Here is a 72,089-nt window from a genome sequence, read left to right on the forward strand (position 1 = left end):
TAGTCGTATTTTCTGGCCTTATGTGGGCGGTGTATGTATGCAGTCCTATTATAATGGATGTTCTGCACGTCAGTATATATGTATGTAGCCAATAATCCTGTGTCTTTATTGAATGGAACTACAAATGAGGATTCATGAAATGTTTTATGTTTTGGATGTTCCAGATTCAGACAATTAGCAAAAGAACTGCCGTATTTGTAACAACCTCACCTTTGTCACAGAACACATGTAACAACCTCACCTTTGTCACAGAACACAATTTAAATAAAATTATTTTTTTCACAACACCACCACAACTATCACAAGGACTGTACGTTAGGGTTCAATTCTTTATTGATATAACTTTTAATGTAGTACTAGGAAACTGGAGTTCTTAAAAAACATATTTTCAATAAAGGGTACAATAAAGGTACCTCGTTTAATAGATAAGAACATTACAGTTTATATCAGAACACTTTTAACAGAAAGTGTAATAGTGTATATTATTGGTGCTTACTGAACAACACGTCCGAGAGACAACAGAAAGTGTAATAGTGTTTAATAGATAAGAACATTACAGTTTATATCAGAACACTTTTAACCTGCATTACTTCCCAGAAGAAAAATCGTTTAATGGATAAGAACATTACAGTTTATATCAGAACACTTTTAACCTGCATTACTTCCCAGAAGAAAAATCGTTTAATGGATAAGAACATTACAGTTTATATCAGAACACTTTTAACCTGCATTACTTCCCAGAAGAAAAATCGTTTAATAGATAAGAACATTACAGTTTATATCAGAACACTTTTAACCTGCATTACTTCCCAGAAGAAAAATCGTTTAATGGATAAGAACATTACAGTTTATATCAGAACACTTTTAACCTGCATTACTTCCCAGAAGAAAAATCGTTTAATAGATAAGAACATTACAGTTTATATCAGAACACTTTTAACCTGCATTACTTCCCAGAAGAAAAATCGTTTATTAGATAAGAACATTACAGTTTATATCAGAACACTTTTAACCTGCATTACTTCCCAGAAGAAAAATTATTTTTCAAGAAAATGTTCGTTTTTTCTAAGTATTTTCAATGACGTATGAATACTGTGTTTAGTAACAACTAGCACTAACAGCCGTGTTTCTGTTAATGTATCTTAATTATTGTAGAGTGTAACCCTATCAACAATGATCTTGAACCCATTATTGTAGTGTGTTATCGTATTAAATAATGTACTGTGTAATTGTTTTAAATACTGTTATATGTAATAGTATTAAGTATTGTAATTTGTTATCGTATTAATTATTGTAGTGTGTTATCGTATTAAATAATATACCGTGTAATTGTTTTAAATGCTGTTATATGTGATAGTATTAAGTATTGTAATGTGTTATCGTATTAATTATTGTAGTGTGTTATCGTATTAAATAATATACCGTTTATTTGTTTTAAATACTGTTATATGTAATAGTATTAAATATTGTGATGTGTTATCATATTAATTATTGTAATGTGTAACCTTATTAAGAATGATCTAGTCGAATTAACATTTTATTGTGATAATAAACATCGTAGCAGATAGTTCCCAAGTAATTATGTAACTGTACTAACAGAGAGATTATATAATAAACAACATATAAAAACGTATATTAAAATCTCAATTATGTTTCTATGAAGAGATATACCTTTCCTGGTTATATTTTAACACGGTAGAGACGGCTAATGTGACAGGTCGAAACGTTTTTGTCGGTTGTTTGTAACACCCATATCAGCCGTCTCTACTATATTTATATTGACTTTAAGTGGTTTCATTGACATCACCTATCATATATCAAGCTCAGATTTTGACTATATTAAAGAGCAGTCTATGCATTTTGAAACGAAAACAATTCAACATTTTAATAGAATTATGAAGACATTAGAATAAGCCATAACCTCAGTGACTCGTTACTAGCACGAGGCTCACATTCAAAGTTCCACACTAGAAAGAATGGAGTTATTTATATATATAAAATGTCGTATGCTGGGACGTTGAAACAAAGGTTTAAATAATAACTTTATAATACTTTAAAATATTTATGTTATTATATTAAAACGTTTGAGAGAAGAGATATTAGGTTTCTAAGACTTTCTGATATTTTACCTTTGTTAACGGTATTAACTGAAAAGTTGACTTATGTTTGTAATCTACCGAACCCTGAAAATAGGTTAAAATGTTGAATAAACTTAGCTTGGCACACTAATAGCCTCCTTCCAAGAGGAACCGAGCACATTAGAGAATAGAGGGCGCTTTTCGTTCATAATCAATTATGCAACAGCTTTTAACTACCAACCACTAACTGCATGGAATATTTCACTTTTCCATTGTTGTGTTTGCTTGATTTTTTGTCGACGACTCTGCTTTTCCTTTGTGAATCAAGTTTTCTGGATATTGGTCAAACAGAAGTAGTTGGACCGTCCACAACTGACCGTCAACACATTCTCGAGTTATTTACTGTAAAAATAAGTTGTTTCTTTATAGCCAATGATGTTATCGAATCTTTGATATTTCGTCCTCAGTTTGAGCTAACTGCAGAAGACAGGAAACAAACGAGATAGACATTTATCGAGGAACGAGTCTTGGTTGAAAACTCACCAGTAACACTAAAACATGTAACAACTTGTAGGTGTGGACTGGCGCCGAAGAATTCACGTTCTCTGTAAGACAAAATGGCGACGGGAAATTCAGCGATTTCTACATCAGACTGAAACGTTAAAACTAACTTATATAAACACCACTAATACAGTCTTAAGAATTCAGTATGAAGATCTTAAATATGTCATCTGGTGCCTATATGGCCCTTTAAACCTCATTTGTAAATGGATTGTGTTACAGTGACAATAATTCAGCATCGCTTGGATAGCTTGATTCCTAACCAGATCAATCCAGAAAAACTGATAAAATGTATGTTAAACTTAAAGACCAGTGGAATATCTGTCATATTTCAAACCCTGGTATTCACTGAAAGACCTCGATGTTAGTGGATAAAGCAGATGTGACGTCACGCGATTACCACGTTTTCCTCTGACTGTGTTCACGGTTTACTAGATTTAGTAAAACTCTGTGTACATCCAAATCTTGTAACATAAGTATCTAGAAAATTAATTCAAAACACGTTTTATTACAGATCTGAAGTTAATAAACAAGCTACTAGTTCAATGTGTTCAATATGTCGGTATACACAGCATGTCTACTTTCTGGTTGTATAAAATATGTCGGTATACACAGCATGTCTACTTTCTGGTTGTATAGAATATGTCGGTATACACTGTATGTCTACTTTCTGGTTGTATAGAATATGTCGGTATACACTGTATGTCTACTTTCTGGTTGTATAGAATATGTCGGTATACACTGTATGTCTACTTTCTGGTTTTATAGAATATGTCGGTACACACAGCATGTCTACTTTCTGATTTTATAGAATATGTCGGTATACACTGTATGTCTGCCTTCTGGTTGTATAGAATATGTCGGTACACAAAGCATGTCTACTTTATGGTTGTATATAATATGTCGGTATACACTGTATGTCTGCCTTCTGGTTGTATAGAATATGTCAGTACACAAAGCATGTCTACTTTCTGGTTGTATATAATATGTCGGTATACACTGTATGTCTGCCTTCTGGTTGTATAGAATATGTCGGTACACAAAGCATGTCTACTTTCTGGTTGTATATAATATGTCGGTATACACTGTATGTCTGCCTTCTGGTTGTACATTATTTATTTAGAGAACATTCTATATTTATGTTACTTGGTTTGTCTGATTGTACATTATTTATTTACAGAACATTCTATATGTATGTTACTTGGTTTGTCGTCAGACTAAACTCTGGTACCAATTACAGCAGTATAAAAAGTAATGGATACTTATATAAACAGTACAAGTGGTTAATACGTGTATATGGTAACAATACGTAAACAGTACAGGTGTTTAATATGTATATATGGTGAAAATTACATAAACAGAAGAGGTGATTAGTACGTGTATATGGTTACAATTACATTAACAGAACAGGTGGTGAGTGCATATATATATATATATATATATGTGTGGTAACAAATATAACAACACAGCAGATGGTGAGTGTATATATAGGGTAACATTTATAACAACACAGCAGGTGGTGAGTGTATATATAGGGTAACAATTATAACAACACCGCAGGTGGTGAATGTATATATATGGTAACGATTATAACAACACAGCAGGTGGTGAGTGTATATATATGGTAACGATTATAACAACACAGCAGGTGGTGAGTGTATATATAGGGTAACAATTATAACAACACCGCAGGTGGTGAATGTATATATATGGTAACGATTATAACAACACAGCAGGTGGTGAGTGTATGTACATGGTAACAATTATAACAACACAGCAGGTGGTGAGTGTATATATATATGGTAACCATTATAACAACACCGCAGGTGGTATTAAAATTTAGAATGTTATATGTTGTTCACACTTTCACGGACTTTGTTAATCAGGTTTTGTTTGTGTAAAAAGTTGTAAGAAACAACTATAGTTCCTACTTTCTCTGTTTAATGTCACTCAGTAGCTGTTTAGTTTAGTCTCTCACTTATAAACATTGGCTGTGAGAAACTTCTTTTTATGAGATCAGACATTTCAAAGGTTTCCTAACGTTTATTGGACGTTACACAAGAGTAGTCTTTGTATATTATACTTTAGTATCTTAACATTAACATTGAAAAAAATCGTTAACTTAAATTTTATTGAATAATTATATCAACCCAAGTTGAATTAGCTGTTTAGGAACAATTAAACACTTTTTACCTCACAGCTTCTGTTTACAAACAGCAGTTATATTTCTCAAGTTTAAATTCATTTTTGTTGCTGTTGCAACGTTGTTGCCATTGTTACTCACCTGGTTCAGTATCTTCCTGGTAAGGCCGAATAACGTCATCTGTATCTTTTGAACCGTGGTTTTCCTTTGGAGCTTCAAAAATAAAATACGGCTGTTAGTTACATATACATAAAAATATGCACATAATAACCATAATAAGAAAGAGTGTTTCTTGAAGACGTGAAACGAAAGTGACCAGAAGGAATTTCAATTGACATCTTTGCTGGTTGCTAAAATGGATCCCACGTTTGAATTCTGCCTGGTATCAGTCATCACGTCTTTAAGAAATTGATGTAGAGTTTGTATAGTCAGGAAAGTAAATAAGCTAAACTGAAGACATCGAAATTTAAGATGGTTCCTTTTCTTGCCAATCTTTTAATGTTCTTGACTTCAAACAGCTGTTTATATTCCCTCATCCGTTTAAATAACTTGTGAAAAAAATTCTGTCGGAGTGAAGTAAATATGGATCTCCTACTTTGTTACTTTTGTGTCGATGACAGATTCGAACCCTTGTTAACCTACTGTTTATTAAACAGTTTTCCTGCTGGTATGCTAATAAGTCAGCACTATGTTCCATTATAATCTCTGTTCTTCTGATGTCAATATACGTTTCTTGTGTAATGATCTATACCAGTACGATAACAAAACATTTCTTAGATATTTTGTACTTTTATATCTCAACTACCTCACTGGTTTATTTAATAAGTAGTGTTAAACAAATTTCTAGTTACTTCTTTGTCTCTCTAGAATATCACGTAGATTCCTATCTCTTATATCAGTACTATATCACATGTATCCATTTTATTACTTCGATAGAATATCATGTAGTGTTCTATCTATTATATCAGTACAATATCACGTTGTTTCATATCTATTATATCAGTACAATATCACGTAGTTTCCTGTCTATTATATCAGTACAATATCACGTATGTTAATTTTTATTATTTCGATAGAATATCATGTAGTTTCCTGTCTATTATATCAGTACAATATCACGTTGTTTCATATCTATTATATCAATACAATATCACGTAGTTTCCTGTATATTATATCAGTACAATATCACGTATGTTAATTTATATTACTTCGATAGATTATCATGTAGTGTCCTATCTATTATATCAGTACAATATCACGTAGTTTCATATCTATTATATCAGTATCATATTACGTCGTTTCCTGTCTTTTATATCAGTACAATATCACGTAGTTTCCTGTCTATTATATCAGTACAGTATCACGTATGTTAATTTATATTACTTTGATAGAATATCATGTAGTGTCCTATCTATTATATAAGTACCATATCACGTCGTTTTCTCTCTATTATATCAGTAGAATATCACGTAGTTTCCTATCCATGATATCAATAGAATATCACGTATATCAGTTTTATTATTTTGATAGAAGACCATGTAGTTTCCTATCTATTAATCAGTATCATATTACTTAGTTTTCTACCTATTGTGTCACTAGAATATTACGTAATTTTCTAACTCGTGCTTCAACAGAATACCACGAAGATTCCTTCAGTAGAATACCTCATTGTTACTTAGTTGTCCTGTTTCTATATCATTTAGTTCTGTACATCATGTTATCAACTAATGGTTCAACGCCATACTTATCCGAAGAAAGTTGTTCTTTCTAATTTTATTTTAACAGTTTCAACTCGTGTTTTGTAAGCGTAACCTTTTATGGTGAAAACCATGTTTTTCAAAATAATTATCTTGTTATCATTGTAAGTTGGAGATGACTTCTAGCTATTTGGATATGATTACTTTTTATTAAGGTACTTTTAACTCGAAGCAGTTTGTAAGATTGATTCTGACTCACGATCAACACTGATGTTTTCACGTCTTTCAGCTAACGTCACTGACTTTAAGTTTTACTTAAAACGATCATTTACTGTATTTATTTTCTCGATTGCCTCGCAAGCTGACACCTTATTTCTATTCATAGTCACAGAATTGAAGAAATAAAATAATTATAGAAATATCTTCGAAGCTTCCCACGTTACGTTTAACCCTGAAAAACATTGTAGAGGTACCACTTTTATCTGTTATGGAATTGTCCGAGAGGTCGTTTCTTAATTTTTCAGATATGGCGGGAAGCACTCCTCTTGCGTTACTTGGACCAGGAATTTCTGAAAGAAAAAGCGAGGAAAAAGGTAATAAATCATTAGATTTTCATTCTTTTAGTTTTTCAAACTGTCGGGAGAAATCTTTAAAGTTCTCGCGACTTAAATTCGCGAACAAATAACGTTTTCTTATCTTTCAACTAATCGCGAGTTTTTGACGTCGTTAACTAATAAAATCTATTATTAATTTATTTCTTTCAATCCTGTTTGATTTAATTAGTTTTCTTGTTTATTTAGTCCAAGTCTCGAATTGATTTTTTTATACAGAATAGTGACCATCGCTCTGTATGAATATGTTACAAAAACGTGTGTTTCAAAAGTTCGGCTACAGAATGGAGTCATCTTAATAAAACGGTTAAAACCGGTTCGAATTACTTCTACTGTACTTCAGAATGGAGTCATCTTAGTAAAACGGTTAAAACCGGTTCGAATTACTTCTACTGTACTTCAGAATGGAGTCATCTTAATGAAACGGTTAAAACCGGTTCCGAATTACTTCTACTGTACTTCAGAATTTCTGGGGCTGTTCGGGAAATTGTTTATTTTCTTATAGAACAATGGGATATCTACTTTCTTTTCACCATAGGGAATCGAACCCATGAAATTGGCATTGTTGGGAGATTGTAAACACTCAGCCGATCAACTACTATCGAACCCAAAATGTTAACGTTTTTTTAAAAAAAATATGTTACGTTTGTCGCTGACACACTGCGAGATATTTGTTACAAGTTAAAATGAAAAGTTTTTGTAGCTAAATTCGTTCGTCAGATGAATTGTGATATTTAAATATACCCTAACTACAATATCCACCTTGGGATATACGAAGGCACTGCAGGAACAGCAGACTGACATACAGACAAAGTTAGTCCAGAACACGTGTGAGAAATTATACACTTACATCACTGTACAAATGTGTTAGGATAAGAGAATAATTTGTTATTCTTTCCATTTCATGTGCCATTACTTTCCATGCCGTTACAGAATGTAATGTTACAACACTGTGGTAATGCTTCACTGATTTCTGAATAAACCACGTGACAACACTCGTAATTATTCAGAATCTTCATACACTGTTACCAATAGCATATCGTGAATGAACATACTGATTGAACTTAGGGTCTGAAATAACTGTCGTGTTACCAATAGCATATCGTGAATGAACATACTGATTAAACTTAGGGTCTGAAATAACTGTCGTGTTACCAATAGCATATCGTGAATGAACATACTGATTGAACTTAGGGTCTGAAATAACTGTCGTGTTACCAATAGCATATCGTGAATGAACATACTGATTGAACTTAGGGTCTGAAATAACTGTCGTGTTACCAATAGCATATCGTGAATGAACATACTGATTGAACTTAGGGTCTGAAATAACTGTCGTGTTACCAATAGCATATCGTGAATGAACATACTGATTGAACTTAGGGTCTGAAATAACTGTCGTGTTACCAATAGCATATCGTGAATGAACATACTGATTGAACTTAGGGTCTGAAATAACTGTCGTGTTACCAATAGCATATCGTGAATGAACATACTGATTGAACTTGGGGTCTGAAATAACTGTCGTGTTACCAATAGCATATCGTGAATGAACATACTGATTGAACTTAGGGTCTGAAATAACTGTCGTGTTACCAATAGCATATCGTGAATGAACATACTGATTAAACTTAGGGTCTGAAATAACTGTCGTGTTACCAATAGCATATCGTGAATGAACATACTGATTGAACTTAGGGTCTGAAATAACTGTCGTGTTACCAATAGCATATCGTGAATGAACATACTGATTGAACTTAGGGTCTGAAATAACTGTCGTGTTACCAATAGCATATCGTGAATGAACATACTGATTGAACTTAGGGTCTGAAATAACTGTCGTGTTACCAATAGCATATCGTGAATGAACATACTGATTGAACTTAGGGTCTGAAATAACTGTCGTGTTACCAATAGCATATCGTGAATGAACATACTGATTGAACTTGGGGTCTGAAATAACTGTCGTGTTACCAATAGCATATCGTGAATGAACATACTGATTGAACTTAGGGTCTGAAATAACTGTCGTGTTACCAATAGCATATCGTGAATGAACATACTGATTAAACTTAGGGTCTGAAATAACTGTCGTGTTACCAATAGCATATCGTGAATGAACATACTGATTGAACTTAGGGTCTGAAATAACTGTCGTGTTACCAATAGCATATCGTGAATGAACATACTGATTGAACTTAGGGTCTGAAATAACTGTCGTGTTACCAATAGCATATCGTGAATGAACATACTGATTGAACTTAGGGTCTGAAATAACTGTCGTGTTACCAATAGCATATCGTGAATGAACATACTGATTGAACTTAGGGTCTGAAATAACTGTCGTGGTAACCTATATAATGTTTTAACTATACTGTTAAAAAAAATAAAGGAACAAGTACGTTTTCTTCTATAATTTATCTCAGTGTTCCAAATGTGATAATATTTTTATTTTTATCCATTTTGTGACGAACGGTAAAACATGGAGAAATAAAAACCTTTTAAAATGACCAACATCACCAAAACTGATATCCCGTATGAAACAATACTTTGAACAATTTAAATGCGTTTATTCAAGAAACGTTTGAAACATTCAATATCTAGTGCGACATCCACGGGTTTTCACTGCTGAAACCGATTTGGTACACTTCGAATCAGTTTATCAATGTCATGTTGGGGTATGACAGCCCACTCGTCTACCAAGGCTTGCCGGAGATTCTGTACATTACGTCATGTTGGGGTATGACAGCCCACTCGTCTACCAAGGCTTGCCGGAGATTCTGTACATTACGTCATGTTGGGGTATGACAGCCCACTCGTCTACCAAGGCTTGCCGGAGATTCTGTACATTACGTCATGTTGGGGTATGACAGCCCACTCGTCTACCAAGGCTTGCCGGAGATTCTGTACATTACGTCATGTTGGGGTATGACAGCCCACTCGTCTACCAAGGCTTGCCGGAGATTCTGTACATTACGTCATGTTGGGGTATGACAGCCCACTCGTCTACCAAGGCTTGCCGGAGATTCTGTACATTACGTCATGTTGGGGTATGACAGCCCACTCGTCTACCAAGGCTTGCCGGAGATTCTGTACATTACGTCATGTTGGGGTATGACAGCCCACTCGTCTACCAAGGCTTGCCGGAGATTCTGTACAGTGCGAGGAGTGTGCTGGCGTTCACTAACGTGTCCCAACAATGTTCATCGGCTTTAAATCTGGAGATCTGGCGGGCCATTCAAAAGTCTGTATTCTTCCCTTGTCGAGGAAGTCCATACAGAGTCTGGCGACGTGGGCTCGCGCGTTAACTTGCATGAGAATGAACCCATCGCCGACAGCACCGGCAACAGGCCTCGCAATGGATTCCAGAATTTCATCTCTATATCTTCGTGCGTTTAGAACACCCCTGTCGAGCATGAGTAAGTCCGCGCGGCCACCCAAGCACGTGCCTGCCCAGACCATCTCAGAACCTCGTCCACAAGCGTCGACTTGTTACAGGCGGAAAATGGCTCTCGTCGGCGTCTCCATACTCTCACACGTCCATCATCACGAGACACAGTGAACCTGCTCTCGTCTGTCCACAGCACGGTGGTCCATTGACCAAGTTCCCAGTCTAGGTGCTGACGAGCAAACTCCAACCTGGCTTCACGGTGTCTCGCTGTCAGAATACGCCTCTTGCAGGCCGTCTGGCCCTAAAGCGTCCTTTGTGCAGACGATTGCGGACTGTTTGAGTCGACACGCGGGGTCCAGTGGAATGCTGAAGGTCATTTCGCAGTGACCGAGACGTAGCTAACCTGTCTCGCAGAGCGGTAGTCACGATGAAGCGGTCATCTCCAGCTACTGTGCAGCAATGACGGCCTTAACCTGGTCTCCTGTCATAAGAGTTCGTCTCCTGGTGGCGTCGTCAAAGTCGATTAATGAGGCTTGGTGACACATCGACGCGCTGTGCCAACGTCCTTCGGGTCTGGCCATCCTCCAGCATCTGGACCGCCCTGGCCCCACGTTCTCTGTCAGACTGCTTGAGTACACGAGATGAAGGTATATATATGCAAAAACGGCTCGTTTGGGCTGAGAAAATATTTTACGTAGAAGAGCAAACAACGAACAGTGGTGTTTGCTTCGAGAATTAATAAGGAGAGCATAGTTTTATATAGGGTACCTTAAGTTGTATTCTCCTTGAGTGAGGTGAGTTGCTTCAAACTTCACTCGCAGCTCAAAAATACACTTGTAGCCAAACAGATATGTTTTCCATACATAAATTTAGTTATAACAAAAATATACCGAAATGTGTACTTGTTCCTTTAATTTTATATATAAAAGTAAGTCAGCAAGGAGCTAGCATACGATACCGGTATATTATATAAGAAACCAGTTTAACACACCACAATTAAACCTTGATAAAACAGTGTTTAACCGTATACATTAAGTTTTATTGTCATACCACGGTCCAGAAAGTATATAGAGAATTTTCAGTAGAGCAGAGAGTTCTCATAAAGGCATTACACGATGCTTGTTGCACTCTCCAACAAATCACTGCAAACTTGTAATGCTCTCTAATCACTGTCAAGTACAACCTACATAGCGAGACCTAGATAAGCAAATTTGAAATTAGTAAAGTAAGAGGTAGATCACCCAAACTTGATGGTACTGATGTTAAGTACAGCCTTCAGGACAGAAGGAAAACTGACGCTGATCTCAAAATGTAATGAACGACCATGTACCAAATCACAGCAAAGTGTTCAGATCTACAGTGTCAAAAATTCTCAACGAGAATAAAATATTTGATTATGTATCAGTCATACTGATCCTTTACTTCGATTTCTAAATATTTTTAAGAGGCTGAAATGTGTAAAAGAGTACCAAAATGGACTGTTAATGGTTGGAAAAGGGTGTTATGGACGGATGAGTCCAAATTTGAAATATTTGGTTCAAAGCGTGGGTTGTACGTCCGGTGGAAGTGAGATGGAATATTTACTTGCTAATGAAGCAGAATGGAGGCAATGTGATGATGTTCGTCTGTTGAGACTACAGAAGATATTTGTAAAACAATTATAGAATAATGGATCAACACAAGTACCACCAGATGCTGACCCGTTGTACTACATCCAAGTGATTTGTGTATTATTGGTGAAGGATTCTACTACCAAGAAGACAATGACATCAAACACTCATCCACCCTATGCAGAAAGTATTGTTTCTAAGTAAGAAAGAAACTGCTAGAGTCGTTTAAATGATACAATGCCCTCCCACATAGGAACCCGATCTCAATCCAATTGAGCAGATCTGAGATTAGATAGGTCAAAAACATAATAAATCAAAAGTTACTTCCAAAGAAACCGTATGGAAGTGTATTAAAGATAGATGGAGTAAAATTACAAAGGACATTTTGATTAAATAAGTTGTAACCATGCCTCAAATATTGTTTGCAGTTATTAAAGTAAGAGGGAGTCTCTATTCTACTGAGAATGAAGATTAGTAAAACACTGATGTTTTACCAGAGACTTACCTGAAATCTAATCTTGTTTTAACTTTGTCCTAACATTATTGCACAGTGCTGTATCTTGAACACTGTGCAAGAAATGAAACTTTAACCATAAAAATTGACAAATAACAAAATATACTGATAATTTTTTTTGTTTTGAATTTGGCGCAAAGCTACACGAGGGCTATCGAATTAATGTAGCAAAGAAACAATGGAGTGAAGGCAGCTAGTCATCACTGCCCACCGCCAACTTTTGAGCTACTTTTTTATCAACGAATAGTTTATTTGTTTGTTTTTGAATTTCATTCAAAGCTACTCGAGGGCTATCTGTGCTAGCCGTCCCTATTTTAGCAATGTAAGACTAGAGAGACGGAAGGCAGCTAGTCATCACTACCCACCGCCAACTTTTGGGCTTTTCTTTTACCAACGAATAGTTTATTTGTTTGTTTTTGAATTTCGTTCAAAGCTACTCGAGGGCTATCTGTGCTAGCCGTCCCTATTTTAGCAGTGTACGACTAGAAAGACGGAAGGCAGCTAGTCATCACTACCCACCGCCAACTTTTAGGCTACTCTTTTACCAACGAATAGTGGGATTGACCGTCACATTATAACGCCTAAACCAGCTGACCATGTTACACCTAATGTTGTGCCAAGTACGTCATCATATCACGTTTCCTTTTTACTTTTATTTCTGTCCTATTTTATTTAGTTTCTAAATAACTAAAAATACTTACATTTATAGTTGTTTTAAGCGTATAAATTAAAACACAAAAAGATGGTGGATTGGAAAAGCAAGAGATGGAATTTATCTATTCCGAAACGCTTAGAAAATAGGAAAGTATTTGTCACTTTTGGGATTGTACTGTTCCCCACATATTATAATTTACGCCTAATGAATATGTTAACCACAACAGCTATAAAACTACAATACGATTAACCTTAACACTAATATAACCCACAAACAGTGAATAGTTTGACTTAGATACGTCACTGTTTCCTATTTGCTGAATGTTCGTGTATCGTGAGGTATCAGGATATAAGTCTGTAAGTTTTTACATTTGTAATCTGCTGTCAAAGTTTCAGTGTTACGAACATTTTATCACTGGAAAAGAACGAAGAAAAGTATATCATTGATATTCTAACACAAACTAACTTGTCTATCTTCGTATATTCTTTATTCCTAAGCGTATAGTTCAAGCTATATAGATACATTTGTACCATCCTGTGTGTGACTGCATATATGTTTCCAGATAGTTACATTTCTGTTATCCTGTGTGTGACTGTATATATGTTTCCAGATAGTTACATTTCTGTTATCCTGTGTGTGACTGTATACATGTTTCCAGATAGTTACATTTGTACCATCCTGTGTGTGACTGTATATATGTTTCCAGATAGTTACATTTCTGTTATCCTGTGTGTGACTGTATACATGTTTCCAGATAGTTACATTTGTACCATCCTGTGTGTGACTGTATATATGTTTCCAGATAGTTACATTTGTACCATCCTGTGTGTGACTGTATATATGTTTCCAGATAGTTACATTTGTACCATCCTGTGTGTGACTGTATATATGATTCCAGATAATTACATTTGTACCATCCTGTGTGTGACTGTATATATGTTTCCAGATAGTTACATTTGTACCATCCTGTGTGTGACTGTATATATGTTTCCAGATAGTTACATTTGTACCATCCTGTGTGTGACTGTATATATGTTTCCAGATAGTTACATTTGTACCATCCTGTGTGTGACTGTATATATGTTTCCAGATAGTTACATTTGTACCATCCTGTGTGTGACTGTATATATGTTTCCAGATAGTTACATTTCTACTATCCTGTGTGTGACTGTATATATGTTTCCAGATAGTTACATTTGTACCATCCTGTGTGTGACTGTATATATGTTTCCAGATAGTTACATTTGTACCATCCTGTGTGTGACTGTATATATGTTTCCAGATAGTTACATTTGTACCATCCTGTGTGTGACTGTATATATGTTTCCAGATAGTTACATTTGTACCATCCTGTGTGTGACTGTATATATGTTTCCAGATAGTTACATTTGTACCATCCTGTGTGTGACTGTATACATGTTTCCAGATAGTTACATTTGTACCATCCTGTGTGTGACTGTATATATGTTTCCAGATAGTTACATTTCTATTATCCTGTGTGTGACTGTATATATGTTTCCAGATAGTTACATTTCTATTATCCTGTGTGTGACTGTATATATGTTTCCAGATAGTTACATTTGTACCATCCTGTGTGTGACTGTATATATGTTTCCAGATAGTTACATTTGTACCATCCTGTGTGTGACTGTATATATGTTTCCAGATAGTTACATTTGTACCATCCCGTGTGTGACTGTATATATGTTTCCAGATAGTTACATTTGTACCAGCCTGTGTGTGACTGTATATATGTTTCCAAATAAAGTCGTGGTTTTATACAAGATGGAAACATTTGTTTCTGTTAATAATCTTATACATACGAGAGATGTTTCTAAGTAACAGCACTGGTCACTAACAAATAGCACTGGTCAATAAGTAACAACACTGTTCACTAACAAATAGCACTGGTCAATAAGTAACAGCACTGGTCACTAACGAATAGCACTGGTCAATAAGTAACAACACTGTTCACTAACCAATAGCACTGGTCAATAAGTAACAACACTGTTCACTAACAAATAGCACAGGTCAATAAATAACAACACTGTTCACTAACAAATAGCACTGGTCAATAAGTAACAACACTGTTCACTAACAAATAGCACTGGTCAATAAGTAACAACACTGTTCACTAACAAATAGCACTGGTCAATAAGTAACAACACTGTTCACTAACAAATAGCACTGGTCAATAAGTAACAACACTGTTCACTAACAAATAGCACTGGTCAATAAGTAACAACACTGTTCACTAACAAATAGCACTGGTCAATAAGTAACAACACTGTTCACTAACAAATAGCACTGGTCAATAAGTAACAACACTGTTCACTAACAAATAGCACTGGTCAATAAGTAACAACACTGTTCACTAACAAATAGCACTGGTCAATAAGTAACAACACTGTTCACTAACAAATAGCACTGGTCAATAAGTAACAACACTGTTCACTAACAAATAGCACTACTCAATAAGTAACAACACTGTTCACTAACAAATAGCACTGGTCAATAAGTAACAACACTGTTCACTAACAAACAGCTCTGGTCACTAAGTAACAACACTGTTCACTAACAAAGAGCACTGGTCAAACACTCACAACACTGTTCACTAACAAACAGCTCTAGTCACTAACTCACAACACTATTCACTAACAAACAGCTCTGGTCACTAAGTAACAACACTGTTCACTAACAAATAGCACTGGTCAATAAGTAACAACACTGTTCACTAACAAATAGCACTGGTCAATAAGTAACAACACTGTTCACTAACAAATAGCACTGGTCAATAAGTAACAACACTGTTCACTAACAAATAGCACTGGTCAATAAGTAACAACACTGTTCACTAACAAATAGCACTGGTCAATAAGTAACAACACTGTTCACTAACAAATAGCACTGGTCAATAAGTAACAACACTGTTCACTAACAAATAGCACTGGTCAATAAGTAACAACACTGTTCACTAACAAATAGCACTGGTCAATAAGTAACAACACTGTTCACTAACAAATAGCACTGATCAATAAGTAACAACACTGTTCACTAACAAATAGCACTGGTCAATAAGTAACAACACTGTTCACTAACAAATAGCACTGGTCAATAAGTAACAACACTGTTCACTAACAAACAGCTCTGGTCACTAAGTAACAACACTGTTCACTAACAAAGAGCACTGGTCAATAACTCACAACACTGTTCACTAACAAACAGCTCTGGTCACTAACTCACAACACTGTTCACTAACAAACAGCTCTGGTCACTAAGTAACAACACTGTTCACTAACAAATAGCACTGGTCAATAAGTAACAACACTGTTCACTAACAAATAGCACTGGTCAATAAGTAACAACACTGTTCACTAACAAATAGCACTGGTCAATAAGTAACAACACTGTTCACTAACAAATAGCACTGGTCAATAAGTAACAACACTGTTCACTAACAAATAGCACTGGTCAATAAGTAACAACACTGATCACTAAAAAATAGCACTGGTCAATAAGTAACAACACTGTTCACTAACAAATAGCACTGGTCAATAAGTAACAACACTGTTCACTAACAAATAGCACTGGTCAATAAGTAACAACACTGTTCACTAGCAAAAAGCACTGGTCAATAAGTAACAACACTGTTCACTAACAAATAGCACTGGTCAATAAGTAACAACACTGTTCACTAACAAATAGCACTGGTCAATAAGTAACAACACTGTTCACTAACAAATAGCACTGGTCAATAAGTAACAACACTGTTCACTAACAAACAGCTCTGGTCACTAAGTAACAACACTGTTCACTAACAAAGAGCACTGGTCAATAACTCATAACACTGTTCACTAACAAACAGCTCTGGTCACTAACTCACAACACTGTTCACTAACAAACAGCTCTGGTCACTAAGTAACAACACTGTTCACTAACAAATAGCACTGGTCACTAAATAACAACACTGTTCACTAACAAATAGCACTGGTCAATAAGTAACAACACTGTTCACTAACAAATAGCACTGGTCAATAAGTAACAACACTGTTCACTAACAAATAGCACTGGTCAATAAGTAACAACACTGTTCACTAACAAATAGCACTGGTCAATAAGTAACAACACTGTTCACTAACAAATAGCACTGGTCAATAAGTAACAACACTGTTCACTAACAAATAGCACTTGTCAATAAGTAACAACACTGTTCACTAACAAATAGCACTGGTCAATAAGTAACAACACTGTTCACTAACAAATAGCACTGGTCAATAAGTAACAACACTGTTCACTAACAAATAGCACTGGTCAATAAGTAACAACACTGTTCACTAACAAATAGCACTGGTCAATAAGTAACAACACTGTTCACTAACAAACAGCTCTGGTCACTAAGTAACAACACTGTTCACTAACAAAGAGCACTGGTCAATAACTCACAACACTGTTCACTAACAAACAGCTCTGGTCACTAACTCACAACACTGTTCACTAACAAACAGCTCTGGTCACTAAGTAACAACACTGTTCACTAAAAAACAGCTCTGGTCACTAACTCACAACACTGTTCACTAACAAGCAGCACTGGTCAATAACTCACAACACTGTTCACTAACAAACAGCTCTGGTCAATAACTCACAACACTGTTCACTAACAAATAGCACTGATCAATAAATAAAAACACTGTTCACTAACAAATAGCACTGGTCAATAACTCACAACACTGTTCACTAACAAATAGCACTGATCAATGAATAAAAACACTGTTCACTAACAAATAGCACTGGTCAATAACTAACAACACTGTTCACTAACAAATAGCACTGGTCAATAAGTAACAACACTGTTCACTAACAAATAGCACTGGTCAATAAGTAACAACACTGTTCACTAACAAATAGCACTGGTCAATAAGTAACAACACTGTTCACTAACAAATAGCACTGGTCAATAAGTAACAACACTGTTCACTAACAAATAGCACTGGTCAATAAGTAACAACACTGTTCACTAACAAATAGCACTGGTCAATAAGTAACAACACTGTTCACTAACAAATAGCACTGGTCAATAAGTAACAACACTGTTCACTAACAAATAGCACTGGTCAATAAGTAACAACACTGTTCACTAACAAATAGCACTGGTCAATAAGTAACAACACTGTTCACTAACAAATAGCACTGGTCAATAAGTAACAACACTGTTCACTAACAAATAGCACTGGTCAATAAGTAACAACACTGTTCACTAACAAATAGCACTGGTCAATAAGTAACAACACTGTTCACTAACAAATAGCACTGGTCAATAAGTAACAACACTGTTCACTAACAAATAGCACTGGTCAATAAGTAACAACACTGTTCACTAACAAATAGCACTGGTCAATAAGTAACAACACTGTTCACTAACAAATAGCACTGGTCAATAAGTAACAACACTGTTCACTAACAAAAAGCACTGGTCAATAGGTAACAAAACTGTTCACTAACAAATAGCACTGGTCACTAAGTAAGAACACTGTTCACTAACAAATAGCACTGGTCAATAACTCACAACACTGTTCACTAACAAATAGCACTGGTCAATAAGTAACAACACTGTTCACTAACAAATAGCACTGGTCAATAAGTAACAACACTGTTCACTAACAAATAGCACTGGTCAATAAGTAACAACACTGTTCACTAACAAAGAGCACTGGTCAATAACTCACAACACTGTTCACTAACAAACAGCTCTGGTCACTAACTCACAACACTGTTCACTAACAAACAGCTCTGGTCACTAACTCACAACACTGTTCACTAACAAACAGCTCTGGTCAATAACTCACAACACTGTTCACAAACAAACAACTCTGGTCAATAAGTAACAACACTGTTCACTAACAAACAGCACTGGTCACTAAGTAACAACACTGTTCACTAACAAACAGCACTGGTCAATAACTCACAACACTGGTCACTAACAAACAGCACTGGTCACTAAGTAACAACACTGTTTACTAACAAACAGCTATGGTCACTAAGTAACAACACTGTTCACTAACAAACAGCACTGGTCAATAACTCACAACACTGTTCACTAACAAACAGCTCTGGTCACTAACTCACAACGCTGTTCACTAACAAACAGCTCTGGTCACTAAGTAACAACACTGTTCACTAAAAAATAGCACTGGTCAATAAGTAACAACACTGTTCACTAACAAACAGCTCTGGTCACTAACTCACAACACTGTTCACTAACAAACAGCACTGGTCAATAACTCACAACACTGTTCACTAACAAACAGCTCTGTCACTATCTCACAACACTGTTCACTAACAAACAGCTCTGGTCACTAACTCACAACACTGTTCGCTAACAAACAGCTCTGGTCACTAACTCACAACACTGTTCACTAACAAACAGCTCTGGTCACTAAGTAACAACACTGTTCACTAACAAACAGCTCTGGTCACTAAGTAACAACACTGTTCACTAACAAATAGCACTGGTCAATAAGTAACAACACTGTTCACTAACAAACAGCTCTGGTCACTAACTCACAACACTGTTCACTAACAAGCAGCACTGGTCAATAACTCACAACACTGTTCACTAACAAACAGCTCTGGTCAATAACTCACAACACTGTTCACTAACAAATAGCACTGATCAATAAATAAAAACACTGTTCACTAACAAATAGCACTGGTCAATAACTCACAACACTGTTCACTAACAAACAGCTCTGATAAATAAGTAACAACACTGTTCACTGAGAAATAGCACTGATCATTAAGTAACAACACTATAATTCCCACCATAGTGTTAACCATTGTGTTAATAAACGAACTATGGATGTATAATTCCCACACATTGGGGTAACCATTGTATTAATAAACGAACTATGGATGTATAATTCCCACACTAGTGTTAATCATTGTGTTAATAAACGAACTATGGATGTATAATTCCCACACAAGTGTTAACCATTGTGTTAATAAACGAACTATGGATGCATAATTCCCACACAAGTGTTAACCATTGTGTTAATAAACGAACTATGGATGTATAATTCCCTCACTAGTGTTAACCATTATGTTAATAAACGAACTATTGATGTATAATTCCCCCACAAGTGTTAACCTTTGTGTTAATAAACGAACTATGGATGTATAATTCCCTCACTAGTGTTAACCATTGTGTTAATAAACGACCTATGGATGTATAATTCTCACACTAGTGTTAACCATTGTGTTAATAAACGAACTATGGATGTATAATTCCCACACTAGTGTTAACCATTGTGTTAATAAACGAACTATGGATGTATAATTCCCACACAAGTGTTAACCATTGTGTTAATAAACAAACTATGGATGTATAATTCCCACACAAGTGTTAACCATTGTGTTAATAGAAAATAAATATCACTAGCTTATTCTTAAGACAAACGTTTGGGTTATATTTTTGTTATCACAATACTTTCTTTACGTAAAGGCAACACAGTTTATTTTTAAATATAAAGCATCAATAAACTAATTGAATGTAGTCATTTTAAGGACACAATAAACGAGTTTCTAGATTGTGGTTATTTTTATAAAGCAATATATTTGTCCTATGTTACGATTTTCCAGTAAATTGTAAGATATCTGAACCTAAGATACCGTTACACATAGCTAAGAAACACGATTGGCCATCACGTAACAACATTAATCATTGATAAACGTCATCGGTCAATAAATAACAACATTGGTCATCATGTAACAGCATTGTTTACTGAGAAACGACACTAGTCGCTAACTAATAACATTGTTTACTGAGAAACGACACTGACCACTATGTAATAAAATTGTTTACTGAGAAACGACACTGACCACTAAGTAATAACATTGTTTACTGTGAAACGACACTGGCCGCTAAGTAATAACATTGTTTACTAAAAAACGACATTGGTCGCTAAGTAATAACATTATTTACTTAAAAAACGACACTGGCCGATAAGTAATAACATTGTTTACTAAAAAACGACACTGGTCGCTATGTAATAATATTGTTTACTAAAAAACGACAGTGGCCGATAAGAAATAACATTGCTTACTGAGAAATAACACTGGTCGCTAAGTAATAACATTGTTTACTGAGAAACGACACTGACCACTAAGTAATAAAATTGTTTACTGAGAAACGACACTGACCACTAAGTAATAACATTGTTTACTGTGAAACGACACTGGCCGCTAAGTAATAATATTGTTTACTAAAAAACAACATTGGTCGCTAAGTAATAACATTGTTTACTAAAAAAACGACACTGGCCGAAAAGTAATAACATTGTTTACTAAGAAACGACACTGGTCGCTACGTAATAATATTGTTTACTAAAAAACGACACTGGCCGATAAGAAATAACATTGTTTACTAAAAAACGACATTGGTCGCTAAGTAATAACATTGTTTACTAAAAAAACGACACTGGCCGATAAGTAATAACATTGTTTACTAAGAAACGACACTGGTCGCTACGTAATAATATTGTTTACTAAAAAACGACACTGGCCGATAAGAAATAACATTGCTTACTGAGAAACAACACTGGTCGCTAAGTAATAACATTGTTTACTAAAAAACGACACTAGACGCTAAGTAATAGCATTGTTTACTAAGAAACGACACTTGTCGCTAAGTAATAACATTGTTTACTTAGAAACGACACCGGTCGCTAAGTAATAACATTGTTCACTAAGAAACGACACTGGTCGCTAAGTAATAACATTGTTCACTAAGAAACGACACTGGTCGCTAAGTAATAACATTGTTTGCGAAGAAACGACACCGGTCGCTAAGTACTAGCATTGTTTACTAAAAAACGTCACTGGTCGCTAAGTAATAACATTGTTTACTAAAAAACGACACTTGCCGCGAAGTAATAACATTTTTACTGAGAAACGTCACTGGCCGCTAAGTAATAACATTGTTTACTAAGAAACATCACTGGTCATTAAATAACAACATTGGTTACTAAGAAACATCACTGGTCATTAAGTAACAACACTGTTTACTAAGAAACAACACTGGTCATTAAGTAACAACATTGTTTACTAAGAAACATCACTGGTCATTAAGTAACAACACTGTTTACTAAAAAACATCACTGGTCATTATGTAACAACACTGTTTACTGAGAAACATCACTGGTCATTAAGTAACAACACTGTTTTCTAAGAAACATCACTGGTCATTAAGTAAAAACATTGTTTACTAAGAAACATCACTGGTCATTAAGTAACAACACTGTTTACTAAGAAACATCACTGGTCATTAAGTAACAACATTGTTTACTAAGAAACATCACTGGTCATTAAGTAACAACACTGTTTACAGAGAAACATCACTGTTCATTAAGTAACAACATTGTTTACTAATAAACATCACTGGTCATTAAGTAACAACACAGTTTACAAAGAAACAGCACTGGTCAATAACTCACAACACTGTTCACTAACAAACTGCACTGGCCACTAAGTAACAACACTGTTCACTGAGAAATAGCACTTATCATTAAGTAACAACACTGTTCACTAACAAATAGCACTGGTCAATAAGTAACAACACTGTTCACTAACAAATAGCACTGGTCAATAAGTAACAACACTGTTCACTAACAAATAGCACTGGTCAATAACTCACAACACTGTTCACTAACAAATAGCACTGATTATTAAGTAACAACACTGTTCACTAACAAATAGCACATATCATTAAGTAACAACACTGCTCACTAACAAATAGCACTGTTCAATAACTCACAACACTGTTCACTAACAAAAAGCACTGGTCAATAACTCACAACACTGTTCACTAACAAATAGCACTGATCAATAAATAAAAACACTGTTCACTAACAAATAGCACTGGTCAATAAGTAACAACACTGTTCACTAACAAATAGCACTGGTCAATAACTCACAACACTGTTCACTAACAAATAGCACTGATCAATGAATAAAAACACTGTTCACTAACAAATAGCACTGGTCATTAAGTAACAACACTGTTCACTAACAAATAACATTGGTCAATAACTCACAACACTGTTCACTAACAAACAGCTCTGATAAATAAGTAACAACACTGTTCACTGAGAAATAGCACTGATCATTAAGTAACAACACTATAATTCCCACCATAGTGTTAACCATTGTGTTAATAAACGAACTATGGATGTATAATTCCCACACTAGTGTTAACCATTGTATTAATAAACGAACTATGGATGTATAATTCCCACACTAGTGTTAATCATTGTGTTAATAAACGAACTATGGATGCATAATTCCCACACTAGTGTTAACCATTGTGTTAATAAACGAACTATGGATGTATAATTCCCACACAAGTGTTAACCATTGTGTTAATAAACAAACTATGGATGTATAATTCCCACACAAGTGTTAACCATTGTGTTAATAGAAAATAAATATCACTAGCTTATTCTTAAGACAAACGTTTGGGTTATATTTTTGTTATCACAATACTTTCTTTACGTAAAGGCAACACAGTTTATTTTTAAATATAAAGCATCAATAAACTAATTGAATATAGTCATTTTAAGGACACAATAAACGAGTTTCTAGATTGTGGTTATTTTTATAAAGCAATATATTTGTCCTATGTTACGATTTTCCAGTAAATTGTAAGATATCTGAACCTAAGATACCGTTACACATAGCTAAGAAACACGATTGGCAATCACGTAACAACATTAATCATTGATAAACGTCATCGGTCAATAAATAACAACATTGGTCATCATGTAACAGCATTGTTTACTGAGAAACGACACTAGTCGCTAACTAATAACATTGTTTACTGAGAAACGACACTGACCACTATGTAATAAAATTGTTTACTGAGAAACGACACTGACCACTAAGTAATAACATTGTTTACTGTGAAACGACACTGGCCGCTAAGTAATAACATTGTTTACTAAAAAACGACATTGGTCGCTAAGTAATAACATTATTTACTAAAAAAAACGACACTGGCCGATAAGTAATAACATTGTTTACTAAAACGACACTGGTCGCTACGTAATAATATTGTTTACTAAAAAACGATACTGGCCAATAAGAAATAACATTGCTTACTGAGAAATAACACTGGTCGCTAAGTAATAACATTGTTTACTGAGAAACGACACTGACCACTAAGTAATAAAATTGTTTACTGAGAAACGACACTGACCACTAAGTAATAAAATTGTTTACTGAGAAACGACACTGACCACTAAGTAATAACATTGTTTACTGTGAAACGACACTGGCCGCTAAGTAATAACATTGTTTACTAAAAAACGAAATTGGTCGCTAAGTAATAACATTATTTACTAAAAAAACGACACTGGCCGATAAGTAATAACATTGTTTACTAAAAAACGACACTGGTCGCTACGTAATAATATTGTTTACTAAAAAACGACACTGGCCGATAAGAAATAACATTGCTTACTGAGAAACAACACTGGTCGCTAAGTAATAACATTGGTTACTGAGAAACGACACTGACCACTAAGTAATAAAATTGTTTACTAAAAAACGACACTGGCCGATAAGAAATAACATTGCTTACTGAGAAACAACACTGGTCGCTAAGTAATAACATTGTTTACTAAAAACGACACTAGACGCTAAGTAATAGCATTGTTTACTAAAAAACGACACCGGTCACTAAGTAATAACATTGTTTACTAAGAAACGACACTGGTCGCTACGTAATAATATTGTTTACTAAAAAACGACACTGGCCGATAAGAAATAACATTGCTTACTGAGAAACAACACTGGTCGCTAAGTAATAACATTGTTTACTAAAAAACGACACTAGACGCTAAGTAATAGCATTGTTTACTAAGAAACGACACTTGTCGCTAAGTAATAACATTGTTTACTTAGAAACGACACCGGTCGCTAAGTAATAACATTGTTCACTAAGAAACGACACTGGTCGCTAAGTAATAACATTGTTCACTAAGAAACGACACTGGTCGCTAAGTAATAACATTGTTTGCGAAGAAACGACACCGGTCGCTAAGTACTAGCATTGTTTACTAAAAAACGTCACTGGTCGCTAAGTAATAACATTGTTTACTAAAAAACGACACTGGCCGCGAAGTAATAACATTTTTACTGAGAAACGTCACTGGCCGCTAAGTAATAACATTGTTTACTAAGAAACATCACTGGTCATTAAATAACAACATTGGTTACTAAGAAACATCACTGGTCATTAAGTAACAACACTGTTTACTAAGAAACAACACTGGTCATTAAGTAACAACATTGTTTACTAAGAAACATCACTGGTCATTAAGTAACAACACTGTTTACTAAGAAACATCACTGGTCATTATGTAACAACACTGTTTACTGAGAAACATCACTGGTCATTAAGTAACAACACTGTTTTCTAAGAAACATCACTGGTCATTAAGTAAAAACATTGTTTACTAAGAAACATCACTGGTCATTAAGTAACAACACTGTTTACTAAGAAACATCACTGGTCATTAAGTAACAACATTGTTTACTAAGAAACATCACTGGTCATTAAGTAACAACACTGTTTACAGAGAAACATCACTGTTCATTAAGTAACAACATTGTTTACTAATAAACATCACTGGTCATTAAGTAACAACACAGTTTACAAAGAAACAGCACTGGTCAATAACTCACAACACTGTTCACTAACAAACTGCACTGGCCACTAAGTAACAACACTGTTCACTGAGAAATAGCACTTATCATTAAGTAACAACACTGTTCACTAACAAATAGCACTGGTCAATAAGTAACAACACTGTTCACTAACAAATAGCACTGGTCAATAAGTAACAACACTGTTCACTAACAAATAGCACTGGTCAATAACTCACAACACTGTTCACTAACAAATAGCACTGATTATTAAGTAACAACACTGTTCACTAACAAATAGCACATATCATTAAGTAACAACACTGCTCACTAACAAATAGCACTGTTCAATAACTCACAACACTGTTCACTAACAAAAAGCACTGGTCAATAACTCACAACACTGTTCACTAACAAATAGCACTGATCAATAAATAAAAACACTGTTCACTAACAAATAGCACTGGTCATTAAGTAACAACACTGTTCACTAACAAATAACATTGGTCAATAACTCACAACACTGTTCACTAACAAACAGCTCTGATAAATAAGTAACAACACTGTTCACTGAGAAATAGCACTGATCATTAAGTAACAACACTATAATTCCCACCATAGTGTTAACCATTGTGTTAATAAACGAACTATGGATGTATAATTCCCACACTAGTGTTAACCATTGTATTAATAAACGAACTATGGATGTATAATTCCCACACTAGTGTTAATCATTGTGTTAATAAACGAACTATGGATGCATAATTCCCACACTAGTGTTAACCATTGTGTTAATAAACGAACTATGGATGTATAATTCCCACACAAGTGTTAACCATTGTGTTAATAAACAAACTATGGATGTATAATTCCCACACAAGTGTTAACCATTGTGTTAATAGAAAATAAATATCACTAGCTTATTCTTAAGACAAACGTTTGGGTTATATTTTTGTTATCACAATACTTTCTTTACGTAAAGGCAACACAGTTTATTTTAAATATAAAGCATCAATAAACTAATTGAATATAGTCATTTTAAGGACACAATAAACGAGTTTCTAGATTGTGGTTATTTTTATAAAGCAATATATTTGTCCTATGTTACGATTTTCCAGTAAATTGTAAGATATCTGAACCTAAGATACCGTTACACATAGCTAAGAAACACGATTGGCAATCACGTAACAACATTAATCATTGATAAACGTCATCGGTCAATAAATAACAACATTGGTCATCATGTAACAGCATTGTTTACTGAGAAACGACACTAGTCGCTAACTAATAACATTGTTTACTGAGAAACGACACTGACCACTATGTAATAAAATTGTTTACTGAGAAACGACACTGACCACTAAGTAATAACATTGTTTACTGTGAAACGACACTGGCCGCTAAGTAATAACATTGTTTACTAAAAAACGACATTGGTCGCTAAGTAATAACATTATTTACTAAAAAAACGACACTGGCCGATAAGTAATAACATTGTTTACTAAAAAACGACACTGGCCAATAAGAAATAACATTGCTTACTGAGAAATAACACTGGTCGCTAAGTAATAACATTGTTTACTGAGAAACGACACTGACCACTAAGTAATAAAATTGTTTACTGAGAAACGACACTGACCACTAAGTAATAAAATTGTTTACTGAGAAACGACACTGACCACTAAGTAATAACATTGTTTACTGTGAAACGACACTGGCCGCTAAGTAATAACATTGTTTACTAAAAAACGAAATTGGTCGCTAAGTAATAACATTATTTACTAAAAAAACGACACTGGCCGATAAGTAATAACATTGTTTACTAAAAAACGACACTGGTCGCTACGTAATAATATTGTTTACTAAAAAACGACACTGGCCGATAAGAAATAACATTGCTTACTGAGAAACAACACTGGTCGCTAAGTAATAACATTGTTTACTGAGAAACGACACTGACCACTAAGTAATAATATTGTTTACTGTGAAACGACACTGGCCGCTAAGTAATAACATTGTTTACTAAAAAACGACATTGGTCGCTAAGTAATAACATTGTTTACTAAAAAAACGACACTGGCCGATAAGTAATAACATTATTTACTAAGAAACGACATTGGTCGCTACGTAATAATATTGTTTACTAAAAAACGACACTGGCCGATAAGAAATAACATTGCTTACTGAGAAACAACACTGGTCGCTAAGTAATAACATTGTTTACTAAAAACGACACTATACGCTAAGTAATAGCATTGTTTACTAAAAAACGACACCGGTCACTAAGTAATAACATTGTTTACTAAGAAACGACGCGGGTCGCTACGTAATAATATTGTTTACTAAAAAACGACACTGGCCGATAAGAAATAACATTGCTTACTGAGAAACGACACTTGTCGCTAAGTAATAACATTGTTTACTAAGAAACGACACCGGTCGCTAAGTAATAACATTGTTCACTAAGAAACGACACTGGTCGCTAAGTAGTAACATTGTTCACTAAGAAACGACACTGGTCCCTAAGTAATAACATTGTTTGCGAAGAAACGACACCGGTCGCTAAGTACTAACATTGTTTACTAAAAAACGTCACTGGTCGCTAAGTAATAACATTGTTTACTAAAAAACGACACTGGCCGCGAAGTAATAACATTTTTACTGAGAAACGTCACTGGCCGCTAAGTAATAACATTGTTTACTAAGAAACGACATAGGTCATTAAGTAATAACATTGTTTACTAAGAAACATCACTGGTCATTAAGTAACAACATTGGTAACTAAGAAACATCACTGGTCATTAAGTAATAACACTGTTTACTAAGAAACGTCACTGGTCATTAAGTAACAACACTGTTTACTAAAAAAGATCACTGGTCATTAAGTAACAACATTGTTTACTAAAAAAGATCACTGGTCATTAAGTAACAACACTGTTTACTAAAAAAGATCACTGGTCATTAAGTAACAACACTGTTTACTAAAAAAGATCACTGGTCATTAAGTAACAACACTGTTTACTAAGAAACATCACTGGTCATTAAATAACAACATTGGTTACTAAGAAACATCACTGGTCATTAAGTAACAATATTGTTTACTAAAAAAGATCGCTGGTCATTAAGTAACAACATTGTTTACTAAAAAAGATCACTGGTCATTAAGTAACAACACTGTTTACTAAGAAACATCACTGGTCATTAAATAACAACATTGGTTACTAAGAAACATCACTGGTCATTAAGTAACAATATTGTTTACTAAAAAAGATCGCTGGTCATTAAGTAACAACACTGTTTACTAAAAAAGATCACTGGTCATTAAGTAACAACATTGGTTACTAAGAAACATCACTGGTCATTAAGTAACAACACTGTTTACTAAGAAACATCACTGGTCATTAAATAACAACATTGGTTACTAAGAAACATCACTGGTCATTAAGTAATAACACTGTTTACTAAGAAACGTCACTGGTCATTAAGTAACAACACTGTTTACTAAGAAACATCACTGGTCATTAAATAACAACATTGGTTACTAAGAAACATCACTGGTCATTAAGTAACAATATTGTTTACTAAAAAAGATCGCTGGTCATTAAGTAACAACATTGTTTACTAAAAAAGATCACTGGTCATTAAGTAACAACACTGTTTACTAAAAAAGATCACTGGTCATTAAGTAACAACATTGGTTACTAAGAAACATCACTGGTCATTAAGTAACAACACTGTTTACTAAGAAACATCACTGGTCATTAAATAACAACATTGGTTACTAAGAAACATCACTGGTCATTAAGTAATAACACTGTTTACTAAGAAACGTCACTGGTCATTAAGTAACAACACTGTTTACTAAAAAAGATCACTGGTCATTAAGTAACAACATTGTTTACTAAAAAAGATCACTGGTCATTAAGTAACAACACTGTTTACTAAAAAAGATCACTGGTCATTAAGTAACAACACTGTTTACTAAAAAAGATCACTGGTCATTAAGTAACAACACTGTTTACTAAGAAACATCACTGGTCATTAAATAACAACATTGGTTACTAAGAAACATCACTGGTCATTAAGTAACAATATTGTTTACTAAAAAAGATCGCTGGTCATTAAGTAACAACATTGTTTACTAAGAAAGATCACTGGTCATTAAGTAACAATATTGTTTACTAAAAAAGATCACTGGTCATTAAGTAACAACATTGGTTACTAAGAAACATCACTGGTCATTAAGTAACAACATTGTTTACTAAAAAAGATCACTGGTCATTAAGTAACAACACTGTTTACTAAGAAACATCACTGGTCATTAAATAACAACATTGGTTACTAAGAAACATCACTGGTCATTAAGTAACAATATTGTTTACTAAAAAAGATCGCTGGTCATTAAGTAACAACATTGTTTACTAAAAAAGATCACTGGTCATTAAGTAACAACATTGGTTACTAAGAAACATCACTGGTCATTAAGTAACAACACTGTTTACTAAGAAACATCACTGGTCATTAAATAACAACATTGGTTACTAAGAAACATCACTGGTCATTAAGTAACAATATTGTTTACTAAAAAAGATCACTGGTCATTAAGTAACAACATTGGTTACTAAGAAACATCACTGGTCATTAAGTAACAACACTGTTTACTAAGAAACATCACTGGTCATTAAGTAACAATATTGTTTACTAAAAAAGATCGCTGGTCATTAAGTAACAACATTGTTTACTAAAAAAGATCACTGGTCATTAAGTAACAACACTGTTTACTAAGAAACATCACTGGTCATTAAATAACAACATTGGTTACTAAGAAACATCACTGGTCATTAAGTAACAATATTGTTTACTAAAAAGATCGCTGGTCATTAAGTAACAACATTGTTTACTAAAAAAGATCACTGGTCATTAAGTAACAACACTGTTTACTAAAAAAGATCACTGGTCATTAAGTAACAACATTGGTTACTAAGAAACATCACTGGTCATTAAGTAACAACACTGTTTACTAAGAAACATCACTGGTCATTAAATAACAACATTGGTTACTAAGAAACATCACTGGTCATTAAGTAACAATATTGTTTACTAAAAAAGATCGCTGGTCATTAAGTAACAACATTGTTTACTAAAAAAGATCACTGGTCATTAAGTAACAACACTGTTTACTAAAAAAGATCACTGGTCATTAAGTAACAACATTGGTTACTAAGAAACATCACTGGTCATTAAGTAACAACACTGTTTACTAAGAAACATCACTGGTCATTAAGTAACAATATTGTTTACTAAAAAAGATCACTGGTCATTAAGTAACAACACTGTTTACTAAAAAAGATCACTGGTCATTAAGTAACAACACTGTTTACTAAAAAAGATCACTGGTCATTAAGTAACAACATTGGTTACTAAGAAACATCACTGGTCATTAAATAACAACATTGGTTACTAAGAAACATCACTGGTCATTAAGTAACAATATTGTTTACTAAAAAAGATCGCTGGTCATTAAGTAACAACATTGTTTACTAAAAAAGATCACTGGTCATTAAGTAACAACACTGTTTACTAAAAAAGATCACTGGTCATTAAGTAACAACACTGTTTACTAAAAAAGATCACTGGTCATTAAGTAACAACACTGTTTACTAAAAAAGATCACTGGTCATTAAGTAACAACACTGTTTACTAAAAGATCACTGGTCATTAAGTAACAACATTGGTTACTAAGAAACATCACTGGTCATTAAATAACAACATTGGTTACTAAGAAACATCACTGGTCATTAAGTAACAATATTGTTTACTAAGAAACATCGCTGGTCATTAAGTAACAACATTGTTTACTAAGAAACATCACTGGTCATTAAGTAAGAACACTGTTTACTAAGAAACATCACTTGTCATTAAGTAACAACACTGTTTACTAAGAAACGTCACTGGTCATTAAGTAAGAACATTGTTTACTAAAAAACGACACTGGCCGCGAAGTAATAACATTTTTACTGAGAAACGTCACTGGCCGCTAAGTAATAACATTGTTTACTAAGAAACGACATAGGTCATTAAGTAATAACATTGTTTACTAAGAAACATCACTGGTCATTAAGTAACAACATTGGTAACTAAGAAACATCACTGGTCATTAAGTAACAACACTGTTTACTAAGAAACGTCACTGGTCATTAAGTAACAACACTGTTTACTAAAAAAGATCACTGGTCATTAAGTAACAACATTGTTTACTAAGAAACATCACTGGTCATTAAATAACAACATTGGTTACTAAGAAACATCACTGGTCATTAAGTAACAATATTGTTTACTAAGAAACATCGCTGGTCATTAAGTAACAACACTGTTTACTAAGAAACGTCACTGGTCATTAAGTAACAACACTGTTTACTAAAAAAGATCACTGGTCATTAAGTAACAACATTGTTTACTAAGAAACATCACTGGTCATTAAATAACAACATTGGTTACTAAGAAACATCACTGGTCATTAAGTAACAATATTGTTTACTAAGAAACATCGCTGGTCATTAAGTAACAACATTGTTTACTAAGAAACATCACTGGTCATTAAGTAAGAACACTGTTTACTAAGAAACATCACTTGTCATTAAGTAACAACACTGTTTACTAAGAAACGTCACTGGTCATTAAGTAAGAACATTGTTTACTAAGAAACATCACTGGTCATTAAATAACAACATTGGTTACTAAGAAACATCACTGGTCATTAAGTAACAATATTGTTTACTAAGAAACATCGCTGGTCATTAAGTAACAACATTGTTTACTAAGAAACATCACTGGTCATTAAGTAAGAACACTGTTTACTAAGAAACATCACTTGTCATTAAGTAACAACACTGTTTACTGAGAAACATCACTGGTCATTAAGTAACAACACTGTTTACTAAGAAACATCACTGGTCATTAAATAACAACATTGGTTACTAAGAAACATCACTGGTCATTAAGTAACAACACTGTTTAATAAGAAACATCACTGGTCATTAAGTAACAACACTGTTTACTAAGAAACATCACTGGTCATTAAGTAACAACATTGTTTACTAAGAAACATCACTGGTCATTAAGTAACAACACTGTTTACAAAGAAGCATCACTGCTCATTAAATAACAACACTGTTTACAAAAAAAACATTACTGGTCATTAAGTAACAACACTGTTTACTAAGAAAGATCACTGGTCATTAAGTAACAACATTGTTTACTAAGAAACATCACTGGTCATTAAGTAACAACATTGTTTACTAAGAAACATCACTGGTCATTAAGTAACAACATTGTTTACTAAGAAACATCACTGGTCATTAAGTAACAACACTGTTTACTAAGAAACATCACTGGTCATTAAGTAACAACACTGTTTACTGAGAAACATCACTGGTCATTAAGTAACAACACTGTTTACTAAGAAACATCACTGGTCATTAAGTAACAACATTGTTTACTAAGAAACATCACTGGTCATTAAGTAACAACACTTTTTACTAAGAAACATCACTGGTCATTAAGTAACAACACTGTTTACTGAGAAACATCACTGTTCATTAAGTAACAACACTGTTTACTAAGAAACATCACTGGTCATTAAGTAACAACATTTTTTACTAAGAAACATCACTGGTCATTAAGTAACAACACTGTTTACAGAGAAACATCACTGGTCATTAAGTAACAATACTGTTTACAAAGAAACATCACTGGTCATTAAGTAACAACATTGTTTACTAATAAACATCACTGGTCATTAAGTAACAACACAGTTTACAAAGAAACATCGCTGGTCATTAAATAACAACATTGTTTACTAAGAAACATCACTGGTCATTAAGTAACAACACTGTTTACTAAGAAACATGACTGGTCATTAAGTAACAACACTGTTTACTAAGAAACATCACTGGTCATTAAATAACAACATTGTTTACTAAGAAACTTCAGTGTTTATTAAATAACAACATTGTTTATTAAGAAACATCACTGGTCAGAAAGTAACAACACTGGTGACTATATGATACTGGTCATTAGGTAACTGAGAACATGACCAACCGTATAAGCTAATTGCTCCTTCTGTTTCGCCGAGTGAATTTTTAGCCACACAAGTGTATGTACCGTAGTCATCAGGCTCGAGGTCACGGATGGTCAGACGAAGTTGACCCTTGTAGTTCTCCTGACTGACATCAACTGACACGTATTTCTGATTTGATATTATGATAACACCAGATTCTCGCATCCAATACGTAACGGAGGTCGGATGAGCTTCAAGATGACAGTCCAGAACGACATCCGTACCCAGTGGAGCTCCTATCAGTTGGTTTGGGATCCATATCATTGGAGAGACTAAAATATCAGATAAAAACAACCGAATACACGTTTTAGTCTTGAAAACAAGTAGAAGAATCATTACAGCGTTTGATTTCTGTGTTAGGAATCTACAGAACAATTATCTTTACAGAGTGTTCGGAAAGTCACTGTGCAGTTTCGTAATCAGCATTCATTAGACTATTTCAAGACATTAACTGATAGTGGTGTTTAGAAATAAAATAAGAAGGATCCAGGCCTGTATTGATGCCAACGGGGGTCACTTTCAACATTGTTTATAATTGTCATTCATATTTACCTCCTGTATTCTGTATTGAAACATGTCTGTTAATAAATATATAAGTGTACAGTAAATTTCCGAACACCCTGTAGATTAATGGAAACAAGTGTCCTTTTCAAGGATGTGAGAAATCCATTAACTAGAACAAAGGATATAATCATTATAGTATTTAGAATACAGAACACATTCGTGGGTTGTAAACAGGTATTATTATTATATGCTCGTAACCCAAGTATGTGTCCTGTATTCTAGATACCATATTTACCTGTTCATAACACATTTATAAACAGGTAAACATGGTATCTAGAATACAGGACACATTCTTAAGTTATAAACAGATAAACATGGTATCTAGAATACAGGACATATTCTTAAGTTATAAACAGGTAAACATGGTATCTAGAATACAGGACACATTCTTAAGTTATAAACAGGTAAACATGGTATCTAGAATACAGGACACATTCTTAAGTTATAAACAGGTAAACATGGTATCTAGAATACAGGACACATTCTTGAGTTATAAACAGATAAACATGGTATCTAGAATACAGGACACATTCTTAAGTTATAAACAGGTAAACATGGTATCTAGAATACAGGACACATTCTTAAGTTAGAAACAGATAAACATGGTATCTAGAATACAGGACACATTCTTAAGTTATAAACAGATAAACATGGTATCTAGAATACAGGACATATTCTTAAGTTATAAACAGGTAAACATGGTATCTAGAATACAGGACACATTCTTAAGTTATAAACAGATAAACATGGTATCTAGAATACAGGACACATTCTTAAGTTATAAACAGGTAAACATGGTATCTAGAATACAGGACACATTCTTAAGTTATAAACAGGAAAGCATGGTATCTAGAATACAGGACACATTCTTAAGTTATAAACAGGAAAGCATGGTATCTAGAATACAGGACACATTCTTAAGTTATAAACAGATAAACATGGTATCTAGAATACAGGACATATTCTTAAGTTATAAACAGGTAAACATGGTATCTAGAATACAGGACACATTCTTAAGTTATAAACAGATAAACATGGTATCTAGAATACAGGACATATTCTTAAGTTATAAACAGGTAAACATGGTATCTAGAATACAGGACACATTCTTAAGTTATAAACAGGAAAGCATGGTATCTAGAATACAGGACACATTCTTAAGTTATAAACAGATAAACATGGTATCTAGACTACAGAACATATTGTTGGATTATAAACAGATAAAATGTAAAATGAACCCCAAGTTTACTGTTGAATATCCATAAATGTATCACTGACAAACTGGGGCACAAAAACTCTGAATAAACAATCCTCATATTTTAAAATGTTTAACGTAGTTTACACTAGATGGCAGGCTGTACTGCATAATTAAAAAGTTGTGTCAACTTTTATATATGTGTGGAAATATTATCTTATGGAAAAGTTAAAGCCACAATAATTAAAAATAAAGAATATATTTTGCATATTAACAAGAAGAAAGATAGAGAGAGTGAAAGAAAATAATGAGAGATAGAAAATTGCTTACAGTTTATTCCAAGGAAAATCCTTTTACTGACGGCTGGCGGGATTCCATTGGTGGCAATACAGAGATAAGCTCCCATATGCATTCTACTCACCTTACTTATATTGAGATAGTTGCCGCCCACGGAAAGTACTTGAAATAAAACGTTGACATGGTTACAATTATTAATAACAAGTGATAAATCATTGTCATGGTTACCAGTCTTATAAAAAGTGAAAACGCGTTGTCGTGGTTACTAGTCTTATAACAAATGAGAAAGCGTTGTCGTGGTTACTAGTCTTATAACAAATGGGAAACTTTATTGTTATTATTAACATTAAAATGTCCAGATAAAAAAATTGATATATTACAGAGAAATCGCTAGGTATTTAAAATAATCCAAGCTCCGGTCTGAACTTGCGGGTGTCTTCAGTATTATAGATTACGAGACTTTATTCTGTTCTGATTTCTCTAGAATACCAAACGGATTCGGGGTAGTGCTTAATAGAATACGGGTTACTTGTGCCAGCACCTAACAACCTCTATGTAATATTATATTAAACATTACTTGTCATTCCTGATTATGTGAGAAACGTTTCGTATTTGCTAATAATATTAATAATCCTTTCGTTGCGTTCTGTTTTGCAAAATTTTAAGTGCAAAGAAAAATTCGCTTTAAATTAAAGTTTTGTTTCTAATTAACACAACTCACCTTTTTCACTACCTAGTGAGATGGGTTCTCCGTCCTCTCGTCGCCAGGTGATTTCTGGTTCTGGTGATCCTGTGGAACTGCACAGTAGGCTAACATTATCTCCTTCCCTGACGTCAATGTCTTTGCTCGTGAGTGTTTCGTCAATATGTGGGGGCACTTTCATACAGAAAAAGAACTCGAAGTTTGTTACGAACTAAAGGCTTCTAAACATATTCGATCAGAGAACAAAAAATCCCCACTTAAAAATAAAACATTGATATACGTTTTGAAATTCTCTGCTTGTAATTGAAAAAGAAGTGAGCTGATAGCACATAAAATGGTTATACATTATCCATTAGATAGATCCTAATGCACAGTTCTTTATATACATTATCCATTAGATAGATCCTAATGCACAGTTCTTTATATACATTATCCATTAGATAGATCCTAATGCACAGTTCTTTATATACATTATCCATTAGATAGATCCTAATGCACAGTTCTTTATATACATTATCCATTAGATAGATCCTAATGCACAGTTCTTTATATACATTATCCATTAGATAGATCCTAATGCACAGTTCTTTATATACATTATCCATTAGATAGATCCTAATGCACAGTTCTTTATATACATTATCCATTAGATAGATCCTAATGCACAGTTCTTTATATACATTATCCATTAGATAGATCCTAATGCACAGTTCTTTATATACATTATCCATTAGATAGATCCTAATGCACAGTTCTTTATATACATTATCCATTAGATAGATCCTAATGCACAGTTCTTTATATACATTATCCATTAGATAGATCCTAATGCACAGTTCTTTATATACATTATCCATTAGATAGATCCTAATGCACAGTTCTTTATATACATTATCCATTAGATAGATCCTAATGCACAGTTCTTTATATACATTATCCATTAGATAGATCCTAATGCACAGTTCTTTATATACATTATCCATTAGATAGATCCTAATGCACAGTTCTTTATATACATTATCCATTAGATAGATCCTAATGCACAGTTCTTTATATACATTATCCATTAGATAGATCCTAATGCACAGTTCTTTATATACATTATCCATTAGATAGATCCTAATGCACAGTTCTTTATATACATTATCCATTAGATAGATCCTAATGCACAGTTCTTTATATACATTATCCATTAGATAGATCCTAATGCACAGTTCTTTATATACATTATCCATTAGATAGATCCTAATGCACAGTTCTTTATATACATTATCCATTAGATAGATCCTAATGCACAGTTCTTTATATACATTATCCATTAGATAGATCCTAATGCACAGTTCTTTATATACATTATCCATTAGATAGATCCTAATGCACAGTTCTTTATATACATTATCCATTAGATAGATCCTAATGCACAGTTCTTTATATACATTATCCATTAGATAGATCCTAATGCACAGTTCTTTATATACATTATCCATTAGATAGATCCTAATGCACAGTTCTTTATATACATTATCCATTAGATAGATCCTAATGCACAGTTCTTTATATACATTATCCATTAGATAGATCCTAATGCACAGTTCTTTATATACATTATCCATTAGATAGATCCTAATGCACAGTTCTTTATATACATTATCCATTAGATAGATCCTAATGCACAGTTCTTTATATACATTATCCATTAGATAGATCCTAATGCACAGTTCTTTATATACATTATCCATTAGATAGATCCTAATGCACAGTTCTTTATATACATTATCCATTAGATAGATCCTAATGCACAGTTCTTTATATACATTATCCATTAGATAGATCCTAATGCACAGTTCTTTATATACATTATCCATTAGATAGATCCTAATGCACAGTTCTTTATATACATTATCCATTAGATAGATCCTAATGCACAGTTCTTTATATACATTATCCATTAGATAGATCCTAATGCACAGTTCTTTATATACATTATCCATTAGATAGATCCTAATGCACAGTTCTTTATATACATTATCCATTAGATAGATATCCTAATGCACAGTTCTTTATATACATTATCCATTAGATAGATATCCTAATGCACAGTTCTTTATATACATTATCCATTAGATAGATCCTAATGCACAGTTCTTTATATACATTATCCATTAGATAGATCCTAATGCACAGTTCTTTATATACATTATCCATTAGATAGATCCTAATGCACAGTTCTTTATATACATTATCCATTAGATAGATCCTAATGCACAGTTCTTTATATACATTATCCATTAGATAGATCCTAATGCACAGTTCTTTATATACATTATCCATTAGATAGATCCTAATGCACAGTTCTTTATATACATTATCCATTAGATAGATCCTAATGCACAGTTCTTTATATACATTATCCATTAGATAGATCCTAATGCACAGTTCTTTATATACATTATCCATTAGATAGATCCTAATGCACAGTTCTTTATATACATTATCCATTAGATAGATCCTAATGCACAGTTCTTTATATACATTATCCATTAGATAGATCCTAATGCACAGTTCTTTATATACATTATCCATTAGATAGATCCTAATGCACAGTTCTTTATATACATTATCCATTAGATAGATCCTAATGCACAGTTCTTTATATACATTATCCATTAGATAGATCCTAATGCACAGTTCTTTATATACATTATCCATTAGATAGATCCTAATGCACAGTTCTTTATATACATTATCCATTAGATAGATCCTAATGCACAGTTCTTTAAAAATAGAAATTCGGAACTTATTCCAAGTGGATCATTCTTTTCTGCTTCTGATAGAGACAAAGAAGCCTCGTAGAATTCAAAATCATATTGCATGAGAAAGTTCAAAGATATAAGCCGCTTCTTCGAATTCTTCGAACATATTTTAAAACGATGCCATATTTAGAAAAGTTTTAAAATGTAAGTTTCATTCTAGGGTAAAATGTCAGTAACAGAAAAAAAACAAAAAACTACTTAAATCTTGGGTTACACTTGGTTATGTTTCATGGAACAAGGAGATTTCATACTCGAGTGGAAAGTAACCAACAAAAAACTAAACAACAAAAACAAAGGTCTGCATCGTAACATTGCCTTCAACTAAGTTTCTACTATTTCTTTATGAATGGATGTAAGAAACAATAGGTTTTAAAATGTATACATAAAGCACTTTCAGATATGTGCATTCTTATATCTCCTTCCCTGTTAAACTTTGGACCTCCAATGTAAAGCTTTCTTTCAAATTTTCGAAGAAACAAGACAGGTTTCGAACAGCAGTTCAGGAATAAACATACCTGATACAAACAAAACATAATACTCAGTTCAGGGAGGGTAGGATTCACGCGACCCCTTCTTCTGTCGTTTACTGTACTTCAAGGTGGCTGTTAAAATGTCACAATAATATGACATGATGGTTAGGCATCGAAAATAACATGACAGTGCTCTGTATACCATCGCTAATGATCGGTATTACAAAGTTAACAATATTATTGTGTTGTGTACACCGTCAGTAATGATCGGTATTACAAAGTTAGTAACATTATTGTGTTGTGTATAAAGTCAGTAATGATCGGTATTACAAAGTTAATAACATTATTGTGTTGTGTATACCGTCAGTAATGATCGGTATTACAAAGTTTAGTGTTTATTCTAAAGAAACAACTGGATAATAAAAACAGTAAAAATTATGAGAAATATCTCAATCTAAGAAAATATTATCATGTATATTGTTCTTGACAATATTATCATGTTTAGTGCTCCAGACGGTATTATTATGTTTATTGTTCCAGACGGTATTATCATGTATATTGTTACAGTCAATATTATCATGTATATTGTTCTTGACAATATTATCATGTTTATTGTTCCAGACGGTGTTATTATGTATATTGTTCCAGACAGTATTATCACGTATATTGTTTCAGACAATATTATCGTGTATATTGTTACAGTCAATATTATCATGTATATTGTTCCAGACAATATTATCATGTATATTGTTCTTGACAATATTATCATGTTTATTGTTCCAGACGGTGTTATTATGTATATTGTTCCAGACAGTATTATCACGTATATTGTTTCAGACAATATTATCATGTATATTGTTCTTGGCAATATTATCATGTTTATTGTTCCAGACGGTATTATTATGTATATTGTTCCAGACAACATTATTATGGGGCTTGGCATGGCCAAGCGCGTAAGACGTGTGATTCGAGGGTCGCGGGTTCGCGCCCGTATTGCGCTAAACATGCTCGCCTTCCCAGCCGTGGGGGCGTATAATGTGACGGTTAATCCCACTATTCGTTGGTAAAAGAATAGCCCAAGAGTTGGCGGTGGGTGGTGATGACTAGCTGCCTTCCCCCTAGTCTTACACTGCTAAATTAGAAACGGCTAGCACAGATAGCCCTCGAGTAGTTTTGTGCGAAATTCCAAAACAAACAAACAACATTATCACGTATATTGTTTCAAACAATATTTTCGTGAATATTGTTTCAGGCAATATTATCATGTATGTTGTTCGTTTGACGTTTGAAACTTTAAAAGTAATAATTTGTAAATCTATAATTTTATCAGAACAAATTTCATGTTTGTTTAATCCAAAATGTATTTTGTTGTTTGTTAGGCTGTAGTATAGATTTATGTATTTTGTGTGCATTATTCTATTTACATTTTCCAAACATGAACAAAGAACTACCACTGGAACAGTTATCTGAGTGACGCAGATCCATCTGCTACAACGCATGCGCTCTCTTGACATGTGAGCAAACAGAGTGCTGAACAGAGTTCCGTTACGAATAAAACTCAGCTATAATTACAAGTTTTGTTTGTTTACGTCTCTCAATAACAAGTTAATTAAAATATTGTTTATTGTCTCCTTGTTAGAAAACACCTGACAAACATGTCGGTTTAATCTCGACTTCAAAGCCTGACATTAGCTTTTAATTTCAAAGTTCTCAATGACAAGACGAGCCCAAATTAAAATCGTTGCGTATAATTGATTAATGGGAGGGTGAAGTGAAGTTATCCAGATGTAATAATGTGCATCCTTCTCAAACACTTTAACTCCGGTCACATTTTGACGATTAGTGTTTTTCCTGCAGTTTTTACGCCTGGTAATTAAGCTATTTCTGAAAATGACGGGTCTTCTCGGTAACTATCCTTCTGTTGTTCGTTTGAGAATTTTTCTCGCAAAACTACACAAAGTGTATGAGATCTGGTGATCCGCAGTCTCGACCTACATTCAATTCTCGGTGTTATAATTGGGTAGAGCAGTAACAAGATGTAACCCACACCGTCAGATTACCAGTCCTGGTACACTGGAAGTCACACCTGGCCCAGAATTGCATTTTAGAGGAACTTTCACACCAGAATGGAACGACATTCTACCTATAAAACACCAGTTAATTTAGGCCTAGTTACTACTAGCGGCTAATATGCAAAGTTATGTTAACTGAGGTATCATGGTTCATGCCCCCTCACTGATGCCTCTCCTCTATTTGCACAGTTGTATGTCTGCTAACTTACACCGCGAAAAGGTGGGTTTCAATAGATGGGTTTCACCACCCATCTGTGGTGGGCAGACCAGAGATAACCCATCGTGTAGCTTTGTGCCTAATCATATAGCAAAACAAATCCTTTACCGACAGAAACAGCTCTCCGCACTTTAAGGATATTGGTGCGTTATATGAGTGACAGTCACTTCTTACTATTATATTGGAGTGTATAAGGTTTAACAGTGGGTGCAGTTGACAAGGTGCTAACCATCTAGTCTATCACTTGAAAATTAGGGACAGCTAGTGTATACATCTCTTGTATAAGTTCGCTGTAATATCCTGAAACCCACAAACAACCAAATCATCACTTGAAAATTAGGGACAGCTAGTGTATACATCTCTTGTGTAAGTTCGCTGTAATATCCTGAAACCCACAAACAACCAAATCATAAAGCTTATCCAATTATAAAATAAAACATTGCACTTTTACAGCTTGCCAGTTATCGTTTGGTTAATTAATTTAAAAAAATCAAAATATAAACTTGATTTGTCCTGTTTAGAAAACCGGCAAGTTGAATAACTGGTGATAGCTCAGATTTCCATTATTTAGAACATGACGTCACTAAAAACAATTTGTAAAATGAATTCGACGAAACTTGAAGTGAATGGATACAAAATTGTATAAACATATTTATAATTTATTCCACAACATTTCTCAATCACTATTTAAATACCTAATTTCCATAATATCCTTACATCTAGAAAGAGGTCATTATTGTAATAAAACGTCATGTTCCTAATATCTTGGTTATTTGTTCTGTAATGACTGAAATTTCCTTGGAATTTACTATGATAAACAGACAAATCTGTGTACAGAACGCTGTACTGAATGTTAATACATTATACAGGGTTCCTGATACTCTTATTGTCTATTATTAGATACAATATACAGAATTTCTGATGCTGTTGTTGTCTATTACTAAATACAATATACAGGATTTCTGATACTGTTGTTATCTATTACTAGGTACAATATACAGGGTTCCTGATACTGTTGTTGTCTATTATTAGATACAATATACAGGATTTCTGATACTGTTGTTATCTATTACTAGATACAATACAAAGGATTTCTGATGCTGTTGTTGTCTATTACTAAATACAATATACAGGATTTCTGATACTGTTGTTATCTATTACTAGGTACAATATACAGGATTTCTGGTACTGTTGTTGTCTATTACTAGGTACAATATACAAGGTTCCTGGTACTGTTGTTATCTATTACTAGATACAATATACAGGATTTCTGGTACTGTTGTTGTCTATTACTAAATACAATATACAGGATTTCTGATACTGCTGTTGTCTATTACTAGGTACAATATACAGGATTTCTGATGCTGTTGTTATCTATTACTAGATACAATATACAGGATTTCTGGTACTGTTGTTGTCTATTACTAAATACAATATACAGGATTTCTGATACTGTTGTTGTCTATTACTAGGTACAATATACAGGACTCCTGGTACTGTTGTTGTCTATTACTAGATACAATATACAGGACTCCTGGTACTGTTGTTGTCTATTACTGGGTACAATATACAGGATTCCTGGTAATGTTGTTGTCTATTACTAGATACAATATACAGATTTCCTGGTACTGTTGTTGTCTATTACTAGATACAATATACAGGGTTCCTGGTACTGTTGTTGTCTATTACTAGATACAATATACAGGACTCCTGGTACTGTTGTTGTCTATTACTAGATACAATATACAGGACTCCTGGTACTGTTGTTGTCTATTACTAGGTACATTATACAGGGTTCCTGGTACTGTTGTTGTCTATTACTAGATACAATATACAGGACTCCTGGTACTGTTGTTGTCTATTACTAGATACAATATACAGGACTCCTGGTACTGTTGTTGTCTATTACTAGGTACATTATACAGGATTCCTGGTACTGTTGTTGTCTATTACTAGATACAATATACAGGATTCCTGGTACTCTTGTTGTCTATTACTAGGTACATTATACAGGGTTTTTGGTACTGTTGTTGTCTATTACTAGGTACAATATACAGGGTTTCTGATACTGTTGTTGTCTATTACTAGATACAATATACAGGGTTCCTGGTACTGTTGTTGTCTATTACTAGATACAATATACAGGGTTCCTGGTACTGTTGTTGTCTATTACTAGATACAATATACAGTGTTCCTGGTACTGTTGTTGTCTATTACTAGATACAATATACAGGGTTCCTGGTACTGTTGTTGTCTATTACTAGATACAATATACAGGGTTCCTGGTACTGTTGTTGTCTATTACTAGATACAATATACAGGGTTCCTGGTACTGTTGTTGTCTATTACTAGATACAATATACAGTACTGGTTCTATTACCAATATACAGGGTTCCTGGTACTGTTGTTGTCTATTACTAGATACAATATACAGGGTTCCTGGTACTGTTGTTGTCTATTACTAGATACAATATACAGGGTTCCTGGTACTGTTGTTGTCTATTACTAGATACAATATACAGGGTTCCTGGTACTGTTGTTGTCTATTACTAGATACAATATACAGGGTTCCTGGTATTACTAGATACAATATACAGGATTCCTGGTACTCTTGTTGTCTATTACTAGGTACAATATACAGGGTTCCTGGTACTGTTGTTGTCTATTACTAGATACAATATACAGGGTTCCTGGTACTGTTGTTGTCTATTACTAGGTACAATATACAGGGTTCCTGGTACTGTTGTTGTCTATTACTAGATACAATATACAGGGTTCCTGGTACTGTTGTTGTCTATTACTAGGTACAATATACAGGGTTCCTGGTACTGTTGTTGTCTATTACTAGATACACTATACAGTGTTGTTGTCACTTTTGGTGGTAATGAGTGTTTTTGTCATAAGCCTCATAAGCGAAATATAATGCAGCTCTTATCATGTATAGAATGTTTTGTAAAACAAATAATAAAAACACATATGATGTTTTGTGAAATTAAAATGTCACTAAATTACTTCCACTTAAACACTCGATAGTTTGAACTAATGTGCCTTAAGGTTTGTAAAAAGACAAATTTATATTGTGGTCAATTGCTCTGTCTCAAAATGCAAAGGGACACAATGATAGATTCTGTTCTTTGGTTTGTAACAGAAATAAAAGAACACAACAATATGTTCTGATCTGTGATTTGTACACAAGAAGGAAGGTGCACAACGTTTGGTTCTGATCTGTCGTTTGTACAGAGAAACAAAGGTGCAAAAAATCTGGTTCTATTCTGCGGTTTTACTGAAGAATACTGAGAAACAATGTTACGTACTGACCTTTGATTTGTGCGTAAAACTTAGACGTCATAAGTTTCGTAATCCCCTAGAATAAACAATCGTTCATGTAATTGTGTTCAATTCTGCTACCAAAATTATTATTTTTCTCATGGTGTTCATTTCTTTCTGGTTTATGACATACATTATCTATGTTTCTGACGTTAGGTCGCCTCCATCGAATAAAATGAAAATCCATAGAGCTAAGACTATTTCTTCCTAAATAAAAACACCCAATGCTTACCAACTACTTTTATGTAGCCAACTTGGTTCTTCATGGGAGAGGTGTTGATTTGGCACATGTATTGTCCTCTGTCCCTCATCTGTACGTGTTTAATGTGTAACCACCACGTGCGGTGGCTATTGTGTGTCACGTGGTAACGAGAGTTTCTTGTGATTACGCGCGTAGCTAGGGTTAAAAGAGTAGATCTGTCTGTGTGAATCCACGCCACCTAGAGGTATGAAAGAAATAAAAATTAGAAATGTACAATAAAAATAATGTAATAATATTTTGTCATATGGAAAACACATTAACAGCCATAAAATAATAAAAAGTCGTAAACACACAACACTCTTAAAGCACAGACTCTTGAACCGGCTTTGCTATAAATCATAATGTCCAACATTCGGACCGCGACAGGTAAATCCGTTCCTGATCAAGTCGGTATATGCAAGGGCTGTGTATTTGCTCTCCGTCTGGTCAGTAGTTCTAAATCAAGGATGGTTTTAACTGGACCTCAGATTATTCGACCTGTTCAGTTACACAGAGTGTCTCAAAAGGGTATATTAGGTTGGAAATACCACCTACTTCGTGCAGTTTATAAGTTAACCAGTAGCTAAGAAGTTAAAATAAACAAGAACGAAACAACTATTTTAAAATAACTATTGAAAAAAAAAATTCTTTCCCCAGAAAGAGGAAAAACATAACTTATCTGTGAACAAACAAGCTGGCAACATAACACATTACAAATTTATAAAACCTGAGATATATTGGAGGGTCCAGAGGAACAAATTGTCTAACATTTCAGTAGATAAGGATCTAATAATTTCAAATCAGAGTAAGAGTTTATGGACCAAAGCCCGTTTACATTAGCGACACATCCATAAGTCCTTGTAAGTTAATTTGCCTCGACGATACTTTGCACGTTTTCATAATTGATTTCAACATCTGGAATAAGACGTTCAGATAATCTAATTAATGACATGTTTCTGTTTATAATCTAAGACTTCTGACACAATCGTATATTGCTAATTATAATTTATACGTTCTATTTAGGTGTATGTAGTTAAGCGCAAAACTATGCTGAACTATCTGTATTCTGTCCACCGAAGGTATCAAAACCCAGCTTCTTGCATTGTTAGTCCGCATACATGCCGCTGTGCCACTAGAGGGGGTATAGAAATAAACAACATACTCTGAACTGACTCGTAAATTAAAATACTGAAACATCTATCAACCCGACTGCAGCGCACCCTATAACGTGAAGGTACGTACAAGCTTGAAATATTTTTGTTTATCAGATAATTTATTGACAGTATATTCGTATAACTACAAACTAACGTTTTGAAATTGCTCTAATTGATAACTTAGTATCTGAATATGTTTTTGTTTAGAGGAAGGGTATAGTCTGTCTCCATCTCTCTTTCTCTGTAAGAGGTACAAATTAGCTGTATTTTTTAACTCTGTATCTCGAAGCTATGGACCCGGGTTCGAATCCATGCGAAACTACAAAATAGTTCCCATTCACCCTTAAACTGTGGTTGCGTTATAAGAGCGACAATCAAACTGCTAGTCTTAGTCTCTCCGAACAGTAGGTTAAAATTAAGAAATGAAGTGGTTAGGGTTAGTATATTGAACACCAATACCTATCGTAGTTCTGCTTCGTAACTTATTTTGTATTAATGAGAATAATTTTGTTATATTGTGTTTTAATATTTTCATTAACTTCGTACTTTGTATCTATAGCTAATCTAAAAATATGCATTGATTTAAAGTATACATTCTATTTTAGTGTATGTGGGGTTTCAATACAGTAAAAATTGATTTACTTTTTAATAATAAATCTTTCACATCGTTGGAGCAATTTTTATTTTAAATATTATGTTACTGATTACATACTAACTGAAGATATTATGCAAACACTTTTCAAGATTTTGAAATACCGTTTTTTTGTGTTTTCTATAACGGCCACATAACACAACGTAACAATGTTTCACACGATAGCCACACCAATTTCCTTCAGCCACGTGTCTGGTGTGTGTAGAATTTTATATTATTTATGTTTTACAACGCTGATATTTGAAAATGAAAGCCATCTTTGTTCCACTTTTTGACATCATTGTGTTTTTAGAGTTATTTTCAAATGTTTTTCTACGTTATTTAAAGAAAACCTCCATCTTATACACGAATATTATGACAAGTCCTCTCGGTTTTCTTGAATCACCCCTATCCTGAGTTCACGGTGACGAGGCGAAAGTTTCCTGGATATCTGTGTTCACATCGGTATTTTTCCACGAATGTCATTTTCTGTATCATTTATATACAGTTTATATACAGATGTGTACAGTTAGGATGTATATGCCAAACTTAAATATATTCACCTTCAATAGATATACTGAAAAAAATCCAATCCTATCATCTCTATGAAGTCATGGATCAAACCTAATGACCTCCAGAAGTCGAAAATCAAACCTAATGACCTGAAGAAGTCGAAAACCAAACCTAATGATCTCCAGAAGTCAATAATCAAACCTAATGACCTTCAGAAGTCGAGAACCAAACCTAATGATCTCCAGCTATTAAGATTCAAGTCTAATGACCGCTAGAAGTCAAGAATCAAATTTGATGACATTTTACAAGTAAGTAATAAAATATGTTTAATTTAATAAATATATACCTTCACGTAACATGATTACTTTCAAATAACAAAAATAATTTCCAAATGAGATAGTTTTTGGAGGTGTCTAAAGATACCCTGCCTCGTTGGAATCGAAATCTAGCTTTTAGCGTTATAATCTTGCTGATTTACCGCTGAGTGTCGCTAGATGCTAATAATTTAAGTACAACAATGTTTAATAAATTTTACTCAACGCTTGTTTGATGACTTCCGAAAATTATCTCTCAACAATTTCAAGTTAAAATTTCAGTCTATTCAGAGAAATGTGCAACCATTAACTGATAGAACAGCGAAATATTGGTCTTGTTAAATATCAGTAGAGAACGTCGTGCAAGAGTTAATTTAAAATAATAATATTATGATTTGTAGTATACCTTATGGCTAACTATGAACTACCTCAGGGTAAAATAAGATTACTTGTTAGGTTTCACCTAATCGATTCGTCAGCTAAGTACATACAGTCATTGGACATTTGCTTTCAAAGAAAGGTTGATAAGAATATAATTTAAAATTCGGATACAGGAGAAACCATACATTTTCATCAAATATATTTAATAAAGAAACAATTTCGTGTTGTGGTGCTCAATACATACGTATGTGTATTATGTTGGATATTTTAAAAGAAAACAATATTTCCTGAATACTTTCATAACTTTAATATAACCCTATAATTAGTTATAGTACAGAAAATAATATTTTGTTTAAAGTAATTGCAAAATGATATAAAATTCACATAGCTTAGCTGCATCTTTAAACCAGCACGTGGATGCAACTCAGCACATTATAAAATATACGTTCACTAGATGGCGCCACTATAATTTAAGAAAATTATTTTAATCGATCAGCTCTCCAGTGAGAAAACGTAATTTAGGTATTAGGATTTGGTGATTAAAACTAGAAATAAATTAGTTTGTAACCTACAAATACGCACTAATACATTAATACTTGGGCCTACAATTATGATGTTTCAGTTTAGTTGTTGTAACTAAACGATCCACCAGTTTGTTTGTGTTTGTGTTTGTCTTTTGGTTTTCTTTGTATATCAAACAGTCTGTCGTATTATATGTTATGGACCAGTTTGTCTGTAAGAAACATTTTACAAGTTTTACACATTTTACAAGTTTCTATTAGTGAAGATCTACATTCTAAACACACTATACAAGGTTTGTCAGAAAAAATCTACATTCTAAACACACTTTACAAGTTTCTATTAGTAAAGATCTACATTCTAAACGCACTATGCAAGTTTCTGTCAGAGAAGATCTACATTCTAAACACACTATGCAAGTTTCTGTCAGAGAAGATCTACATTCTAAACACACTATACAAGTTTTGTCAGAGAAGATCTACATTCTAAACACACTTTACAAGTTTTGTCAGGGAAAATCTACATTCTAAACACACTTTACAAGTTTCTGTTAGAGAAGAACTACATTCTAAACACACTATACAAGTTTTGTCAGGGAAAATCTACATTCTAAACACACTTTACAAGTTTTGTCAGGGAAAATCTACATTCTAAACACACTTTACAAGTTTCTGTTAGAGAAGATTTACATTCTAAACACACTTTACAAGTTTTGTCAGAAAAATCTACATTCTAAACACACTTTACAAGTTTCTATTAGTAAAGATCTACATTCTAAACACACTTTACAAGTTTTTGTTAGAGAAGATCTACATTCTAAACACATTTTACAAGTTTCTATTAGTAAAGATCTACATTCTAAACACACTATGCAAGTTTCTGTCAGAGAAGATCTACATTCTAAACACACTATACAAGTTTTGTCAGAAAAAATCTACATTCTAAACACACTATGCAAGTTTCTGTCAGAGAAGATCTACATTCTAAACACACTTTACAAGTTTCTGTTAGAGAAGATCTACATTCTAAACACACTATACAAGTTTCTATTAGTGAAGATCTACATTCTAAACACACTATACAAGTTTTGTCAGAGAAAATCTACATTCTAAACACACTTTACAAGTTTTGTCAGGGAAAATCTACATTCTAAACACACTTTACAAGTTTTGTCAGGGAAAATCTACATTCTAAACACATTTTACAAGTTTCTATTGGTGAAGAACTACATTCTAAACACACTATACAAGTTTTGTCAGGGAAAATCTACATTCTAAACACACTTTACAAGTTTTGTCAGGGAAAATCTACATTCTAAACACACTTTACAAGTTTCTGTTAGAGAAGATTTACATTCTAAACACACTTTACAAGTTTTTTAGAGAAGATCTACATTCTAAACACACTTTACAAGTTTTTGTTAGAGAAGATCTACATTCTAAACACATTTTACAAGTTTCTATTAGTAAAGATCTACATTCTAAACACACTTTACGAGTTTTTGTCATGGAAGATCTACATTCTAAACACATTTTACAAATGTAAACATCTTTCTATCTAAGGCATGGGTATCTTATACGATACTGTAAACATCTCTCTATCTGAACCATGAGTATCTGTATGTCTCATTGTAATTACCTTACTTTTTAAGACATAGATATCTGTGTATCTCACTGTAAACATCTCCCTGTAGTCAGAGCCCTCTAAACATCTCACCATTAATTTTATCTTTGTTACCGTTACATCAAATTACCCTCTTGTTGCTATCTTAATGTTTCACAATGACGACACCCACGCCGTTTGGCCTCGTTAGGTCTGGTTACCTAATAGACATAAATTTCCACCTCTGTTTAAGATATGATTTAACATTTCTAAACATTATTTTGCTTGTGTGGAAAGCACTTATAGCTACAAATGTGCAATTTAAAAAACCCACAAGTATAAGCAGAGAATAGTACCTAATAATATGGATCGGTTTGTTTTGAACTTCGTGCAAAGCTACTCAAGGGTTATCTGCGCTAGCCGTCCCTAATATAGCAGTGTAAGACTAGAGGGAAGGCAGCTGGTTATCACCACCCACCGCCAACTCTTGGGCTACTCTCTTATCAACAAATAGTGGGATTCACCTTCACATTATAACGCTCCCACGGCTGAAAAGGCGACTATTTTTGGTGTGACGGGGATTCAAACCCGTGACCCTTGGATTGTGAGTCGAGTGCCTTAATCACCTGGCCATACCGGGCCTCTAATAATATTTTATTCAAACTACGTCTATACTTAAGAGTCCACGAGGCCTTTCGCATAATATCAGAACTCACCCGGCTTGCTGGGATAAATAATAATGGTTGAGGCGTTATTCATGTTATTAACTGCAAGAAAAGTTTCTACCAGAGTATGAACTAAGGTTGTGTTAATTATAATAAATGAATATTTTCATTTCTTTAGTGAACAAAAGAAATAATATTTTTAATATAAAACCTATTTACTCATAGAATGTAAAAAGAACAGTGAACATACAATCAAACGGTAGTTAATTTAAATTATTCTGCCGTTTTTTATGAAATTCCGAAGGTATTAGTATCTCAAGACTGTGATTCCAAAGATTTATGGTTAAAGACCCGTTGTCATATAAATGCGCCCTACGCTTCAAGGCCGCATGTGTGTCTATGACCAAGACAGGAAAATCCCACTATTCCATTAAGTCAGCCAAAAAGTTGGCAGTAAACATGGTTGGCTAACTTTCTCCCTTCTATTATAAGACCCGGACTGGTCTGTTGGTTTGGATGTTTGATTCGCATTTTGAGAGTCACTTGTTCGAATCCCGGTCAACTGAATATGTTCGCCCTTTCAGCCATGAGAACGTTATAAAGAAACTGTCAATCCACCTGTTTGTTGGCAAAGGAATAGTCTAAGAGTTGGTGGTGAGTGATATTCACTAGTTTCCTTTAATCTAGTCTATCACTGCTGAATTATAGATGACCGTCATAGTTAGCCCTCGTGTAGCTTTGCGCGAATTTGAAACAAATAAACTACAACCCTCTAATATATTAGTTGAAAATTATGTAAGATTTTGTTTATTACTGGTCGAAATCACATAAAGCTTTTGTATGTAAGTCTAGAGTTTCCTCAGAGACAATCAGTCCTTGACCCAAATTTGATTGAACTCAGAAGAAAACAATCTTCTTACACAGTGAAAGCAATGACCTCACCGTGTTTACACACAAAACAAAATCTTCGCTGTGTTTCCACACACACGAGTGAACATGGTTCGCTTGTAGTGTTTTCACCCAACACACACACACGATAAAACCAATTTCCCTGTCGTGTTTCTAGACACACACACACAAGAGTGAAAACAATACCTTTGTTGTTCGTGAAAAATAATTAAAATATTTTTATTTTCATACACTGTTTTACAACTCCGCTATTGTTGAGCGACAGAACAGGTAATAAATGAACTCACCCGGTAAGATCCCAAGTGGTCCACTACGCAAGGAATGCTCACATCTCTTCCGGCTGAAACAGTTATGTTCGGGATCGGTTCGGCAAATTCCGGCTCAAAAGAATTTTCCGATTGACCTCCGAGAGCTGAAATGAAAGATAAAGTTGATTTGATAAAGTCATATATTATATCTAAAGCTGGCTTTGTGCTGGTGAGCTAATCTGAATATTATAGCTAAAGCTGGTTTTGTGCCGGTGAGCTAATCTGAGAATATTATAGCTGAAGCTGGCTTTGTGCTGGTGAGCTAATCTGAATATTATAGCTAAAGCTGGTTTTGTGCTGGTGAGCTAATCTGAATATTATAGCTAAAGCTGGCTTTGTGCTGGTGAGCTAATCTGAATATTATAGCTAAAGCTGGTTTTGTGCTGGTGAGCTAATCTGAATATTATAGCTAAAGCTGGCTTTGTGCTGGTGAGCTAATCTGAGAATATTATAGCTAAAGCTGGTTTTGTGCTGGTGAGCTAATCTGAATATTATAGCTAAAGCTGGCTTTGTGCTGGTGAGCTAATCTGAATATTATAGCTAAAGCTGGTTTTGTGCTGGTGAGCTAATCTGAATATTATAGCTAAAGCTGGTTTTGTGCTGGTGAGCTAATCTGAATATTATAGCTAAAGCTGGTTTTGTGCTGGTGAGCTAATCTGAATATTATAGCTAAAGCTAGTTTTGTGCTGGTGAGCTAATCTGAGAACATTTGCCACCTACTGGACTATTTTACTTTCATGAGAAACAACATGACTGCTGTTTTCCTTATCTTAATTTCACTAGTTTAAATCAAAAGCTTACAAAATATTTTTCTGTTAAGTCATTGAAAAACAGACTATTAACCCTATGGTAAAGCTCTCTATCTGTTCCCCGTTCTTTAAGCTGTGAGTGCGTTGTAACAGCAACACGGATAGGTTGCTACTGGGAACTTGTCTGCAGTTCGACGGTTCGAATGGCGGTAAATATTTGTAGTAATGTTGCCATAAATACAAAAACCCCAAATGCAGTTGCTTTAGTGTGAAACTTAAGTTACCTTATCTGCGCAGTGGGGAGTCATTAAAACGAAACAAACGATGTGTTTTTTTTTCTCACACGGGTGAAACTTAATATTACGCGATGTGCACCAGGACATCGAATCTGACTTTTAGTTTTACAAGCCCTCAGGCTTGCTGCTGAGTGTCAGTACTGAACGCTTTTAAATACGGTTTGATTCCTTGGAGCACATATCTGTGTACCTCAGGACGGCTGGTATAGGTGTTAACACTTTTAGTAATAAAGCAGAGAACAACGTTTCGACCTTCCTAGGTCATCTTTAGGTTAACAAAGAGAGAGTTTGTAATTGCACGTTGCTGGGCACAGGCCTTAGGGACAATAATATAACGGATACGGAAATGTAGTGGGTGTTGCAGCTGGACGTTAGGTTATTAATTAATATGGTATATGTGTGTTTTCTTATAGCAAAGCCACATTGGGCTATCTGCTGAGTCCACCAAGGGAATCGAACCGTTGAATTTAGCGTTGTAAATCCGTAGACTTACCGCCGTACCAGCGGGGAACAATGCGTATAGGTATAAGGATGTTTCTTTATATTGGTTTAATTTTGATTTTAGTTGCTGTATAAGTAGGGATTCTTTGATTTTGCGATTGTTTATATTTGTTTCCCTAGTTAGTAGCTAGAGAGTTTTCTTTGGTTATGTTGTGTTTATTTGATTTGCAAAGTTCAAAAACGTCTGAAGGTTGTTTTTTTTTTTTCTTTGAATCTAGTTTCCATTTTTCTTATTGTTTCTCAAGAAATATTCTGTTGTGGACAAAATTGTTACACATTTACTTTTAATTGTTACATATTTACTTTTAATTGTTACACATTTACTTTTAATTGTTATACATTTACTTTTAATTGTTACACATTTACTTTTAATTGTTATACATTTACTTTTAATTGTTACACATTTACTTTTAATTGTTATACATTTACTTTTACTTGTTACACATTTACTTTTATTTGTTATACATTTACTTTTAATTGTTACACATTTACTTTTAGTTGTTATACATATACTTTTAATTGTTACACATTTACTTTTAATTGTTATACATTTACTTTTAATTGTTACACATTTACTTTAAATGGTTATACATTTACTTTTAATTGTTACACATTTACTTTTAATTGTTATACATTTACTTTTAATTGTTATACATTTACTTTTAATTGGTTAGTTTTTCATTTCTTTTCTTAGTAATCATTCACGGTCACAAAAAATTTTTTTGAATTTCGCGCAAGCTAGACGAGGGATATCAGGGCTAGCCGTTCCTAATTTAGCAGTGTAAGACAAGAGGGAAGGCAGCTAGTCATCACCACTCACCACCACCTCTTGGGCTACTCTTTTACCAACAAATAGTGGGATTGGCCGACACATTATAACCTCCCTACGCCTGAAAGGGTAAACATATTTGGTGTGACGGGGATTTGAGCCCGCGACCCTCAGATTACGAGATTTTCTAGTGATATTATTATTGTTCCCAAACCATAAGGCCATGCCGGGCCTCGCTCACAAAACGATGCATCGTCTTGATGGGTCAGCGGTTTCGGAGAAAAGTTCTAAATTCCAGAGTTCGAGTTCCCGCAGTGGACAGAGGGTAGAGAGGTCATTGTGTAGCTTTGTGTTAAAAGAAAACAAATTCCATATAACAACCTAATATATGTAAGACGGGTGTTGCTTATGTGTTCTCTTATCCAAGTCATGGGTCAAAGACCCATCTCGTTTATTGATTTGCATTCAAATCTATGTTGAACTATTATTTTATGAATTTATGTCAGTAAGTTTAGAATCAAATATAAATCAAACTTTAATATTATATATGAGTTAATTTGTTAGTTTAAAAGTAAATATTTAAAAAACACATTTAAATATAGATTTTAACAAGAAACTTTGTATGTCGTACGCAGCATTGTTTAAAATTAAATGTTAAAATAGCGTAGTCTACGAATTTGTGTTGCGCGTAGTAGCCTAAAAATGTTATTGTTTCAGATTTCATTACATTCAATTGCAGGTTCGGATCCCCGTCACTCCAAAACAATCTCGCTCTTTCAGCCGTGGGGACGTTATAAAGTGATTGTCAATCCCACTATTCGTTGGTAAAAGAGTAGCCCAGGAGTTGGCGGTGGGTGGTAATGACTAGCTGTCTTTCTTCTAGTTTTACACCGCTAAATTAGGGACGGTTAGCGCATATAGCCCTCGTGTAGCTTTGCACGAAATAAAAAAAAAACAATTACATTCATGGTGTTTAAGAATATAACAAATGATGCTACCAGAGAGCGCTGTAGAATAATTACGTTATTTTCTGCAGTGCTTGATGAATAAATGTAAATCTTTAGAATAAAACACGTGCAAAGACAAGTTTGTGTAATATTAGTAACCAACTATTGAAACGATGAATTTAATTTCAAGTCGATTTTGTTTTTATGTAATTTCGGATCTCGACAACGGGTGAAATTAATTATTTTCAACAACTCGAACCTTAAATAGAAGGAAGGTTGTTTCGAACCAATTTTCCTTTTACAACAAAAACATTCGAGACACATAATTAAACTGTCTCAGCCCACTCCACTGGTTAACAAGTCCTATAATACTCGAACTAGCTAAGCTGATGATAACTGGCACCGACTGTAACAACAATTCCCATCCGAACATCACACGGACATTCGTACCTGATGCGAACTTATGTTTTCATTTAGAACAGTTCATTAAATATACAAAATAATACGTTCTAATCATTATGAAAGATTAGCTTCGAATCGGCTTATTTCTAGGAATAAAATAACGATTTTATAACAAAGACATAAAATTAGTTTAATTTGAGTTTGAAAGGTTAAATGGAAATGTTCCTTTCTTATGATTATTTTAGATCAGGTTTGATTTGTTTCAAATTTCGCGCAAAGCTACACGAATGTTACCTGCGCTAACAGTCCCTAATTTAGCAGTTTAAGACTACAGGGAAGGCAGTTATTCATCACCACTCACCGCCATCTCTTGAGCTACTCTTTTATCAACGAATAATGAGATTAGCCCTCACATTATAACGCCCCCACGGCTGAAAGGGCAAGCATGTTTGGTGTGACGGGGATTCGAACCCGTGACCCTTAGATTACAAGTCAAGTGCCTTAACCACCTGGCCAGGCTGGAGCATTTTAGATCAGTCAGACATCGTGACGACTGCCTTGAGAAATATAATATACACTAACATTAGCGGTTTTGGGTTAGGTTTATTTACCGGTATGGCCAGATGGGTTAAGGCGTTCGACTCGAAATAAGAGGGTCGCGGGTTCGAATCCCCTTCGCACCAAACATGCTCGCCCTTTCAGCCGTGGTGGCGTTATAATGTGACGGTCAATCCCCCTATTCTTCGGTAAAAGAGAAGCCCAAGAGTCGGCGGTGAGTGGTAATGACTTGCTGCCTTCCATCTAGTCTTACACTGCTAAATTAGGAAAAGATTGCGCAGATAGCCCTCGAGTAGCTTTGCGCGAAATTCTAAAACAAACAAAAATAATGTTCCAGTGGGAATAATTATCTTGCGATTTTCGTGTAAAGAAAATAACACCTCTTTCTATTTGTTTTTTAATTTGGTTCCTACCTAAATGAAGCATCGTCGTAATTGGCTCTATTTTATTCTCTGGAATAATAGAGAAATGGGGTTCTAGGTTCGAATCTCTCCCCCGTCACTGTTCCAGATACATTTTGTCTTCCTAAAGCGTTTGCTTCTCGTAAAACCGTTTCGTGTTAGCCCGTTATTTTTAGTATGTTCTCTTTTTAACAGGTAAATTTTTAACAGTAATAATATAAATTTGTGTCATATCATCCATGGTTATTGTTGGAAACTCCAGAATATAGTAGTTCCATAAAAAACAAAAACCCAACAGAATACTATAACTGGCATGTCAAGTTCTGTTGACAATACTTAACATAAAATATTGTAAACAACTATGGGACCTAGAAACAATGAAAGCATTCACTGCTAAATGGTGGTTACGATGTAAGAGACCAGTTTCACATCATACACTGGATGATTTACTCTCACTGTTTACCACAAATTAAAAGTGTTGACTTGACACATGGAAGATATTATCTTCCACTGTCAATGATTGCCACAAGTGGCAAAACAATGGATAAAATCGGTCTATAAATATTGGATTGAAAATAGCGCAAACATTTGATATTTTTGTTGTTATTTTATTCGTTCCCTTTAATTTACCTACTCTAGATTAATTTTGATTCGAAATAACAAACATGTAGAATGTCATTTCATATCTATCCTTTGTCTGCTACAAGCCTCTGTCGAAGAGGCCTTTATGTAATACCATAATTTTACAGTTGGGCTGGACTATTGAGTGAATGGTCTCTCAGCTTGTAGCAGACAAAGGACAGATATAAGAAGATACTATTTACACACCTTTGATTTTTAATCCAAAATGGACGCATTCAGATGAATGTAATAAAAACAAATTAACCTGCAATTCAGGTGCTTTTCCACACATTTTATGCCAATCAACGAGGATTTATAGCGTTAAAATTCGGGGCTGGATACCTGCGGAGGGTTTTGTTTCTTTGTTTCTGAATTTCGTTCAAAGCTACACAAGGGCTAACTGCGGTAGCCGTCCCTAATTTAGCAGTGTGAGACTAGAGGGAAGGCAGCTAGTCATCACCACCCACCGCCAACTCTTAGGCTACTCTTTTACCAGCGAATAGTGAGATTGATTGCACATTATAACGCCCCCACGACTGAAAGGGCGAGCATGTTTGGTGCGACGGGCATGCGAAGGTTAGAGCACAAATCGTTTGTTATCTCTGTGTTTAAAAACAAACAAACAATTTATTATGCACTAACATAACCACTGAAACGTCTCAAATTGCACAGCTTTCTGTATCGCTAGTTTTCCTTTGTTCTTGTATTTGAATATTGTAGAATAAGGTACAATGAATAGGAGGCGCATACTTTTCTGTATATTATGAAAATTGTTCAGAGTCGATAAATGTGGCTCTAAACGCTAGGCGACACCACGTGCTATGAACTGTTACTAATTTAGTATTATACTTTCGCACTCTTTCTTGTTTTTATATTTTCTTAGAACTTCGAATGTAAATCAGAACTATAAAATAAACTGGTTCCCCTGGATAAGCGCCGTATGGTTTAACTGTACACATTCCAATGCCATGAAACTTGAAATTACACTAGACATTTATTGACGAAAATAATTTACTGTATCAAACGTTCTATAAAACTAGAAATCGTCAGATGAAACCCAACCATCCAACTCGCTTCTCAACCGTCACGATCTTGCATAATTTCACTCGTTATATAAAATAAATGTCTTTTTTTTTAATGCTTTGCTTAAGAGGTTTATATCAACTATAAACGTTATTCCTTGAGAAGTTGTCTGTTTGATGGACATATATTTGGACCGTTATGAGGCGCTGCCGTTAATATAAAGGATATCATAAGAATTAGTGCGTGCTTATGTTCTTTCTCAAAGTCCCTGCTAAATAGCCAAGTCATTATGTAGCATATTAGAGACCCGAGTAAAATTAGACGTTGGCGGTTAAAGAGCTCTGTAGACGGTTGACAAACGACGTTTAAACTGTACGTCCAGTAGTGTGCGGAGGATCATATAGTGAAAACATCGTTATCCGTCTCGTCATAAATCACCCGTGTATCGATCCGCTACCCAGGTGACGGTTGGAGATCTGGGGAAAGATTACAGTTTGTTCTCAGGCCACCTGATCTAACGGCTTCCGCTTAGTCTTTCTTTTGTCTCACCTAGTGTCGGCGGATTCAATTAAACAAACCCCTTGACGCCACAAGAAAACTTGACGTGTGTTGATAAATCTTTAAGAACACCTCTTTCTTCAAGAGATTTATTATTGAAAAATCTGAACTCTAAATATTTTACTTCTCTTTCTATTTGATGGTATAAAAGAACAGTTAAAGGACAAACGTGATTTAACAATTTCCGTTTGATGCGCTGTGTAAATTATTAAAATATTTCTTTTAGGCTATTATATCCTAATTATTTTAGTAAATACAGTCACACTGTACACACGACACTCTTGTCGTCATGTCAAAACTGTTAGAACATGGACTTAGACGTGTGAACTATGTTAGAATCCAAGTAACGTTAAGTTCAAACCTGATCTTTATGTAATATAATACTTAGGACGCTTTATAAAAAAACATATCTCAGTGAAGTAACATGATTTGTTCTTGCCACAAAATGTATATGATTTTTGCATATAATAACTATAGAGAGTTATATTAAAACGCTTTTGAATGTGTGGATTAGCATATTACAACAATGGAGGATACAAAGCTGCGATAAATGGTCGTGTATCGGAACTACATTTTGTCTTTGTTTGGCACTTAGATCACAAATATCTGTTACAATCGAAAATGTCAGATCACAAGCAGATATCAGGATTGGAAATTTGGTATTTCCAAGACTATGATATCTATTGTACTCAACGGCATTTGAAAACATACGAATATGGATCAATTTAGGGTTTCAGAGCCATCCAGAAATTGGAGTTCAACAAGTCGTACTCCAACCGTGACTAGCGAAGTACAGTATTTTGAAACATGACAATGAACGAGTAAAAAGGTTAATAGCAAAGACCATCCACGTGTCTCAAACAAACGTACACAGCCTAATCAAAATAGGACTCGTTCTGGAATAGTGATAAAAGTCATGTCTACAAAAGCTCTTCCATCACATTCTACAAACAGCTGGAAAGTATAACGAATATTTGAGTTATTCTGTAATAATACATATTAGCTAAATTGCCAGACACACTGCCGATACATATTTTGCAAGCAGACTGTTCAAGAGGACACCAGGAAAACATCCGTTAAATAGATTACGGAAAGCAGAAAGGATTACCTACTGTATTTTGGACATGACAACCTTACCACGGAACCTTTTGCAAGATGCATGGCTGTCAGAAAAAACATATTCAGTCATGGTGACATAAACTGTAGCGACATGTTGAGGCTCCAAAATCGTTTGAATAAAACATACTCTAACTTTGTAGATTGCATGTTTTTTTCAGTCAGTTAGCACTAAGTTTCGAGGATTTGTAAGTTTCACAACATGACTAAGGAAACTTTACTTTGTTACTGTGGCCAACTCTTCAATATACGTCACTGCTTTCGCACTTTACCATCCAACTTCAAGTTTCAATACCTGTGGTGGGCACAGTACAATAAAGCCCATTGTGGCTTAACAACAAATAAGCTAGCCAAAAATGGGCCAGGTATCGGGTATCTAAGCTAACGTTAATCAGATGCGTTGTTTTGTTAGTGATAGTTTAGTGAACTATGGTTATTTAAGTGTAGTCGCAGATAGCCCCCATGTAGCTTTGCGCGAAATTAAAAACTCAAAAAACAACAACAACATGTAAATGTACAGGGTGGCCCGTAAGTTCCTATCCATCCATATGTTATGTTACATTCAATTACGCATGTATTATAAATTTGTTTCTTTTTCAAAGAAATATGGCCGATATAAGCCCATTTGAAAAGCGTATTGTGACAAGTACGCCGCATAATATTATGCAGCGAGAATGAGGGACAGTACACAGATACACTAGATACATAAGATATATGGATGGGTAGAGACTTACGGGCCACCCTGTAGATATTTCATTAATGTTGGTATTGTTCAACATAGACGTGTTATTATGTTTGTGACCACGTGATTTAATATGGTTTTATCAAAACACCTGGCAACCTCTTTCAAAAAGTATCCAAGCTTGGCACCTTGACTTTAACACTGGTCACTTGTTTTAAAAAGTATCCAAGCTTGACACCTTGACTTTAACACTGGTAACCTGTTTTAAAAAGTATCCAAGCCTAACACCTTGACTTTAACACCGGTAACCTGTTTTAAAAAGTATCCAAGCCTAACACCTTGACTTTAACACCGGTAACCTGTTTTAAAAAGTATCCAAGCCTGACACCTTGACTTTAACACCGGTAACCTGTTTTAAAAAGTATCCAAGCCTAACACCTTGACTTTAACACCGGTAACCTGTTTTAAAAAGTATCCAAGCCTGACACCTTGACTTTAACACTGGTGACCTGTTTTAAAAAGTATCCAAGCCTGACACCTTGACTTTAACACCGGTAACCTGTTTTAAAAAGTATCCAAGCCTGACACCTTGACTTTAACACTGGTGACCTGTTTTAAAAAGTATCCAAACCTGGCACCTTGACTTTAACACTGGTGACCTGTTTTAAAAAGTATCCAAACCTAGCACCTTGACTTTAACACTGGTAACCTGTTTTAAAAGTATCCAAGCCTGACACCTTGACTTTAACACTGGTGACTTGTTTTAAAAGTATCCAAGCCTGACACCTTGACTTTAACACTGGTGACTTGTTTTAAAAGTATCCAAGCCTGACACCTGGACTTTAACACTGGTGACCTGTTTTAAAAAGTATCCAAGCCTGACACCTTGACTTTAACACTGGTGACTTGTTTTAAAAAGTATCCAAGTTTGACACCTGGACTTTAACACTGGTGACCTGTTTTAAAAAGTATCCAAACCTGGCACCTTGACTTTAACACTGGTGACCTGTTTTAAAAAGTATCCAAGCCTGACACCTTGACTTTAACACCGGTAACCTGTTTTAAAAAGTATCCAAGCCTGACACCTTGACTTTAACACTGGTGACCTGTTTTAAAAAGTATCCAAACCTGGCACCTTGACTTTAACACTGGTAACCTGTTTTAAAAGTATCCAAACCTGACACCTTGACTTTAACACTGGTAACCTGTTTTAAAAAAGTATCCAAGCCTAACACCTAGTCTTTAACACTGGTAACCTGTTTTAAAAAGTATCCAAGCCTGACACCTTGACTTTAACACTGGTGACTTGTTTTAAAAAGTATCCAAGCTTGACACCTTGTCTTTAACACTGGTGACTTGTTTTAAAAAGTATCCAAGCCTGACACCTTGACTTTAACACTGGTGACTTGTTTTAAAAGTATCCAAGCCTGACACCTTGACTTTAACACTGGTGACTTGTTTTAAAAAAGTATCCAAGCCTGACACCTTGACTTTAACACTGGTGACTTGTTTTAAAAGTATCCAAGCCTGACACCTTGACTTTAACACTGGTGACTTGTTTTAAAAAGTATCCAAGCCTGACACCTTGACTTTAACACTGGTGACTTGTTTTAAAAAGTATCCAAGACTGACACCTTGACTTTAACACTGGTAACCTGTTTTAAAAAGTATCCAAGCCTGACACCTTGACTTTAACACTGGTGACTTGTTTTAAAAGTATCCAAGCTTGACACCTTGACTTTAACACTGGTGACTTGTTTTAAAAAGTATCCAAGCTTGACACCTTGACTTTAACACTGGTGACTTGTTTTGAAAAGTATCCAAGCCTGACACCTTGACTTTAACACTGGTGACTTGTTTTAAAAGTATCCAAGCCTGACACCTTGACTTTAACACTGGTGACTTGTTTTAAAAAAGTATCCAAGCCTGACACCTTGACTTTAACACTGGTAACCTGTTTTAAAAGTATCCAAGCCTGACACCCTGACTTTAACACCGGTGATCTGTTTTAAAAAGTATCCAAGCCTGACACCTTGACTTTAACACTGGTAACCTGTTTTAAAAAGTATCCAAGCTTGACACCATGACATTAACACTGGTGACTTGTTTTAAAAGTATCCAAGCCTGACACCTTGACTTTAACACTGGTGACTTGTTTTAAAAGTATCCAAGCCTGACACCTTGACTTTAACACTGGTGACTTGTTTTAAAAAAGTATCCAAGCCTGACACCTAGACTTTAACACTGGTGACCTGTTTTAAAAGTATCCAAGCCTGACACCTTGACTTTAACACTGGTGACTTGTTTTAAAAAAGTATCCAAGCCTGACACCTTGACTTTAACACTGGTGACTTGTTTTAAAAGTATCCAAGCCTGACACCCTGACTTTAACACTGGTAACCTGTTTTAAAAGTATCCAAGCCTGACACCTTGACTTTAACACTGGTGACTTGTTTTAAAAAGTATCCAAGCCTGACACCTTGACTTTAACACTGGTGACCTGTTTTAAAAAGTATCCAAGCTTGACACCTTGACTTTAACACTGGTGACCTGTTTTAAAAAAAGTATCCAAGCCTGACACCTTGACTTTAACACTGGTGACTTGTTTTAAAAAGTATCCAAGCTTGACACCTTGACTTTAACACTGGTGACTTGTTTTGAAAAGTATCCAAGCCTGACACCTTGACTTTAACACTGGTGACTTGTTTTAAAAAGTATCCAAGCCTGACACCTTGACTTTAACACTGGTGACTTGTTTTAAAAAGTATCCAAGCCTGACACCTTGACTTTAACACTGGTGACTTGTTTTAAAAAGTATCCAAGCCTGACACCTTGACTATAACACTGGTAACCTGTTTTAAAAAGTATCCAAGCCTCACACCCTGACTTTAACACCGGTGATCTGTTTTAAAAAGTATCCAAGCCTGACACCTAGACTTTAACACTGGTAACCTGTTTTAAAAAGTATCCAAGCCTGACACCTTGACTTTAACACTGGTGACCTGTTTTAAAAGTATCCAAGCCTGACACCTTGACTTTAACACTGGTGACCTGTTTTAAAAAGTATCCAAGCCTGACACCTTGACTTTAACACTGGTGAACTGTTTTAAAAAGTATCCAAGCCTGACACCTTGACTTTAACACTGGTGACCTGTTTTAAAAGTATCCAAGCCTGACACCTTGACTTTAACACTGGTGACTTGTTTTAAAAAGTATCCAAGCCTGACACCTTGACTTTAACACTGGTGACTTGTTTTAAAAAGTATCCAAGCCTGACACCTTGACTATAACACTGGTAACCTGTTTTAAAAAGTATCCAAGCCTGACACCTTGACTTTAACACTGGTGACTTGTTTTAAAAAAGTATCCAAGCCTGACACCTTGACTTTAACACTGGTAACCTGTTTTAAAAACTATCCAAGCCTGACACCTTGACTTTAACACTGGTGACTTGTTTTAAAAAGTATCCAAGCCTGACACCTGGACTTTAACACTGGTAACCTGTTTTAAAAAGTATCCAAGCCTGACAACTGGACTTTAACACTGGTGACTTGTTTTAAAAAGTATCCAAGCCTGACACCTTGACTTTAACACTGGTGACTTGTTTTAAAAAGCATCCAAGCCTGACACCTTGACTTTAACACTGGTAACCTGTTTTAAAAAGTATCTAAGCTTGACACCTTGACTTTAACACTGGTGACCTGTTTTAAAAAAGTATCCAAGCCTGACACCTTGACTTTAACACTGGTGACCTGTTTTAAAAAAGTATCCAAGCCTGACACCTTGACTTTAACACTGGTGACTTGTTTTAAAAGTATCCAAGCCTGACACCTTGACTTTAACACTGGTGACCTGTTTTAAAAGTATCCAAGCCTGACACCTTGACTTTAACACTGGTGACTTGTTTTAAAAGTATCCAAGCCTGACACCTTGACTTTAACACTGGTGACTTGTTTTAAAAAGTATCCAAGACTGACACCTGGACTTTAACACTGGTAACCTGTTTTAAAAAGTATCCAAGCCTGACAACTGGACTTTAACACTGGTGACTTGTTTTAAAAAGTATCCAAGCCTGACACCTTGACTTTAACACTGGTGACTTGTTTTAAAAAGCATCCAAGCCTGACACCTTGACTTTAACACTGGTAACCTGTTTTAAAAAAGTATCCAAGCTTGACACCTTGACTTTAACACTGGTGACTTGTTTTAAAAGTATCCAAGCCTGACACCTGACTTTAACACTGGTAACCTGTTTTAAAAGTATCTAAGCCTGACACCTTGACTTTAACACTGGTGACCTGTTTTAAAAAGTATCCAAGCTTGACATCTTGACTTTAACACTGGTGACCTGTTTTAAAAAAGTATCCAAGCCTGACACCTTGACTTTAACACTGGTGACCTGTTTTAAAAAGTATCCAAGCCTGACACCTTGACTTTAACACTGGTGACTTGTTTTAAAAAGTATCCAAGCCTGACACCTTGACTTTAACACTGGTGACCTGTTTTAAAAAGTATCCAAGCCTGACACCTTGACTTTAACACTGGTGACTTGTTTTAAAAAGTATCCAAGCCTGACACCTTGACTTTAACACTGGTGACTTGTTTTAAAAAGTATCCAAGACTGACACCTTGACTTTAACACTGGTAACCTGTTTTAAAAAGTATCCAAGCCTGACACCTTGACTTTAACACTGGTGACTTGTTTTAAAAAAGTATCCAAGCTTGACACCTTGACTTTAACACTGGTGACCTGTTTTAAAAAGTATCCAAGCCTGACACCTTGACTTTAACACTGGTGACCTGTTTTAAAAAGTATCCAAGCCTGACACCTTGACTTTAACACTGGTGAACTGTTTTAAAAGTATCCAAGCCTGACACCTTGACTTTAACACTGGTGACCTGTTTTAAAAAAGTATCCAAGCCTGACACCTTGACTTTAACACTGGTGACTTGTTTTAAAAGTATCCAAGCCTGACACCTTGACTTTAACACTGGTGACTTGTTTTAAAAAAGTATCCAAGCCTGACACCTTGACTTTAACACTGGTAACCTGTTTTAAAAGTATCCAAGCCTGACACCTTGACTTTAACACTGGTGACTTGTTTTAAAAAGTATCCAAGCCTGACACCTTGACTTTAACACTGGTAACCTGTTTTAAAAAGTATCCAAGCCTGACACCTTGACTTTAACACTGGTGACTTGTTTTAAAAAGTATCCAAGCCTGACACCTTGACTTTAACACTGGTAACCTGTTTTAAAAAGTATCCAAGCCTGACACCTTGGACTTTAACACTGGTGACTTGTTTTAAAAAAGTATCCAAGCCTGACACCTTGACTTTAACACTGGTGACTTGTTTTAAAAAGTATCCAAGCCTGACACCTTGACTTTAACACTGGTAACCTGTTTTAAAAAGTATCCAAGCTTGACACCTTGACTTTAACACTGGTGACCTGTTTTAAAAAGTATCTAAGCCTGACACCTTGACTTTAACACTGGTGACCTGTTTTAAAAAGTATCCAAGCCTGACACCTTGACTTTAACACTGGTGACTTGTTTTAAAAAGTATCCAAGCCTGACACCTTGACTTTAACACTGGTGACCTGTTTTAAAAGTATCCAAGCCTGACACCTTGACTTTAACACTGGTGACTTGTTTTAAAAGTATCCAAGCCTGACACCTTGACTTTAACACTGGTGACTTGTTTTAAAAAGTATCCAAGCCTGACACCTGACTTTAACACTGGTAACCTGTTTTAAAAGTATCCAAGCCTGACACCTTGACTTTAACACTGGTGACTTGTTTTAAAAAAGTATCCAAGCCTGACACCTTGACTTTAACACTGGTGACTTGTTTTAAAAGCATCCAAGCCTGACACCTTGACTTTAACACTGGTAACCTGTTTTAAAAAAGTATCCAAGCTTGACACCTTGACTTTAACACTGGTGACTTGTTTTAAAAAAGTATCCAAGCCTGACACCTTGACTTTAACACTGGTAACCTGTTTTAAAAGTATCCAAGCCTGACACCTTGACTTTAACACTGGTGACCTGTTTTAAAAAGTATCCAAGCTTGACACCTTGACTTTAACACTGGTGACCTGTTTTAAAAAAGTATCTAAGCCTGACACCTGACTTTAACACTGGTGACCTGTTTTAAAAGTATCCAAGCCTGACACCTTGACTTTAACACTGGTGACTTGTTTTAAAAAAGTATCCAAGCCTGACACCTTGACTTTAACACTGGTGACCTGTTTTAAAAAGTATCCAAGCCTGACACCTTGACTTTAACACTGGTGACTTGTTTTAAAAGTATCCAAGCCTGACACCTTGACTTTAACACTGGTGACTTGTTTTAAAAAAGTATCCAAGACTGACACCTTGACTTTAACACTGGTAACCTGTTTTAAAAAGTATCCAAGCCTGACACCTTGACTTTAACACTGGTGACTTGTTTTTAAAAGTATCCAAGCTTGACACCTTGACTTTAACACTGGTGACCTGTTTAAAAAAGTATCCAAGCCTGACACCTTGACTTTAACACTGGTGACCTGTTTTAAAAGTATCCAAGCCTGACACCTTGACTTTAACACTGGTGACTTGTTTTAAAAAAGTATCCAAGCCTGACACCTTGACTTTAACACTGGTGACTTGTTTTAAAAGTATCCAAGCCTGACACCTAGACTTTAACACTGGTAACCTGTTTTAAAAAAGTATCCAAGCCTGACACCTTGACTTTAACACTGGTGACTTGTTTTAAAAGTATCCAAGCCTGACACCTTGACTTTAACACTGGTGACCTGTTTTTTAAAAGTATCCAAGCCTGACACCTTGACTTTAACACTGGTGACTTGTTTTAAAAGTATCCAAGCCTGACACCTTGACTTTAACACTGGTGACTTGTTTTAAAAAGTATCCAAGCCTGACACCTTGACTTTAACACTGGTGACTTGTTTTAAAAGTATCCAAGCCTGACACCTTGACTATAACACTGGTAACCTGTTTTAAAAAGTATCCAAGCCTCACACCCTGACTTTAACACCGGTGATCTGTTTTAAAAAGTATCCAAGCCTGACACCTAGACTTTAACACTGGTAACCTGTTTTAAAAAGTATCCAAGCCTGACACCTTGACTTTAACACTGGTGACCTGTTTTAAAAAGTATCCAAGCTTGACACCTGACTTTAACACTGGTAACCTGTTTTAAAAAAGTATCCAAGCTTGACACCATGACTTTAACACTGGTGACTTGTTTTAAAAGTATCCAAGCCTGACACCTTGACTTTAACACTGGTGACCTGTTTTAAAAAGTATCCAAGCTTGACACCATGACTTTAACACTGGTGACTTGTTTTAAAAAGTATCCAAGCCTGACACCTTGACTTTAACACTGGTGACCTGTTTTAAAAAGTATCCAAGCTTGACACCTTGACTTTAACACTGGTGACCTGTTTTAAAAAGTATCCAAGCTTGACACCATGACTTTAACACTGGTGACTTGTTTTAAAAAGTATCCAAGCTTGACACCATGACTTTAACACTGGTGACTTGTTTTAAAAAGTATCCAAGCTTGACACCATGACTTTAACACTGGTGACTTGTTTTAAAAAGTATCCAAGCTTGACACCATGACTTTAACACTGGTGACCTGTTTTAAAAAGTATCCAAGCTTGACACCATGACTTTAACACTGGTGACTTGTTTTAAAAAGTATCCAAGCCTGACACCTTGACTTTAACACTGGTAACCTGTTTTAAAAAGTATCCAAGCTTCACACCTTGACTTTAACACTGGTGACCTGTTTTAAAAAGTATCCAAGCTTCACACTTTGACTTTAACACTGGTAACCTGTTTTAAAAAGTATCCAAGCTTCACACCTTGACTTTAACACTGGTGACCTGTTTTAAAAAGTATCCAAGCCTGACACCTTGACTTTAACACTGGTAACCTGTTTTAAAAAGTATCCAAGCTTGACACCATGACTTTAACACTGGTGACTTGTTTTAAAAAGTATCCAAGCCTGACACCTTGACTTTAACACTGGTAACCTGTTTTAAAAAGTATCCAAGCTTGACACCATGACTTTAACACTGGTAACCTGTTTTAAAAAGTATCCAAGCTTGACACCATGACTTTAACACTGGTGACTTGTTTTAAAAAGTATCCAAGCCTGACACCTTGACTTTAACACTGGTAACCTGTTTTAAAAAGTATCCAAGCTTGACACCATGACTTTAACACTGGTGACTTGTTTTAAAAAGTATCCAAGCCTGACACCTTGACTTTAACACTGGTGACTTGTTTTAAAAAGTATCCAAGCCTGACACCTAGACTTTAACACTGGTGACTTGTTTTAAAAAGTATCCAAGCCTGACACCTAGACTTTAACACTGGTAACCTGTTTTAAAAGTATCCAAGCTTGACACCTTGACTTTAACACTGGTGACTTGTTTTAAAAAAAAGTATCCAAGCCTGACACCTTGACTTTAACACTGGTAACCTGTTTTAAAAAGTATCCAGCTTGACACCATGACTTTAACACTGGTGACTTGTTTTAAAAAATATCTAAGCTTGACACCATGACTTTAACACTGGTAACCTGTTTTAAAAAGTATCCAAGCCTGACACCTTGACTTTAACACTGGTAACCTGTTTTAAAAAGTATCCAAGCTTGACACCTTGACTTTAACACTGGTGACTTGTTTTAAAAAGTATCCAAGCCTGACACCTTGACTTTAACACTGGTAACCTGTTTTAAAAAGTATCCAAGACTGACACCTTCACTTTAACACTGGTAACCTGTTTTAAAAAGTATCCAAGCTTGACACCATGACTTTAACACTGGTAACCTGTTTTAAAAAGTATCCAAGCCTGACACCTTGACTTTAACACTGGTGACCTGTTTTAAAAAGTATCTAAGCTTGACACCATGACTTTAACACTGGTAACCTGTTTTAAAAAGTATCCAAGCTTGACACCTTGACTTTAACACTGGTAACCTGTTTTAAAAAGTATCTAAGCTTGACACCTTGACTTTAACACTGGTAACCTGTTTTAAAAAGTATCTAAGCTTGACACCTTGACTTTAACACTGGTGACCTGTTTTAAAAAGTATCTAAGCTTGACACCATGACTTTAACACTGGTAACCTGTTTTAAAAAGTATCCAAGCCTGACACATTGACTTTAACACTGGTAACCTGTTTTAAAAAGTATCTAAGCTTGACACCATGACTTTAACACTGGTGACCTGTTTTAAAAAGTATCTAAGCCTGACACATTGACTTTAACACTGGTAACCTGTTTTAAAAAGTATCTAAGCCTGACACATTGACTTTAACACTGGTAACCTGTTTTAAAAAGTATCCAAGCTTGACACCTTGACTTTAACACTGGTAACCTGTTTTAAAAAGTATCTAAGCTTGACACCTTGACTTTAACACTGGTGACCTGTTTTAAAAAGTATCTAAGCTTGACACCTTGACTTTAACACTGGTGACTTGTTTTAAAAAGTATCCAAGCTTGACACCTTGACTTTAACACTGGTGACTTGTTTTAAAAAGTATCCAAGCCTGACACCTTGACTTTAACACTGGTGACCTGTTTTAAAAAGTATCTAAGCTTGACACCTTGACTTTAACACTGGTGACTTGTTTTAAAAAGTATCCAAGCCTGACACCTGGACTTTAACACTGGTAACCTGTTTTAAAAAGTATCTAAGCTTGACACCTTGACTTTAACACTGGTGACCTGCTTTAAGAAGTATCTAAGCTTGACATCTTGACTTTAACATTGGTGACCTGTTTAAAAAAGTATCTAAGCCTGACACCTTGACTTTAACACTGGTGACCTGTTTTAAAAAGTATCCAAGCCTGACACCTTGACTTTAACACTGGTGACTTGTTTTAAAAGTATCAAAGCCTGACACCTTGACTTTAACACTGGTGACTTGATTTAAAAAGTATCCAAGCCTGACACCTAGACTTTAACACTGGTAACCTGTTTTAAAAAGTATCCAAGCCTGACACCTTGACTTTAACACTGGTGACTTGTTTTAAAAAGTATCCAAGCCTGACACCTTGACTTTAACACTGGTGACCTGTTTTAAAAGTATCCAAGCCTGACACCTTGACTTTAACACTGGTGACTTGTTTTAAAAAAGTATCCAAGCCTGACACCTTGACTTTAACACTGGTGACTTGTTTTAAAAGTATCCAAGCCTGACACCTTGACTTTAACACTGGTGACTTGTTTTAAAAAGTATCCAAGCCTGACACCTTGACTATAACACTGGTAACCTGTTTTAAAAAGTATCAAAGCCTCACACCCTGACTTTAACACCGGTGATCTGTTTTAAAAAAGTATCAAAGCCTGACACCTAGACTTTAACACTGGTAACCTGTTTTAAAAAAGTATCAAGCCTGACACCTTGACTTTAACACTGGTGACCTGTTTTAAAAGTATCCAAGCATGACACCTGGACTTTAACACTGGTAA

The 72,089-nt window shown here is 34.7% G+C and overlaps 1 protein-coding gene across 3 annotated transcripts; it reads right to left on the reverse strand.

Moving 5' to 3' along the window:
- Positions 1–806: 806 nt before the first annotated feature.
- Positions 807–53,082, reverse strand: LOC143241803 (neurotrimin-like). 3 transcript variants are annotated; one of them, XM_076485060.1, is made up of 8 exons: positions 52,953–53,082; positions 45,969–46,176; positions 36,856–37,011; positions 36,168–36,296; positions 34,060–34,350; positions 6,953–7,048; positions 4,924–4,995; positions 807–2,683 (listed from the first exon to the last, which is right to left on the reverse strand). In XM_076485060.1, exons 2-8 carry the CDS (start codon positions 46,045–46,047, stop codon positions 2,589–2,591), a joined length of 918 nt encoding a protein of 305 aa, XP_076341175.1. In that variant the 5' UTR covers positions 46,048–46,176; positions 52,953–53,082; the 3' UTR covers positions 807–2,588. The 3 variants fall into 3 exon arrangements, with proteins under 3 accessions (XP_076341175.1, XP_076341176.1, XP_076341177.1); XM_076485061.1 differs by having other exon boundaries at positions 34,123–34,350; positions 52,953–53,075; XM_076485062.1 differs by lacking the exon at positions 6,953–7,048.
- Positions 53,083–72,089: the final 19,007 nt, after the last annotated feature.

The sequence above is a fragment of the Tachypleus tridentatus genome, unplaced genomic scaffold, assembly GCF_004210375.1.
Source record: "Tachypleus tridentatus isolate NWPU-2018 unplaced genomic scaffold, ASM421037v1 Hic_cluster_1, whole genome shotgun sequence".
Taxonomy (NCBI): Eukaryota; Metazoa; Arthropoda; class Merostomata; order Xiphosura; family Limulidae; genus Tachypleus; species Tachypleus tridentatus.

Coding starts and splice junctions, on each gene's coding strand:
- LOC143241803 (XM_076485060.1), bottom strand. CDS start 46,047: ATGAGGGACAGAGGACAATACATGTGCCAAATCAACACCTCTCCCATG. Junction 37,012..45,968: donor TGGCTACATAAAAGTAGTTG/GTAAGCATTGGG, acceptor TCTGTATGAAAG/TGCCCCCACATATTGACGAA. Junction 34,351..36,167: donor GATTTTCCTTGGAATAAACT/GTAAGCAATTTT, acceptor CTGATATTTTAG/TCTCTCCAATGATATGGATC.